Source organism: Arvicanthis niloticus, chromosome 13 (assembly GCF_011762505.2).
Source record: "Arvicanthis niloticus isolate mArvNil1 chromosome 13, mArvNil1.pat.X, whole genome shotgun sequence".
Lineage (NCBI taxonomy): Eukaryota > Metazoa > Chordata > Mammalia > Rodentia > Muridae > Arvicanthis > Arvicanthis niloticus.
In genome coordinates, this window is record NC_047670.1 from 17967033 (window position 1) to 18038636 (window position 71604).

Sequence of the window (71604 nt, forward strand, 5' to 3'; positions counted from 1 at the left end):
GGGCTGGAGGCCCCGGTGCTCCTAATCTGGTGCTGAAGGCCTGGGGACTCCTGGAGAGCTGCTTAGCTTGAGTCCATGTTGAAAGCTCAGAGAAGCTGGTTTCTAGTATCAGAATGTAGTAACACCAGTGGCAGCAACAGTGTAGATTGGTCAGCTGGATAGATGAACTCAAAAGCAGGACATGAAGGCTAATAGGAAAAAAAAAAACAAAACCCAAACCCAAGCCCTTTCCCATGACTTCCCTTTATCTGGACTTCCATCAGAAGGTGCTACCCACCTTAAAGTCAGTCTTCTTATGTCAATGAACCTGATCAAGAAAATCCCAGGTGTGCTCAGTTTCTGCCTCTTAGTTGACTCTACTTAGCAAGTTGTCACTACCACTATGACATACCCAGTCTGTAGGGGGCGTTCTTTATGCCTTATTAAAATTTTGTGTCCTCCCCCCACAGCTTTATAGAAACAGCATTAATAAATAAAAACTGTGCATATTCAAGGTATAAAATATGATGACTTGAAATTACATGTGTAAAGAGAAGTAGGTGACCTGACACAGGCATTCATCTCCCTCTGCTTCTTGACTGTGGTTATGACGTGACCAGCTGCTTTAAGCTCTTGTTAATTTGACTTATCTGCCATGGTGAAATATATCCTTAAACTCTGAGCCAGATAACCTTTCTCCCTGCTTCTCTGTTTCCCTCACAGCACCAGGCATGATGCCATATGAATTGTGTGGCGCCTTTCGACTTCTGTATCATTCTGCTCATTCAAATTTTATATGAATAGTATTAAATCTATATTACTCTGTGTAGTAAAACATTTTAACAATATTAATTCTTATAATCTGTGAATTTATCCCATCTGTTTTTAGGGCAATTAAAAAAAAAACACACAGAGTCATTCACAGTTCATGATATACAATTAGGTATAAATTTAAGTTTTCACATCAAAGGAAAGTAACTTAGTTATTATCTAAATTACTAAGCTTGTTTCAAGGAGCTCTTTTCTAGATGTTAGCTAGCAGCTTGAGGGAAAATACTATTTCTATTGTTTGGCTTAATACGGCTGTTTTGCTAAATAAAAGTAAAAAGATAGATATTAAATATTAAAGATGACCAGATGGCAAGTATCGAAGCCACAGAGAGCAAATCCCAGCGAAGTAAACTCACAGAAACAAAAATGTGACTCACAAGGAATTAACGGGACTGAGGCTGTTTTTCTTCGGCATTATAAATCTCTCTGTTTGCAAATGACAATTCCAGAGCCCCACGAGACAAGTGTATGCATCAAACTGTCCTTAAACTATGCGGCTTTACCCACAGTGCCATTGCTACCGCACTGGAAGTTCTCTTTGCCGTCTTACTGGAGGTAGTCACTAGAAGCATACCATGTCTGCCTAGCTACACGGATGCAATGCAAAAGTTAATTACCAGCTGCACACGCTACAGCACTTAGATTTTAAAGCAGAAGGCAACAGGCGATGTGTTTCATGTAAAAGTGAATTTTTATGTAAAGGCTAATGTCTAGGTACTGTTCACACAGACACCCTTAAGTTAAGTCCATGATTAAATTCACGAATACCACTTGTAGGAACCTGAGCCGTGGGAAGTGCTGTCAAAGCTTAAGGAAAGACTAAATTGGGAAAGGATTTCAGAAGGGAAGGGAACCCATGTAAGCACCCTGCTTTCCTAAATGAGCCTTGGTAAGAATATCAGAGATGAAGATATTTATTATTGCATGTATCTGCAAAGTCCCGTGATTGGCTGCAGATGTCCGGATAAGTAATGCAATGTAAACTTCTACAGTTTTTTAATTATCACAGGGCATAATGGTGCATGCATTTAATCCCAGCACTCAGGAGGCAGTACAGGTGAATCTCTGCATTCAAGGGCAGCCTGGTCTACAGAGCAAGCTTCGAGCCAGCTAGGCCTCTGCTACACAAAGAAATCCTGTCTCAAACAAAACAAAATTAAAAAAAAAACCAAAAAAAAATTTATATATTTACTTCAAATGTTTATTATATTCTGTATTAGTTACTGTGGTAATTTGAGCAAAAAATAGTCCCTATAGACTCATAGGGAGTGTCACTATTAGGAGGGGGGGCCTTTTTGGAGTAGATGTGGTCTTACTGAATGAAGTGTGGCTTTATTGGAGGATGTGCTGCTAGGGGATGGACTTTGAGGCCTCAGAATCTCAAGCCAGCTGTATTGACACATGATCTTCCTCCAGCTGCCTGCTGATCTCAATGTAGAACTCTCAGCTCCTTCTCCAGCATCATGTCTGTCTGCATGCTGCCATTCTTCCTGCCATGATGATAATGAACTAAATTCTGAAACTGTAAGCCAGCTCCAATTAAATGGTGTCCTTTTTAAGAGTTGCTGTGGTCATGGTGTCTCTTCACAGCTATAGAAACCCTAGATAAGACAGTTACTTGTCTGTTGCTATGGTAAAACACTCTGACAAAGGCAATTTATGAAGGCAGAATTTATTTGGGCCTATGGTTCCAGAAGTTTAGAATCCATACTGGAGGGACAGCATGGCAGGAGGCAGTGTGCATAGTGGTGGGAGGAGGGAGCTGCAGTGGACCTCCATCTGCAAGCAAAAGCAGAGAAAGCAAACCAGACAGCACTGAGTGGGAGTAGTCCAGAGACTTTTTATCTCAAAGCCTGCCCCAGTGACTTCCTTCCTTCCTCCAGCATGACCTCATCAACCAAATCTCCATAATATCACCACCACTTGGGAGGCAGAGTTCAAATGCCCAGCACTATGGAGGACATTTCTCACCCCACCCACCAACACAAAAGTCATTTAATAATATTAAAGTGATAATAATTTTTAAGACAGGGTCTCACTTTGTAGTTTACATTGGCCTAAAACTCATGTCACGCCTGCTTCCATCTCTGAAGCATTGAGATTATAGTTATGAACCACTAAGCCTATCTATGACAAAAGTTTCGTTGAGCAGTGTTCTATTAACAATAATGTCAAATTATGTGACTTTTCTAACTGGGTATAACTCCTGGCATTGTAATTTTTATTATGTCTTGTAGGGACTAAACCCAGGTCCTCATGCATGGCAGGCAACTGCTGTATCACTGACCCTCCTCTTGGTATTTTTAAGTAACTTGGAGAAACTTGCTCTCTGGAGAATACCAGAGCAGCCACCACAGACTTGCTAGAGACTCATGTGGACCGCCTGAGAATCAAAGTCCTAAGGGGCTTTGTCTTTGGGGCCCACGCCCTCTTACTTCCAGAGTCTCCCACTGGGAGTCAAATAAAAATTCCCTTCTACATCCAGGAGGGGATGGAAGTAAGTATTTTGAAATATGACTACTATAATTTAGAGCTTAAATGCTCTTCAAAGGCTCATGTGTTAAAGACTTGGTCCCTAGCCCGTAATGCTATTGAGACAGTGAGCCTCTCAGAGGCAGGGTGGCCGCAAGATGGCTTGGTGGGGACCAGTGCTTGAGGTTGATTCCATAGGGGTCACGGTGGAAGGAGGGCGCTAACTCCTGAAAGTTGTTCCACTCCCTCAGAGGCAGGGCCTGGGCAAGGGAGTGCCCACAAGGGCAGTGGGAAAGTGGATCCCTTTCCTATCTCTGTTTGCTCTTTGGCTCCCACGAGGGGAATAGCTATCTCCAAGACACTTTACAGCCATGTCACACCACCTTGCCACAGGCCCCAAAGCAATAGGACCAAGAGGCCATGGACAGAAACCACGAGCCAAAATAAGTATTTGCCCTTACGATGTGCTCCTCGCAGCTACTGCGCGTGACAGAAAGCTGACAGACACAACACCAGAGTTCTGGTTTTAAGAAAGTTTGCTCTCAACAGAAACTACTTTACTAGATTCTAAACTATCAAGAACCCAAACCAGCCGGAGGGAGTAAAACATTCAACCCCAGCCCCTCTAACTACCTGTCCTGTCAAAGGAGACGGAAAAATCAAGACATTCTTGTGGACTCCCAGCCTCTGGATCACTAAGGCTAAGATGGAAGCCTAGGTGTCTTCAACAGCTTCACCACCATTGACACCACGTTACCAAGGCCCTGTGGCAGCAACTCCATTCATCTATGGATCACTGTCAACTCTCAAGCAAAAGCCCAGGTCACACTATAAAGCAAACCCCACAGCTCGAAGAGGCAGAGAAAGCGTTAGAGCAAGTCTCAGATACGGCAGTGATATTGGAATTATTAGCTCGGCAACTTAAAATAATTACAGTTAAGATGTTAAGGGCTGTAAGAAAATTGCAGGAAATACAAAGAAACAGGTGAGAGAATTTAAGAAGCAGAAACTTTAAGGAAAAATGAATTCAAGTTTCCTAGATATAGAAAACACTGTAGGAGCCGGAGCTGGCTCAGCAGTTAAGGGCACTTACTGCTCTTGCAAAGGACCTGGGTTCAGTTCCCAGTACCCGCACGGTGACTCATAACTGCCTGTAACTTCAGTTCCAGGGGATCAAATGCCCTCCTCTGGATCTGTGGGCACTAGGCCTTGTACAAAGTGCATGTAACCTATATTAGGCAAAACAAATGATTAAAAAATAATAATAATAAATTTTAAAGGAACCACTGTAACAGAAAAAAAGAATGCCTTTGATGGGCTCATTAATTTTAACGGACTGGACATGGTTGAGAAAAGAGGCTCTGAGGCCAAGATAAATCAGTAGACACTTCTAAACCAAAAAGCACAAAACTAATGTAACATAATATCCAAATTCTGGCTCACTTATGAGATGGGAGTGGCAGAGGGAGAAAAAATTTAAAAGCAAACAGAAGAAATATTTAAAGTCACATGATTGAGGATTTCCAAGATTAATACAAGGCATGAACAGTGCCAAGACTAATTCCCTAAAATCTCTTCCAGAAGATAAAGCAGAGGGAATGTTTTCTAGCACGTTTTATGAAAGCAGCGTTGCCAACACTGAAAGCGGACTAAAACATCATACAGATGAGTGTCTCTCCATGTATGCATAAAAGTAATTATCAAATATAATTCCGCAGTGTATAAAAATAACTGTAGTAGCTGCAGAAATGGCTTGGCCATTAGGACATACACCGCCCTTGTGGAGGACTTGGGCTCAGTCTCCACCACTGTTCAGACAGCTCAGAACTCCAGCCAGGGGGAGGTCTGAGTAGGCAGGGCCCTATGTACCAAGTGTTTGGATGCTTAGTCTAAAGAGTGGCACTCTTAGGAGGTGTGGTCTTATTCAAGTAGGTAGGGCCTTGTTGTAGGAAGTGTGCCACTGCTGGGGGGGGGGCAGAGGGGCGGGTACAGGGGGGCGGGTAGGGGGCTTTGAGGTCTCAAGTGCTTAAGGCCAGGCTGTTTTCTCCTTGCTGCCTGCATATCAGATACAGAACTCTCAGCTCCTGCTCCAACACCATCTCTGCCTGCATGCTAGCATACTTCCTGCCATGATGTTATGGACTAAACTTCTAAACTGAAAGCCAGCCCCAACTAAATGTTTTCCTTTATAAGAGTTGCCATGTGGGCTGGTGAGATGCTTTGGAGACTAAGAGCACTGGCTGCTCTTCCAGTGGACCCAGATACAATTCCCAGCACCCACATGGCAGCTCACAGCTATAACTCCAGCTTCAGGGGATCCAATACCTTCACATACACATACATACAGGCAAAACTCCAATGCACGTAAAATAAAAGTAAATAATAAATTTATTTTTTTTAAAAGAGTTACCATGGTCATGGTGTCTCTTCACAGCAATAAAACCACAATTAAGACACATACACACACATAATAAAAAATAAAGTGCATAGAGACATTGCTCAGAGGTTATAAGAGCACTTGCTTCAGAAGACCCATGTTTGGTTCTTACCACCCACACCAAGCAGCTCACAAGTGCCTGCAACTGTAGTTCCACGGGATCTAATGCCCTCTTCTGGCCTCTGTGGGCACTGCATACATGTGATACACATAAAACAAGCAGGCACACACAAAACAAGCAGGCACACACATGTACACATTGACACAATTTTAAATTAGAAAAACAAATAAAAGATTAAATCATTTAAAAATTGTACACATCGCAACTACAATTTATCCTTCGGTTTAACATAGAATCAATGTATATACTTCATCACATGAATAGGCTAAAGAAGAAAAGGCACATGATCACTTCAACGGATACAGTAAAAGCATTTGACAACATCTAACTTTTATCAAACTAGGCCTAGAAGGCAACTTCTTCAAGTTGCTGAAGAGTATCTGTAAAAAACACACAGTTAACATATGTGATGATGAGAAAACTCACTATAGGAAAAGAGATCAGAAACAGTGCAAAAAGAAGAGTGGAGTGGAATAATTTACATGTTAAGAGAGAAAAACATCTTCCCATCTTAAGTTCTATATCTGGAAAAATTATATTTCAATTTAATAGTAAAAGTCTGTCCTAACTTTCAGTGACCACATCCTCAGCACAAGATTAGAGAAACATGAAGGAACCAAGAAGGAAAAGGATGAGCAAAACCACCACAGTGGGAAAAAACTTCTGTATTACAGATGATGAAACTTGCACAGATGGGCTACACACTGCCCAGGTTCACACAGCAGGCAGGTCCTGGAGCCAGGCTTTGAAACCAGCAATTCTGACCTCTCAGGGTCATGCTTTAATCTCATGCCACTGAAATAAACTTTATATTGAAAGACAAGGATGATACAGATAATTGCCTGAAAGTTCCAAATCCTCTCTCTACTATCCCCAAATCATTTTACTTTATCACTACTCACTCTATAATTAAAAGCAATTAAGAATAAAAATAGACTGCACTTTTGTATAAATAAACTTGGGGGGTTTCTCCTCCAAATCACGTAGTTTGTGTTTATGTGTAGGCTTAGTTTTTTTTGTTTTTTTTGTTTTTTTCAAAATCTACTTTAGTAAGGGTTCTTAAATGCTTTAACCTCCCTTCTAGCCCACCACCGGCCAGAGGTAGTGGAAAGGAAATGTTAATAGGGCAAAGCGGGGTGTGGACCTGCTTAGAAATAATTCTTTGGGACGATTCCAGTCTTTGCAGTCAGGGTATCAGCAGTTCAGTTCACACAAATCAGCAGAGTAGCTTCATCCACTCACAAACACCATTCGCAAATCAGCAACGGCGGTTCATGCGGAAGAAGCCTCGGGCTCTGCCAATATGTCTGACTCAGCAGAAGCAACAAGAAGCCACCCGAATATCATGAAAAGCTCTGTGATGTGTTTGTCTCTACGAAGTCGTGACAAATGACGATCAGTGAAAAAGGTGAAAAGAAGGCAAGGTGAACCAATGCCACGACAGTGTTCACTGCCTGCTGGGCTATATTTATACCCTTCCCAAACATCACACGTCCTCTCGAGCACCCACTCCAGCAAAACACCACATGCCACCTTTCCAGGCAGCTTCCAGAAAAACACCAAGTGTCTGTTTTCAACAAAACATCCTTTCATGATACGTTTTCAGAAAAACATCACACCACACAACTGCGTCTCCAAAGAAACCAGAGATTTCCCTTTCATTTATGGATTTCAAATGTACCACATTAAAATGCTGCTATCTGGTTCTGGTATTCCAGCCTGACCAGAGAAATGGTCACAAAGGCCTGACCAAGGGCTCACACCTTGTCCAGGCTGACCTTCAATTTGCTCTGGAACTTTGGTTCATCTTGAATTTGAGATCCTTCTGTCTTGGCCTTCCAAGTACTGCAGTTCCAGGCCTGTGCCGCCACACCCAGCTGAGAAATATTCCTTATATAGAAACTTAACATTTTGCTGAGAAATATTCTTCCCATGTAGAAGGTTAATTTCTTAGATAGAAACCCATACATAATACATAAACTGGCTGGCTTTTAATGATATTAAGACCATTAATATTAAAATTTCTTTAACAGGTCTTGTCCTTTATGTTACCCTAAGCTTTTTTTGTTTAGTTTTGTTTTCGGTGAAAGGCAGGATTTCTCTGTATAGCCTGTCGGTCTGGGAACTCAGAGATCTGTCTGCTTGTTGTCTCCTGAGTGTTGAGATTGAAGGTGCGTGCAACCACGACCTGCTTGTCCTAAGCTTTTTGACAAAGCTAGGACAGAATTCTTCTCCAAAACTCATCTCTATTTTGATGTTTGCAGGTCTCAAATCTTGTCTAGTTATTCGGTGGTGTCCCAAGTACTGAAATGTGACATTTTCCGGCAGTGATTCAGTTAACAGCAGTCTCCATTTAGAAGTTACTTTACAGGCTGGAACTGTAGCTTAACATAGTAGGAATGCTATTACCAATATGCACAAGGCCCTGGGTTCTATCCCCGTTAGGAACAAGAAGAAGAAAAGTCACTTTGCATTCTCCAATGGGTTTCTACAAGTTCGTTTGTACCTCATACCAGAGTCCTACAGATTAGTCATTATTGAATGTAAAGGGCTCAAAAATTAGTAACCATTATTGTATCCATCGATTGTTTACATAGTGAGGACTGTAAGCAGCCGCACACCCCTTTTAGGTCATTTATCTTAAGTGATGGTGGTAGAGCTGGTGCTCAAAACCACGTTGACTAAAGCAGTTAACTTTCTGTGGGGCTTTTGCAGTAGGAAAGCTGTCGAACCGGCCGAGGCTGGAATTCCACTGGCACCTGCTGTTCAAGGTGGTGGCCAGACTCCCAAGTTAATAGGCTTTTCAGCCAAGAACTCAGGAAGTTCCTGCTAACTCCAACTCCGGTCTCCGGGACAAGTCACTACAGAGCAGACCCCGGGCGGCCAAGGCTCGGCGCTTCCAGAACGGAGATCGTGCTCTGCAGGGCGCTTCCCTACCGCCGGCGTCGGGCGTCTGGGTCCGCTGTGCGAGCGGAGGCGACGGCTCGGCGGCCCCCGCACGGCGGCTGGCTGGGCTGGGCGGGGCGCAGGGCCGGTCCCACCGCCGCGAGCCCCAACCTGCCCGCCCGACCTGGCGGCGCAGTCTCGCGGGATCGCCCAGCTCTCGCTCCCCGTGCGGCCCCGGAGGCGCTCGAGGCCCGGACGCTGTCCCCCCACCCCACCCCCACTGCACGCACGCCCCGGCTGTCTGAGGTGGCGGGGCCGCGCGACGCCGAGGGACAAGCCGCCTCCCCGGGCCGCCCGAGGTGAGGCGTCCCGGGCCCGACGGGGCGGGCGGGCAGCGGTCGGGACCGGAGCCGCAGGTGCGTCGCCTCGGAGTCCCACGCAAGTCCTGGGAAGTGACTCTGGGTCCCCGCGGGCCGGGACGGAGCTGCTCGGGTGCAGGCCGGGAACAGGTGCCCCGACGCGGGACCCCGGGGGTTCAGGGGAGCCTCCCGCAGTGCCCCGGAGCTGCTGTGGAAGGTTTGCGCTGGGTGGGATTTGGGGTACGGGGGTGGGCACGGGGCGAGCGCGGTGAAGGGGGAAGGTGCTGGAGGTGAAGAATGATCAAAGGAGTCACCGCGCAGGCCCACTCTTCCTAGGGGACCTCGGTCAACCCCAGCAGAATTCGCCTTTGCGAAAACAGGAAAAGCACATCCGCAGAAGCCTGCTATTGTAGAGAGAGCTAAAGTTGGAGAACTCTGTCTGGGTCGTAGGGAATGCCACTGGTCCTCATTTTTCCCATATAGTGAGATGACCAAGGGGCCCCTAGACCCCCTTTCCTCTACCCACCTGCACCCCTTTCCCCGCCCCAGCTTGCTTTGCCGTGCCTGTCTTACCCAGTGTTTCAGACAGTATAAACTTTCATCAGCACCCTAGAGTTGAGGCTTCCTTAGTAAAAGGATACATTCCGCTCCCGGGCAGGTGGAAATGGCTCTTGTGAGGATGGAATTTTCCACAATTTTTATTTTTTTCTAGCATCAGTCACCTAGCATGAAATTTGACTTGGATTTGATTTTGTGACAAATGTCGCTGATAACACACTTTGGGTTTGTTTTGACAGCAGTTGCCCCAGAACTCATTTTCAGGAAACAGCTTCTTTCAAAATGGTAAAAAGAATGAAATGACGAATTTGTACATTTTCTCTCTGACTTGACAATCTTTTGATGCGGAAAGGAGTATAAGAGTAATCGAAGCCATGTGGTAAAATCGGAATCTGGAGAAGATGGAAATGTCCCTGTTCCTGTTGACGTGCCTTCTTCTGCCCCTCGTAAGAGGGCACAGCCTTTTCACGTGTGAGCCAATCACCGTTCCTAGATGTATGAAAATGACCTACAACCTGACCTTTTTCCCTAACCTGATGGGTCATTATGACCAGGGGATCGCTGCTGTGGAAATGCAGGTGTGTGGGTTTTCATGACTATATTGAAAATTAGTTTATATGTAGTGGTTTTTCTCTTTGCCTACTACTTCTTATCTTTAAACAGTTTTTTTCCCTATCATATTTTTAAAGTGCTTTTGAAAATTAAGTAAGTTCCCTCCCTCCCGCTGACATATTTTGTCTAAATCTGGGCCCCTAGTTAATCTGTTTTTTAAAAAAGTTGAGTTCATAGCGAAGGGTGCTTACAGATAATAACAATATTTTGCTTTTCTGAATTTGTGTCATTGCTTCTTTAGGACTGTGATTTCTGAATTTTTACATTTTTAACATTTATTTGTTTGGTTGGTTTTTCAAGGTAAGGTTTCTCTGTGTAGTCCTGGCTGCCCGGGAACTCACACTGTAGACCAGGCTGGCCTGGAACTCAGAGATACACCTGCCTCTGCCTCTCGAGTGCTGGGATTAAAGGCGTGTGCCACCGTACACCACCACACTCGGCCCCAAATTCTGGATTTTTTTTAATGGTGGCTGAACATATAATCTGTATTGCTTGAACTAAAATGGAAGGAACTTACATGTTTTTTAAAAGTACTTGGCAATTTATTTGGCTTAGTTTCCCCAAAGCTAATAAATTATTGAAATTTTTGGTGCTAAAGGTGACTTTCGGTAGCATACACGTGTGTTTTCTTTATATAGGATACTTGTTAAAAGAAGCCCACTTGTAGGGTGAAGGACAGTATGGTTCTAAAGGTTGCCTCAGGTGCCTCAGTTACCTGTCTCTGGTTTAGAGATATGCAAATGTCCCAGGGAGGTGTGGGAAGAAAGAACTGCCTGTAGAGACAGGACCTGCCCTGCCACACAGATGTGTTAGGTTGATAAGTTTCATGAAGAAAAAAAAAAAGACAAGGGTGTAGATTTTGTAATCTTTCTCTAGAAAAGCTGCAGCCGGTAAAGGTTTTTCCTCAGGTTGTCTCTGAGAGATGAAATCCCTAGAAATGTAATGTAGATAGATTTTTAAGCTGACCACATTTGATCTTGCAGCTTTGAAGGTTGAATAGTTAGTTGTCTGACTACCTCTTTGTAGACTCCTGTCTGGGTAGGGCGGTTTTTAAATACTAAGATATAATTTTAAAAGATTTACAAGTTATAGTGTTTTAATCTTTCAGTAGTTTCTCCAAACTAGAGCGGAATCCTCTTTTTTTTCATCAGATGGGCGGGGTGCTGAGAACCGAGCATAGAGCCTCTCAAATACAGCAAGGTCTTGCCCACTCAGCTACATCCTCAGCCCTGCAAGGCCTTCTTTTGAACACTCAACAAAGGACACAGAGAGACTTTCACTGATTAATCAGAGCCATAAGTGTATAGTGGGTACCATCAAGCAGTAATTACAGCATTCAGTCTGGCCGCCTCCGATGATAATGTTTTATAATACATGCTTCAGTAAGAGTTCGTAAAGGATTTTATTTTTATCTGGTTTCCTCTCTCTATAGTAGCTATGTACATTTTAGTCTTGAATGCTTACAGTGGCCTTAGAAATTCATAACATTTACACTCAATGCCCTTCTTATAGCAGCAGAGGAGCAGACAGCACATCAGCTGTTTTAAGGGGCTTTGAAGGCAGTAACAACTAGTTTATGTTACATGCATTATTTTTCTTTTAAGGAGAGGTGCTTCTGTTCTACTTTTTAAAAAGTTTCTTGTTGTTTTGTTTGTTTGTTTTAACTTACCTAGTTAGCTTCCCAGGTAGTTTCATGTCTAACACCATCAGGAAGGTTTTTGGTTCCGAGTGCTGGCTGACATCACCTGTCTCTTCCTGGAATATGATCTTCACATCCCAAGCTTCGGGGCTGTCCAGGTTTCCTGTTACATTTCCTTTGAATTAGTTTTAAGATAAAGGCTGAAGAATAGCATGGCAGTCATGGCAGCCACTTGTTCTTCCTTCCTTCTTGTCTTTTTGCAAAGAGTTTTTGTTTTCAGACAGAATCTTTCTTAGTTGCCCAGTCTGGTTTTGAACAGTCTCATAGCCCAGGTAGGCTGTGAACTTCAAATTCCCCTCCCCTCCCCTCCCCTCCCCTCCCCTCCCCTCCCCTCCCCTCCCCTCCCCTCCCCTCCCCTCCCCTCCCCTCCCCTCCCCTCCCCTCCCCTCCCCTCCCCTCCCCTCCCCTCTCCTTTCCAGTGGCAGGGTTAGAAGTCCGTGCCCCTAAGGCAGGCTTTCTTTTCTTTTTTAATTAACAGGCTCTTCTTGTGTTTCCCAGACTGGCCTGGAACTTGCTATATAGCCTGGGCTGGTTTTGAGTTCATGATCCTCCTGCCTCCACGCTCTGAGATCATAGGCACTCACTGAGGATCTAACTCAGGTTGTCAGGCAAATGCCTTCGCCCACTGAGCCATTCATCAAGTTCTTCTCTCATTCCTTCTGTGCTCGGCTTTCATTTTGTGCTAGCTAGCCTCTTTTGATGACATTCGGTTGCTAATTTATGATCAGATAAGCTAGGAGGATAGCTCTCAAAGTTCAGTTCATAGACAGCAGCTTCGGAGCATGTTAGAGACCCTGATCTCTGAGAACAGCGTTCAGCTGTAGTAACAGGTTGTCCCAGTAGATGTGATCATTAAAGTTTAAGACCCACTAAGTAAACCTTTTCTGTGAAGGGCCACATACTATCAGTTTTATAGACCATGCAGTCCCTGTCACAGACAATATATGAGTGAATTAATATGGCTGTGTTTCAGTAAAACTTTAATGCGTTTGCAAAAAATGGGCTCTGTGTATGGCACTAAACCTGTAAGTACTTGAAAGTGTTTTACCATGATAGTATATCATGGACTAAATAAACATTATTGTGCATTCATAGTAATATGATACCTAGGCTCTATCTTACTTTCTACATGAATTTTCTATTTATTCATTTGTGTTGTGTGGGGGGATACAGAGGCTAGACAGAGGGGTATGTCGGCTGTCCTTCTCCATTGCTTTCTACCTTACTGTTTTGAGACAGGGTTTCTCACTGAGCTGGATCTTACTGTTTTGGCTAGGCTGTCTAGCTAGCAAGCCCTTGGGATCTACCTGTCTGCCCACTTGCTGGCATTACAGGCAAACACAGCCACACTCAGCTTTTTATGTGGGTACTGGAGATTTGAACTCAGATTTCCATACTTGCAGCTCTTGCTGCTTGTGGTGGTTTGAAAGAGAAAGGTCCTATAGGCTAATATGTGTGCATACTTGGTCCCCAGTTGGAAAAACTATTTGGGATTAGGAGACATGGTCTTGCTTGGAGGAGGTGTGTCATTGTGGGTGGGCTTTGAAGTTTAAAAACTCCCTCTCTCTTTCCCTCTCTGTCTGTCTGTCTCTCTCTCTCTTTCTCTCTGCCACCTATGTGTGGATCAGTATGTGAGTCTCAGCTACTGCTCCAGTGTCTTGCCTGCCTGCCATCATGCTTCCCTCCATGATGGTCATGCACTCTTAACTTTCTGAAACCATAAGCCCCAAATAAATTCTTTCTTCTGTAAGTGTTCTTGGTAATGGTGTTTTATCTTTGTCTGGCTTAGAACTTGCTATGTAGACCAAGCTAACCCTGAACTCATAAAGATCCACCCACATCTGTCTCTGGAGTGCTGGGATTAAAAGTATGGGCCACCATACCCTACTCCATATAAGTTTTTAGGCTCAAATTTATCACAAGTCAAAAGGATCTGACAGGAATATCATGGTTCTTCAATTTTGCTTCAGAGATAGCTTGAAATAAGAGATTTCAGTGTCTTCCCTCATTCTGTACCCCCTTCATAAGGTCATCTGTATTACATAGAGTAAGTTCTGACTCTGAATGGTAACTTGGCTTTATGAAAAAACGGTGCTGCCCAGTTGAACTGTCCCTGGTGGGAAAGCAAATGGCAGCTGGCTTTCCATTTTGTGTCCTTTGTTTTCTGTCTAGCGTCGTTCCAGAGCTTAGGAGGACGGCATCCTGTGAGAGGCTGACTTCATACCGTAGGACTGAGGTTGATCTAGGAAAGATGGAAACAGGAATATTGTATTATTCTTTGTTGAGGTGCAGAGTTATGTATTGTGTTTGGGGCAGCATGTGGCCATTTATCTTTGAACAGTTTAAAGGAAGTAAGTCATAAAACCCTTTCCTTTCCCCATGTCCCTCTGTACTATTAAAGTGTTGATATTCAATTAAAAATAAAAGGAATTGACAGGAGGATCAATGGATGTCTAAGAGAAAACAGTTTCTGTTTTAGAATGACTTTTTTTTAGACATTTGTGGTTTTGTGCCTTTAGAAGAATCCAGAGGACTCTGTCCTGCCGTCATTTATCACCTCTCGTTCTGTGCTTATACACGGAGCTCTGGTAGAGAGCAGATGTTTAGTTTGGTCCAGCTATGTTGTATTTTAGGGTATACTGTGTGAGATGGCTGGGGCTATCCCAGAGTAAAACAGGAGTCACAGGTGAAACAGCTGCTTCGAAGTGTCCTCCTCAGAAGTGTGTCGTGCTGCTATTGCAGTTTAAATGCAGAACTGCAGGTCACTTTCCTGCAGGATGTCATGCTGTGGGTGCAGGGAACATACCTTGACTGCTTCTGGGATATGGACGTAGGAGCCCTGCCTGTGAACGAACAGAAAGGGCTCTGTGGAGAGGCTCTGAGCTCCTCGCCTGGTTGTTGGTATCCTGCACTCTGGGATGCTGTTAGTCATACCCTCTGAAGGGCCCACTCACGGGGGGGCTGTGAGAAGATTGTGGTGATTATTTTCTTTACTGGAGAATGTAGAATGTAGGAAGTGGTAGGTTTTACCTTTCCCTTTTGTGTATTTGTATTGTGTCTGTTAATATTCATTGAACCTGAGTTATAGTTTTCTCAGAATTAGAGCTTTCCATATTGGACAGTTGCCATATAAAATATGGCATACTACCATAACAACCAGTAGTATGTATGCTTTTCCAGTTTTCCAAAGGAAATAAATGAAATGTTATAATGCTCCCTGCCAAAAAATATTTTCAAATAACAAGCCTATATAGAAATAGTGGCACTTTTAATTTTATTGTTTCAAGTTTCATTTTACATTTGTTAAAAAAAAAAAAAAAGCTGACTAGCCTGAGATTGAACGCATTGATAAAAGTAAGCAAAAGTGTTTGTAACACAGTAACACAATGATTGATTGATTTTCTTAAAGCAGTGATTCTCAACCTGTAGGTTGTGACCCCTTTGGGGGAGTGGGCTCAAAAGACTTTTTCATAGGGGTTGCATGAAACCATCAGAAAACACAGATATTATATTATGATTCATATATAACAGTATTAAAATTACAGTTATGAAAGTAATATAAGTAATTTTATGGCGGGGGGGTGTCACCACAACATGAGGAACTGTACTGACAGGTTGAAGCGTTAGGAGGTTGAGAACCTCTGTCTTAAACAGGCGTAGAGCGCATATGTTGTAAACTGAAAATCTGCAGTTGCTTGCCAAGGACCAGCAGTATTGAGATCCCTGCTTCATACAGTAGCAGGGTACATGTTCTTCAGCACTAATGGAGACAAGGCCCATCCAGAACAGTGCTAAGGACCCCTGCTTAGGCTAACCCTTTATGTTTTTATCAAAGGAAAAGAAAGCAAACAGCTTTCTTCCTTTTTGAAGATTTGCTTTATTATTTTTAAGTTTTATTTGCTTTAGGTATGCGTGTTTTGTCTGATGTGCATCTGTGCGCCACATGAGTGCCTGATCCTCCTGGATCGGGGAGTCAGAGACAGCTACAAGCCGGCCTGTGGCCGCCGCTGGGAGTTGAACTGGAGTCCTCTAGAAGAACCAGTGCTCTACACTGCTGAGCTGTCTCTCCAGCCCTGTCAGACACGCCTTTCTCTCAGTACCTCGGTTAAAACCACAGGCCCACACTTCTCAGTACCTGTAATACCGCTGACCCCAGGCCCACGGTCTGGTTTCCCTGTTATCACTGTGATATGGGGAGCTACAGGTCATTTTTCTGTATCTTTCACTGAGACTAGCTGGTATCCATTCATTCAACAAAATATTCCAGTGCTTATATCAGTAAATACTAGAGACACCGTTCAATTACTGGGCATACAATAATGAATCAGTCGGCCTCTGTGCTCTCTTGGAATTTATAGAAATATAAAACAATCTGTTTCGTCTTACTCTTTTTCATTACAGTTTTCAGCAAAGGTTTGTATTCTTAGATTGCCTTTTGCCCACAGCCACTCATTAAACAAAACCAAGCACACAGTTAGATCCACTTTACTATTATTCTTGCTGTGACCATTGTTTCATTTTTTATGTGCTTTGTGATTATTTGTTGTATGTAAGAGGAGCCTCCTTGAGTTTTTATTTTCTTCCTAAGATAGGGCACCTCGACTAGTTAGGCAGAAAGGGAACCGAGTATTACGGCAGCGGGCAGCTATAGACTTATGAGGCAGAGGAGAATTCGAACCAAGGCTTCAAGGAAACAGGGTCCACCTAAGACCTTGGGAGAACTGCACTAGGGTCTCACTGAGGCAGATCCTGACTGGAAGGGGCCTAGGGTCTGAAGCTGACATTGCACATGGGGCTGCACAGTCCATGTGGGTGTCATGGCACACAGTAGGGCCTTAAGAGTGTTTGCTTCCCTGCTTTTGGCATCTTGACCACTTGCCAGTAGCCAGGTCAGCCTCAAGGGGAAGTCATATTACTGAATTTAGGTGTCCCTTCTGTCACATGACCCTTTTGTTCCAGAGCCTAACAATCAAATCTTGAAATAACTAAGAAAAAAACCTGATTGACAACCGCAGAGTTGTCTCCATGGAGTTAGTCTCCATGGTTAAGAACTTCCTCTGCATTGAAGCCTTTTGGCTTGCATCCGCACACAACAAAAACATTGGATATTATAGGCTCATGTTGGGGAAAAAATGTTGTCACATACTGCTTTTCCAAATCCCAATCACAAGTTCTTTCATCTTCCAGTAAAGCTGCCTGCCACCAAGCGTGATCTGAGCGGGATCTGAGCGGGATCTCTGAGGCCCACGTGGTAGAAGGAGAAAACTAACTTTAACTTGTCCTCTGACCTCCACATGGATGGATACCATGGTCTCTCTCTCTCTCTCTCTCTCTCTCTCTCTCTCTCTCTCTCTCTCTCTCTCACACACACACACACACACACACACACACACACTAAATTTAAAACAAATTTTAAAGAAAATCCTATCTGGTTATGCCATTGGCAGTATCTATCAGTGTGACTCCTTATCTCAGACTGTCTATTGATAATATGGATAAGACATGAAAGTTAAAGTTATATTTCTTAGGGCTATCTGAATAAAGCTAACAACATATAGTAGTTTACTCTTCTCTAGGCCAGCTTATATAAACTTACCTGTTATTGACCCTCTTGTCATTTAGTCAGAGGGATTCTTCATGGAGCCATCAGCGCTGTTGGTGGTGCTTATTTGCTTGTTGCTGGTGCCAAGCAAGCTTCCCAAGATGGAGACACACCCTAGTTCATCAATGACTCTAGTAGAAAAGCGATAATATGGCAGAAGTAGACACTCTGAGAACATGCACAATATGCTTCTGCTTCTGTCCCGTGTCTTTAAAATATGTGTAGCCTCTTGAAGCTGAAGAGCGTTGGGGACACCTGACATCATGGGTAGGTGGGTGAGCTCCGAGTTCAGGAGAGCTGAAGCAGGCGGGCAGGCTAGATTCTCTAGATAGTCAGTCCCCGTGAGGAACTAGTAACAAAACTAAGGTGAAAATTCCCTTCCACTCAATGGAGTTAAGCCCGTTTGTTTGCTCTTAGTCTTACTATGGACGGGGGTAGAGGTCTATGGCCTCATTAGTTTTGCATCCTCAGTATGATGGACTGTCTGACATCTGTGGCGTGGTGATGTGGTTCAGGGTCTCTGGCAGCGAACTTTAGATGCAGAGCGGAAGAGTTGACTGCTTTAAGGCAGTGGTTCTCATCTGAAGTAGATCTCTGGTTCAACCCCACTTCCCACGTGAGTAGGTCTGTAATAGGATGGAGAATCTGCATTCCTAAAAAGACCATGGCAGTTGCGGGTGCTGTTGATCTCGGGACTACTCTTTGAGAATTCCCTTCTATGTCGAGTCGGCCCAGGGGTGCCGCTGGCCCTTCCGTGTGCCAGAGAGAAGCCTGGCAGGCTGAGGGGGCATGTGCGCTGTTGTTGCAGTAAGAAAACTACATCTGAAAAAGTATCTTAGCCATGCAGCTAGAGTTGCTTAAGACACCTAGAACGTTAACATGGGCAAAAAATTGTGATTACTAGTTTTGATGGTGTTATAATCTCAGAAAGCCCTATTGATTACATTATTGACTTGTTTTTAAATTTTCTATCATGATAGAGAAAAGACCTCTTGCTAAAGAGCTGGCTCAGCAGTTAAGAGCACTGACTGCTCTTCCAGAGGTCCTGAGTTCAATTCCCAGCAATACATGGTGGTTCACACCCATTTGTAATAGGATTTGATTGCCTCTTCTGGTGTGCATGAGAAAAGACCTCTTAATAGTTTGTATTTGGGTTTTCTTCCTGTGATAATAATGTTTGTAGAAAACCAATATGGTTTTACATCCATGTGTTTGCTACATATGGCTATTCAAGGCATCCATGAAGAGATTTGATAGATGACAGTAGGCTGGATTTGGAGGTCCCTTGTCAAAAGCCCATTTACTGTCTGGTCTCCAGAAACCCTGAAGCTAACATCAAGTCTAAAATCTCTGAGAAACAAGCCCATATCAATATACAAAATTGTGTTTCTTCTTCTTTTTTCTTTCTCTGGACCCTTAGAAGTAAATATCAACAGTGTCTTGAAACTAATTGATCTTTTTGTTTTCAGATTTTATTTTGATTTGACCCTCACAGATCACACCAGAGTGGACCTCTTGGTTGAAGCATTAAAGAGTGACAGGATTGAACAGAGAGCTGTTTACTGTCTTCTTACAAAGTCAGACTTTCCTGGAGGACAAGCTTTCCTCCAGGGCTGTAGGCTGAGTGCTGCATGAAACTCTTGACACACAGCCTCACCTCAGAGCCCTGGGTCCCTCTGCTTCTCTCCCGCTGTCACTGATGATTAATGTGACAGAAGCCCATCACACTGATGGAACTTGACAACCTGCAGGAACAGCTGTGTGCTTGGTTTTCACTTGCTCACACTCTCAGCCCTTTGTGTGTCTTGTGGCTTACTCTGTATGAGTCATTCTGTTGTCTACTAAACAGTTCTTAGAGCCCTCACTTCACACCTCCATCCTGTGGTCCTCATTCCGTTCTTTAGTTCTCTGGTGGCAGCTACTCAGTTGTATCCTATGGTCTTTAGTAGACACATCGTTCTCAGGTGTACCGAGGATCTGAGAGGCTGCAAGGCTAATTCAGTTTGTCATTTATCAGTCATATGTTACCACATTTCATCTCTAAATAATAATAGGATGCTTACTGCTTTGGCCTCCAGTTAGGCCTGTAACACAGGTCTAGATTTTTTTCCCATTTACTGAGATGACTTTCAATCCATTCTTCATGGAATTTGCACACTAGTCAGTCTTCTTTGGCTTATTTAAGCTAAAAAGAAAGAAAAACAAAACAAATAGCTGGAGCTTGAATAGCTAGTAGACTCTATGACAAAGTTGGGGAATCAGACTATCTGGAGGGGCAAAGGAGCCAGAACATGGATGAGATCATGCCAGAGGACATTTGTCGCCCGTGCTGGACCTTTGGCACTGGACTCTCTTTATGACACTGAAGAGGTGGTTGGTCCCCTACAGCTGCCTCACTTAATCTGTGTATAACTCTCTTTTGTCCACTTTCTTTCCAAAAACCATGTACCTAGGGCATCCACATGGTCGGGCCTATGAGTCTGTTGCCAAATGCCTCCCTGCACCCTCCTGAAGTTCTCTAACATCTCTAACAGAACTGATGAATAGACAGACAGGAAGTGTTCAGACGAGGGCTCAGAGCAAGACAAGCAACAGTCTTGCTACTAAGATTGTTCTGTTGTTTTGGAGTTTAGCTGTGCTGCCTGCGGCTCTGTCGTGTTCTTCATAAACTCAAGCTGTCGTGAGTGTCCTTTGAGATCATCTAGGAACCTTCTCGTTTCATTCTGAGAATACAGAAAATCACCTGTTTAAAGTGGCACACATGGTTAAACAGTATTTAGGATTTAGTTAGAATTGAACTACTAGCAACATATCATTTGAGATTATGTAAAACAGTCCCGTGATCTTGTCCTTATTAGCTGTTTGCTCTAGTTTAGCTGCTTTTATTTTGTTTATCAGAACAGAATAGAGGTGTGAATTTCTCTTCCCGGTTTCTGCCAGTCCTAACAGTGGCAGCTCTGTCTAGGGTGTCTGAGGAGGGCTGACCCTTGAAGAAACCTACTTTTCATTTCTCCGAGGTTTAACATTGCAGTTACCAGGATTGTTTTAATCATCATTAAATGCCCCGCAAAAGTGTTGTTGGCCCTTCTTTGTTACTGTGTGAGTTTCTTTGAAAATTCAATAGAAAAATGACAAGAGCCTGAGTGCATCCTGAAGATAAACCTGCTGAGGGAGCAGACTCACTTCACCCAGAAGGAAAAACAAAAAGCCTAAAGAGAGCGTGGACTGTATTTCCTCAGCTCAGAGGCTTCTATGGTGTGTTCTGTGCAAATACTCACAGTTATATCATGGGAGTTCAGAATATTAAACTGAAGAAATATTACAGGTCAGGTTTGTAAGTCTTTGCATCTAAAGGTTTGGTTTCCAAATGTGGTGTTTGAACATTCTGTGGGAAAATGTTGATTCCTAACAAGATCGTACTTCAAAAGGTTGGGAGAACATTGGCATCCTGTTGATGCTGTCACATGACTGCTGCCTTGGTTCAACAGTGGCTGCCCCATGGCTTGGAGTAGTACTTGTTTCTGAAGTATTTGTTCCCAGGTTATCTAGGCTTCAGGAGGTCTGCACACTGTAAACACAGCTGAGACTTTGACGTGCGACCAATGAATTTCTGTTGTTTGCAACTTGAAGAACAATTTCATGCAGATTCCCAATTGTCTTCTGATATGTCTGTCCCTCCTCCATCCTTGTTGGATGAGGCTTTTTTGTTTGTCTTCTGGTTTGAGGGAGTGATTGTTTGAGGGAGTGATTTTCAACAAGAACTGGGTAAGGAGTCAAGAGGACAGACTGGGGTCACATGGACTAGAGTCTCCTTGTCTCTGTCACTATACAAGGTAACTTAACCTCTTAGAGCTTGACCCCTTATCTGCAAGATTGTCTCACAGGGTTATTGAGGTGTCTGAAAAGCTTGTTATAAGTATTATAATAGATACAGTTTATAATACTATAATAAATATTAATAGCACTATAAGATTTATAATTCACAGCTTAGGTATTGTAGCAATAGCAGTGAGTCTGGAATAAGAACACTTAGATTCTAATTCAGCATAGATTTTAGAACTTCCAAAATAATTTCCAGTAAGAACTTGGCACACATTTTCCTAGTGATCTGAAGGTTTACCCAGCTGGGTTGGTGTGGGTCTGTGATGTGGAGGTGCTGTGAGGTCACTGGGGTAAAGGAAACCAGGAAAGGTGGCCCAGCAGGGAGGGTTCCTTCTGGGCCAGAGCAGCTGTGCCTTTATTTGTTTAATATATCAGGCTTTTTTTCTAACTTCACACTTAACCGTCTCTTGTCTAGGTGAGGTATACACAGATGCTTTGAGAATAACAGACTCAAAGGTCCTCCCAGTCCCCAAGACTTGGTCTGTTAGTCTGAAACAGTTGGAAGTTGGTGGTTCTATTGGATCTGACCCAAAGATATGATTTCTTTATCATGCATGGTATTTTAAATGTATACATTAAAGTGCCAAGATTCAAGTTTTGGGAATTTCTCAGCTAAAAGTTGAGGCTCTCTTTTTTGTGTATGCAAAGTGGATGTGTCTGACAACTCTGCCTACAGCTCCAAGCACAGGACTGCTGGCTTTCCCTGTCTCACAGACCCTCAACTGATGAGCCTGGTCTTTAGATGCAGTTTCAGTTTCCAATGTCTGATTTCCTCTTTTTTCTGTATATAAATATCAGTGTTTCTATAGTAGGCAACAGGAATAGGACCCATAGAAAATATGCACTGAAGGTAGATTTATTAGTTTGCCTTGCATAGGGACTGGGCAGTCTCAACAGTGGCCAGCTGGATGCTGGAGTGGCAGGGAAACCAGTAGCAGTTCAGTATACCATAACTTGCCATATTTATCCTGAAGAAACTTGTGGATCAAAGTACATGTGTGACTGCATGTACAGCTTTCATCTTGCCATCAACTGGGCATCACATTTTAAATGTTGGCTATCACTCACTGTGGCAGTTGTAAAGTGTAAATATAGTATGCTTGCATTTTTTTCTACAAAGAGTCTGGCTATTAGGCACTTTAAGGACCCCTACCACATTCTAAAGCTGCCTGAGGTCTTTTACTTGTGCTCAACTATGTTGGAATATCCAGGCCTGTTGTGGTTGGGTTGCTGTGCCTTTATTTGTTTAATAAAGGCTTTTTTTTTGTAACTTCCCTAGTGGAGACAGTGTCCTGGGCATTATTGTGGTTTTACACTGGCATCTAGGCATCTGGGATTGGGACTACTGTAATTCTAGATGCTGATATCTTATGTTTGTTGGCTGGGCGTTTTGTTCCTTGGTCTCTGTTTCCTCTCTGTGGTGGCCACATGCTGCCTGGTAGGAAATTCTTCTGGAGTGTGGCTACTGGGGGCTCCAGGTAAATGTGTCTGGCTATTAGGAGCTGAGGCTTAGGGTGGGGAAGGGCCAGGTGAGGTCAGAGGCTTTCAAAGAGGGAGGAAAGTAGGGTGTTACACCAGGATCTGCTAAGTCAGTCCCCTGGATATGGGGGCAGAGTGAGGAGAGGCCACAGCAGATGCTTGTTAGGGAGCTAGGGATGAGACTGGGGGCTTGGACTCGGAGGAATGGAAGGACAAGTGAAGATCTCAGCTAGCTTACTTGCTTCTTTGGCAGAAGTGGCCTGTGGGTTCCCAGGCAATGGCTGCTGGATTTGGGGGATAGGGTGGGGGCAAAGCAAGGAGTTTGGGGGAAGAATTTTACAGGAATGTTGTGATGCTCTGTGTGATCCACTGGAGATGGGTACAGAAGCGAAGGGAGGCTGCAGCAAGTCTGCTGCAGAGCTGGGGATGAGACTGAGGGGCTCCACAGGGAGGAGCAGAGGGAGAGGTGAAGGTCTGCAGCTAGCCCATCTGTGTCCCTGCCCAGTGTGGCCTGTGGGTTCCCAGGGATTGTTTGCTGGAGTTGGGGCTGGGAAGTCAGGAGGGAAAGATCTGTTGGATACACTGGAGGTGGGGGCAGGGAAAAGGGAGGCTGAAGTGCTGCAGTGTTGCAGAGCTGGCGATGAGACTGGGAGATTTGATTTGGAGGAACAGAAGGTGAAATGAAGGTCTGTAGTTAGTTTACCTGTTTCCCTGGCCAGAGTGGTTATCAGACACCCAGAAGTGTTGTACTAGAATTAGATTTGTTGAGGACAGCATTAACAGTAACATAAGTGTACCAGCCGGTCACACCTCCTTGCTGTACCTCTGCCCCAGAAGAGGATTCTCACATGGTCGGGCGTTTTCCATGCCAGGTGAAATGGGCTGGAGAGCTGGCTCAGCAGTTAAGACACTTACTGCCTTGGCAGAGGAGCAGGAGTGTGGTTCCTGGTATCCACATCAGGTGGCTCACTACCACTTGTAATTGTCCTTCTAGGGAGTCGGGCGCCCTCTGGCCTCCCCCTTGGGGTACCTGCATACACACATGGTACACATAACTAAAATGCACAAATAAACCTTTGAAAACAATGGTGATGCTGGGTTAAAGAAGCTAACCAACAAAAAGGAAACATGCCTGTGGTTCCACTTATATAAAAGTATAGATGCAGTTGCTAGGGGTGGCGATTTACTGAGTGGATGAGGTGGAGGAAGGTCGGAGGGGGATTGCAAGAGAATAATAGAATACACTCACCTTAATTTTAGTAATAGTTCCAAAACATATGCAACTGCAACCATCATGTATTCAATTCATATATGATCACTTGAATATAGCTGGGGAAACCCCTCAATACCAAAAGGCTTTCAGTAGAAGAGCAACAGTCCTTGCCTACACTTCTCCACCCTACCCTAACCCTGTTTTTAGAGCAGCCACTCTGAACAGAAAACACGCTTTCTCTGTTATTTGGCTTGTGTCTTTAGAACTGTAGCCTGTAGGTCAGATCTCAGCCGTCTTGTTCCACTGAGTTTAATTCTCTTTCTAACATCCTAATAACAATATTAGCTAAGTCAATAATCAGTGTTAGCATTGCTGGGGACATTGAATATCAAATGCTACTGTGTCAAGAAGTATATTTTATTTCTTTAATATCCCCTACAGTTAATGCAATAATTACATTTCCCCTTGTTCCTTTGCTTTCGATATATACGGCTGGCTTTTTCAAATGTCTTAATAGATTTTTCAGATACCAAGCAGCGCCACCACACCTGGTTTACACAGTTCTGGAAATTGTATCCAGGACCTTGTACGAGTGAGACAGGCACATCACCAACTGAGCAACATCCCAGATCCATACTCAGTTGATCCCAGTCTCCACTCCCATTCCCAGGTCTCTTTCCTTCACTCATCTGTCTTCCTGTCAAGTGTGCTCTGATTGCCTCGTGCACTAGACTGCCAGCTGTGCTGCTGAGGTGCCTTTCTGTCTTCAGTACTGGCACTCGAGTCCTGCGTCCTTGAGACCTGCGTCCTTCTTTGCCATTTCCCTTCATGGTTTCATCAATGTCTTTATCAGGTCTGCTACATACTTTACTTTCCCCCCTCTCTTACTGAAAGTCTATTTTTTCTATCACATAATATATCCTGATTATGATTTCCCCTCTCTCCTCCTCCCAGCTCCTTCTCCCCTCCCCTCTGGATCACTTTCTGACTCAATAGAAAACAAACAGGCTTCCAAGGGAATGTAACATAACAATATAATATATAATATAATAACAATATACTATAACGTGATAAAATCAAAACTAACACTTCAGAGTAGAACAAAACCAGCAGAAGGAAAAGAGCCCAAGAGAAGTCACAGAAACAGATACCCAGTTGTTCACACACTCAGGAATCCCATAAAAACAACAAACTGGAAGCCATAATGTATATATAAGGGACCTGTAGGGTAAAAGCAGAGAAGAAGAAATATATAACTAAAATAAAAAAAATCTTTATTTAAAAATTTAAAAAGGAGAAGCCAGCATAAGCGCGTAACACAGGAGCCTCCACAGACACCACTGCCCACAGTCTCCGTGCATGCACTGCTGGGCACACAGTCCACCCGTAAGAGTGGTTTCTTTTCCCTAGTGAGACTCACTTGGAGGAAACTAAACTTTTTTTTTTTTTTGCAGATGGTTATCAATTGGAGATGGCTTCTGGGTTAGGATGTTCCCTTCTCCTTTCTGCTCTAGGATGCCATCCAATGTAGACCTGTGCAATCCTGTTCAAGTTGTGTCAGCCTCTGTACATTCATATCGATCCTGTTGATTGAGAGCCCTTTGTTTCCTTAGTGTCCTCTGTCTCCTTGGTCCTACAGCCCTTCCCCCTCCTCTCCTGCTAAGGTTCCCTGATTTCTGATGGGAGGGATTTGATGGAGATAGTCCATTAGGGCTAATTGTCCAAGGTCTCGCACTCTGCATAGAATGTCTGGCAGTGGGTCTCTGTATTTGTTCCCACCTGTAGCGGCATATTCCCCTCCTCACCCCCCCCCAAGTTGGGAGGAGCTAAGGTGGGAGGAGTAAGGATAGGAAGAGGAGGAGCAAAGAATGCAGAAATGTAAGAGCCCTGGATGGCCAAGCATGTATCAAGAGCAGTCCTGGGTAACAACTTATATCTAAGTTGGTTAATTGGTTAACACTTCTAAGTGTGTGGGCATCTTGTTATTTGAGCATTACCAAACATATAAAGCTATTGGATAATCTTTAAGCATTAGAGTCTCATTTCTACTAGGTACTGCGTAGATGGCGGGATGGTCTGGGCTCAGCCTAACCTTGTGGAGATAGCGTGGAAGATTGGCAGGGCCATCTCCCATGGTGGCGTCTTGTGGGTGGCAGGGCCTGTGTTCTGGCCCGCCTGAGTAGCAGCAAGAACGCTGCCTCCACTCATGGCCACAGGCCTTGTCTAGTCGGGAACATGGCGGATGATTAAGAACAAGCAAGATTGTGTGCCCCCGATTTAAAATATTACTGCACACCACCTTCTGCGGAGAAACCTCAGTTCACACTCTACCTTTTAATTTGTAAGCTCATTTTTAGAATTCTTTCCAGGCCCAAAGAATGTCATTAGTTTACCCTAACCTAACTATTTGGCTAGACACAGAATTCTCTTTTTTTGTCTTTTCAAGACAGGGTTTCTCTGTATAGCCCTTGCTGTCCTCAAACTCAGAAATCCGCCTGTCTCTGCCTTCCAAGTGCTGGGATTAAAGGCGTGTGCCACCACTGCCCAGCTTCAGAATTCTTTATTGAAGGTCACTTTCCTTCGAATTTTAGAATGATGTCTTCATTGCCTTTTAGCATGTGATGCATGTATGACCACATGTTTACAATTATTGTATGACCACATGTTTACAATTATTGTATGACCACATGTTTACAATTATTTCCTTTGCATATTTGTCCCTTGGATGCATTGTGCTCTTTCTTTCTGGTCTAATTGTTTTGGTGTTGTCACTGTTCATTCTTCCCATATGCACATGCATTCATTATCCAGTTATATTTAATATTTATAGGAGACGTCATGGGGTAGCAGGCACTCCTACAGCAGCGAATGGAATAGTCAGAGATCCTTCCCTCCTTTAATCTAATCCCAGTGGGAAAGGTAAACATAAAGAAACAAACAGTATCTAATGACTGTAGATTTAGGTAGGGACAGTAAGGGGTGGAACATGACAGAATCCTTTAGCTAGGAAGGCAGAGGATGCCTGTGCAGGTGACAGGTGAGCAGACTCCAGTGAGGTCAGAAGTCATAGCTGGTAAAGTGAAGGGACAGCAGGTGGAAAGCCCGAGGTAGACGCAGCCTGGAAAGAGAGAAGCAGAGGAGAGCGGGTGGCAGAAGATGAACTGGACCCAGTGTGGGGTTCTGGGGCTTGAGGCCCGAAGGCTTGGTAAAGACTCTGACCTGTTCTGGTAGAGTTTTTGGACAAACTTAGGTTTTAGATAATCATATTGGTGGAACTATGGGTTGGTGTGGATGTAAGATTAGCAAGCCTGGGATATAGTGAGACCCATAGGAGGCTTTCAGTGGGCCAGGAAGGATACAGTGCCTTTGACTGGGTGGTTAACAGTGGCAAATGGTCAAATTTGAAGTATTTTTTAAGGGAGAATCATAGGAGTTGATGGATTGGATATAAAGAGAAAGGAAAAAAGTAAAGGTTGGATCTCAAGATCCTTGGCCTGAGCAGCTTGAGCATCGTGAGATACAGATGGACAGTCGTGGGACTGTTTGGAGGGCCGGGGAAGGAGTTGTGTTGTAGAGGGACGGTCGTGAACTGTTTGGAGGACCGAGTGTGAGGTGCTTGTTGGTGACAAATGAAGTTGACAGGAAGCAGATGTTCACATCTGGAGTGCACCAGAGAGATGGGTCTGGTGGGTTTTCCTGGAGCAGTGCTGGCAGGAGTGTTTCAGGATCTAGTCTCTAGAGCATCTATCTCCCTTACTTAGAAGTAACAGATAGAGGATCAGAAGAGGAAGAATGAGGTGAAATCCAGAAAAATAAGTGTCTCGTGAGAGAAAGGAAGAATCTTCAGAAAGCAGAGTTGTGTTGGTTGGTGATGTACATAAGACTCAGAATTTACCACTGGTCTTAGGGTGGTGGCTGTCACGTGCGGTTGCACCAGCTGTCCCTTCACTCTGCCAGCCTCTAACCTCACTGGAGTCTGCTCACCTGTCACCTGCACAGGCATCCTCTGCCTTCCTAGCTAAAGGATTCTGTCATGTTCCACCCCTTACTGTCCCTACCTAAATCTACAGAGTCATTAAATACCGTTTGTTTCTTAATGTTTACCCTTTCCTCCAGGATTAAACTGAAGGAAGTGATTCTGACTGTTCCATTTGCTACTGTATCCCCAGGGCCTAGAGTAGTGTCTGCTACCCGGTGATGGATCTTATAAAGATTAAATATAACTGAATAATGCATGCCTGTGCAGGTAGGATGAATGAATAATGACAAAGCAGGACTTCTTGGAAAAGGTATAATTTATAAAATGATAATTTCCATCTTGCATGAAGAGCTCATACATATATTTAACACAAAAAGTCACTACCTCAAAATTTAAACACATTGAAAGAGAGGTTAAGGCTCGTCTGGAGGGTAGGTGAGAAAGTGTTCTCTTTAAGCATTTATGATTAACGTTTCCCTAACTGTGTCTCTCTGCTTTTTTTTAATAGCGCTTTCTGCATCTTGCAAATCTGGAATGTTCACCAAACATTGAAATGTTTCTTTGCCAAGCTTTTGTACCAACCTGCACAGAGCAAATTCATGTGGTTCCACCTTGTCGGAAATTGTGTGAGAAAATATTTTCTGATTGCAAGAAATTAATGGACACTTTTGAGATCCGATGGCCTGAGGAACTTGAATGTAACAGGTAAGTGATTCTCAGTGAAAAGGAGAACTGCAAAGACTAAATACGAATGGCATTTCAGTGTTGTTAGCGCACCACGGTACTGCTGACATTGCTTGACTGATTGTATTTGCTGCACACTTATAGGTAAGCATGGTGGGGGTGAGCACGGTAGACTACTGGTTAGCCATATACATGCTTAGTTCTTGCTGTCAGGGAAGCCACGTGAGGGTCAAGGGCAGATAATCAGCAGTTATGCTGGTGATCACAATGACTGAAGGTAGAGTTCCTAATGGCATGAGAAGATCCTGGCACCTTTCACCTACCTTGGGGCGGGGGTGGTCAAGAGGATTGACTGTTGATCAGTGAATGAATAAGGCTGAGTTATTTAGGTGATGGAGAGGGGATGAACACTTCAGGCAACAGGAGCAGCTTGTCCAGATACCTTGTCACAGGACAGAGCTCGGCCTGTGAGAAGCTGAGCAAGGTGGCGCATGTCTACATCTCAGTGCTCAGGAGGCTGTGCCACATGGGTCAAGAACTCAAGGCCAGTCCAGACCATAGTGTGAGACCTCGCCTCAAAAGTAAATAGAACAAAACAGCAAGGCAGTGCAGCGCTAGCAGGAAGCATAAGGAAAGCTGTGGTGCACGCAGCGGTTGGCCTCAGCTCCAGGATGACTCTCTGCTGACAGCAGCGGGGTCCCCAGGTGTGTGAGGGTGGGAATGGCCACTGTGTGGAACAGGACACTCACGCTACCATCTCATGAGGGTTTTGGAACTCTCTCCATGGCAGTTTGCCTCAGGACCCAGCTACCTTCCTTTTCCAGCTCTGCTGAGGAGGGAGTGAGTGAAGATACAGATCATACCTCAACAGCCTCTAAAAGATTGTTTGTTTGTTTGTTTGTTTGTCAAGATGTCAATCATTTGGTCACAAGTGAACTAATAAGGAAAGTGGGAAATGAACTCGTGTCCAGAAAGGAGGGAGGGATCCAGGGATGAGGAAGCACAGGGTGTGGTCACTCTGGGGGAGTCTTCGCTCTTACTAAATGGTGGGTGAAGGATACGGTTCAGGGACTAACGGTGGGAGTGGAGATGAAGTCAGACACATGAACCGTCTTCAGGATACTTGGTGTTGAAATAAAAAGCAAGAGGTGTGGCGGCCATAGGACACTCAGAAGGTTCACTGTAGTGAGGTGAGTGGTCTGAACAGACAGAGTTTGTCTGTGGTTGGTTTAATAAGAGATAAAGGAGCAAGAACTAAGAACTTCCAGGATCAAGGGAAGGCAGTTGTCTGAGGAGGACACAGGATCCCAAGAGCAAGTCTGGGTAGAAGGGTCCTCCACTGCAGTAGCAGGATGGAGGTCAGGGCGGCTCAGTGTAGGAGGGTCATGTGGTTACCAAGGTGCCTGAAGGAATCCTCCCTGCTGGTATCCACCGAGAACAGCTGGTGTCTGCACCCTGCTGCGTCCTGCCGTGGAGTCTGTACATTTGAGAAGTGACAGGTGTGTTGAGTGGAAGAGCTAGTCGGCTGGAGAGAGGCTGTATCCCGTCAGGTAATGTGGGTGATCCTGAGGCTGTAGTGGATACTCTGGTCTGTTAAAACACCCACAGCAGTGGTGGGATGGATGCTTGGGCCTGTGCATTTGAGAAGCAGATATTTGGGTTTATCTGTGGTTGAAGTTTTATCAGATGGATACAGTGCAAAGATAGTATGAGGGGCTGGAGAGATGGCTCAGCAGTCAACCAGGGTTCGATTCCCAGCCCTACCTGTCAGCTCACAGCCACGCATTAGTCCAGTTCCAGGAAATCTGATGCTCTCTTCTAACCTTCGATGACACCAGGCACGCACAGGGTACACATGCAAACATGGAGACAAAACACTCATGCTCATAAAATAAATAATAAAAAGAAAGAAGAGTAAAATGAAAGAACACTGAGAAGGGGATTCTCTCAGCATTAGTCTGCAACTATTTTAAATGGATGAGGACTGAGGTGGAAAATTTAAAGAATTGTCATGTGGAAATGGGGTGTCCCAGAGGTTTAAACAAGAATTGAAGACAGTTTCTGATAAACACACTGTAAGATCAGAGCTTGCAGACCAGGGGCAGGATGCCTGAGTTGATTCCTATGTTGTAACTACAGGCAGCCAAAGTGCTAGGCATTGTCACTGAGGAAGAGCGTTCAGCAGCCAGAGTTTATTGAGCTGTCCACAGGATGGTCAGATGACTGAGGATGGCAGCTGGGGGGATAGGGGTCTGGGGGACACTCACGTCTCTGCCCACTCTTCACTGTGCTTTTACTGCACTTCTCTTTTGTCACACACACCAAACACTCCACAGAGAAGAACTCCCATCGTCAAGGGTCTTACATCTTAGTGGCAGGGAGATGGAGCCAGTAAATCCTAGGAGTTCTTGAAGGTAATGCCTATGGGCGAGATGTTTGCTCTTGATGGGATTGCCTGCACAATGTCAAAGCAGGAGGGTTGTGACTCACAGAAACATGCACTGGTCCCCAAGCTGACGTTTCCCCCCTTTTTTGAGTTATACTCTGTAAAGTTTGATTTTGTTGAGAACAAACACTATTTTCTTACACCAAGTCAAATTTGTTTTGTGTTAGGACTACTTGATACATTGCCACAGGAAGTGGAATCTCCATTTTCAAAGAAATTATGTAAACCCAATATCAAACCATATCTCACTTCTGTAAAGCAGACAGATACCTCTTCTTAAACTGTCAATTGATTTGATCTCTAGAAATATTTTAACTTTGTCCTAGATGTAAAAACAGTCTTCGGGGTTTGATGGCATCTTATTTAGCAATTACAAAAGCAGGGTAGTGTTTGACTCCCAGCACCCACATCACGTGGCTCACAACTACCTGTAATTCACATCAGTATTACTATAATATTTGGGCAAGATAAAACTGTTTTTATTAGATTTAAGAATCTCAGGAATACACTTTTTTCACCTCACTTACCTGTCTGGCCCTTTCTATGATCGTGAATAAATGCAATTAATATGATTAATATTTTGTAGGTTTGACCAATTGCAGTAACAGTTTATAGTAAGAAAATAGAATTTTGAAAGCCAGGCATGGTGATACACACATATAATCTTAGCACTAAGGATGCTAAGGCGGGAGGATCCCAAGTTGGAGGACAGCCTGAGGTATGTATCAGGTTTAGGCCAGCCTGGTCTACATAGTGACACACCAGAAAGGGTCTCAAGCACAGTTAACTTATGAGTGCTCTTCATCAATTCATTGAACTTTGCACTTCAATCTTGACTAATTATTTTGCTTTCTATTCTCTAGACATTAGGGATTTAGAATTTTTAATATTTTGTTTATGTAGCGAAACCTCACACAATCACTTGGGGAAGACTAGTTTTTTAGTTTTGGTTTGGGTTTTTTTTTTTTTTTTTTTTTTTGTATTTTATCTCTAGGCTGAAGTAAGTATTCTCTGTGGAATTCACAGATTCTGGTAGATGCATAACTATTTTAGAAAACAATGGAATAATACGTGACAAATTGAAAATGCCTCTAACCTACATGTGGGAAATCTTCTATAGAAAGTCCTAACGGATTCTGAGCCATCAACAAGATTATTAGTTATTTTTTTAAAAAAATGTATGGCAGGTGTGCATGCTACAGCACTTGTGTGTAGGTCAGAGGACAACTTGTGGGCGTTGGTTCTCTCCTTCCACCATGTGGGGCCTAGAGATCAAACAGAGCATTAGGTTTGGCAGCAAGCACCTTTACCTGCTGAACCATTACTGGCCCCTGTGAGCGTCCTTCACAGAAGGCCTGTTAGCAAGCTGTGACGCACTTACTGAACTGCTGCTGTATAGTTGACGAAACGGATGCAGCCGACTGACACCTGTCAGTAGTAAACTGAAAAACTGTTGTTACGTGTAGAAAGAAGTCAGCATGATGTCACTTATATAAAGTTCAGAACCTGTAAAACTACTCTATGAGTTATGACTAATAAGTAATATAGTAAAATACCTTTCAATGCTTGAGAGAATAAAAACCAGATTTCTAGCAATTAATGTTTCTGAGAAGAGAGAAAAGGGAGAAGACAGGAAAGAAGCCTTGGCCGTCCATACTGCTGCACTGTACTTATTAAAGATCCTAAGCAAAAAGGGATGGTGTTACAGGTTTTAAACAAAGCTAAGAGATTGTGAGCACTCATTTTACAGAGATATATTTCTATCTTTGTCTCACTATGTAGTTCTGGCTAACCTTGAACTCACTATGTAGACCAGGCTGGTCTCCAGCTCACAGAGATCAGCCTACCTTTGCCTCCCGAGTGCTGGAATCAAGATGTATGACACTACAGTCAGCCCTTCTCATTCTCCCTCTCATTCTCTCTCCCTCCCTCCCCACTCTCCCTCCCTCTCTCCCTCCCTCTCTTTCTCTCATGAGCTGAGGCTTCATGAACAGTTTTCAGTCCATCTCCGATCTCCACCCAATTCTGGAGATGTCTAATCAGCCTTGCATGTATGACTCCCGTCAACTATGAGTGCAGCAAGGTCACGGTTTATACTTGGAAAATATAGGATAAAATAAAGGAGGGAGTAGATCTGAGAGGAGTGAGGGGAAGGGGTGGGGAATATGATCAAAATTCATTGTATGCATGTGTGAAATCCTCGAAGAATTAATGAAAATAATTTTTAAAAATTTAAAAAGTGATGAGTTCATATATTGAATTTTTGTAAACTTTACAGGTTGCCATACTGTGATGACACTGTTCCTGTAACTTCTGATCCACACACAGAGGTTTTTGGTCCACAGAAGAAAACAGATCAAGTCCCAAGAGACATTGGATTTTGGTGTCCAAAGCACCTTAGGACTTCCGGGGACCAAGGCTATAGGTTTCTGGGAATTGACCAGTGTGCCCCTCCGTGCCCCAACATGTATTTTAAAAGTGATGAACTAGACTTTGCCAAAAGTTTCATAGGAATAGTTTCAATATTTTGCCTTTGTGCAACTCTGTTCACATTCCTTACATTTTTAATTGACGTTAGACGATTCAGATACCCAGAGAGACCAATTATATATTACTCTGTCTGTTACAGCATTGTGTCTCTCATGTACTTTGTGGGGTTTTTGCTGGGCAATAGCACGGCCTGTAATAAGGCAGACGAGAAGCTGGAGCTCGGGGACACCGTCGTTCTAGGGTCGAGGAATAAGGCCTGCAGCGTGGTATTTATGTTTCTGTATTTTTTCACAATGGCTGGCACCGTGTGGTGGGTAATTCTCACCATTACGTGGTTCTTAGCTGCCGGAAGAAAATGGAGTTGCGAAGCTATTGAGCAAAAGGCAGTGTGGTTCCATGCGGTTGCCTGGGGGATGCCCGGGTTCCTGACTGTCATGCTGCTTGCTATGAACAAGGTTGAAGGAGACAACATTAGCGGCGTTTGCTTCGTCGGCCTCTATGACCTGGATGCCTCTCGCTACTTCGTCCTTCTGCCTCTGTGCCTCTGTGTGTTTGTTGGGCTGTCTCTCCTCCTAGCCGGCATCATCTCCTTAAATCACGTTCGACAAGTTATACAGCATGATGGCCGGAACCAAGAGAAGCTAAAGAAATTCATGATTCGAATTGGAGTCTTCAGTGGCCTGTATCTTGTGCCCTTGGTGACACTTCTTGGTTGCTATGTCTATGAGCTAGTGAACAGGATCACCTGGGAAATAACGTGGTTCTCTGATCATTGTCACCAGTACCGCATCCCGTGCCCTTATCAGGTAGGTGCTAGCACTGGAATATACACTGTTTACCTTTGATGTTCCTGAAAGTGCACGTGTAGTAGTCATGGTCATAAAATGAGACTTGAGTTTGAGGAGAGCTCTCAGACATAGGGAGTAGTCCCCTGTGTCGAAGCCAGGCTGGGGGACTGGGCCAGGATTACATTCTTCAGGCAGTAGCTCTGTTACAATACAGCAAGTCTCCTGCAATTATTTAAACATTAAATTGAAAACAACAAATTGGTTATAAAAGCAGACCAACAACTGTGGAGAGTAGGCCTCATCGTAAGGAGAAAAGAAAAGGCACCTCTGAATTGGAGAGGCTTTTTCGTTTTGTTTTCACCTCTTCAAGTAGTGGGAAAACTGTATGTTTGGGCTTAACCTTTTGTGCAGTGCATGCATCTAAAAATAGAATTTGACTTTTGCCCAGCCCATCCTGCCATTCTTAACTGAGAAAGCGCACACAATAGAAAATAAGTTTCATGTGTCTCTGAAGCTTATGATTAATATAAGGTGCTGTTTTTAAAATTAAAAATTGTAAATTCCTGAAAATACATAATTTCTTACAGAATTTCAGTTGAATTTTTAAATAAAAATTAGGATTAAAAAAAATACATTTTAGCAGTACACATTGTGCCTATATCCTTAGGAGGCCAAGGTTTAGTTTGGAGTCAGCCTGGGAATGTAGCAAGACTCGGTACCAAGTAAATTAATTAAAGTAAAACAGATTGTGTCTGGCTGGAGATGCAGCTGAGTGGCACAACAGTTGCATGGCTTGCTCCCTCCCTCCCTGCTTCTTCTTGTTAGCTCTTCCTGAAGCAAGAATCACGTTAGGTGATAAAAGATGAAGACTGCACCATTATTAGCAGTTGGAACTAGGTGAGTGTGTTTAAGTAGGGGCTGAGTTGAGTAAGTTAGAACTCAGAGGAACAAACCTTCAAGCAAAGCTCACTCTGTGCTGATGTGGGTGGGGTTCCCAGGATTAGTAGCTACAGAAGGAAAGATACTGTACAATATGTGGAATACTTCTACGCTTGGAAAATTACAATAATGTTTGGAGATATTGTTATTTAATAAATATATTAAGACTAGTATGCTTTAAATAAAAGTATGATTTCACTTTTTATGAAGTTTGTATACTTTCATATCTTACTAATGCTTGTTTTGTGGCAGCCAAACAAAGTTTAACATCATGTGCGTTCGTGCAAAAAGATTAGAAAATAGGAGTCTGGCTGGTTTTATGTTTTAATTTTTACTTTGCATGCATGTGAGTGTTTGCCAGCATGTGTATGTGTGCATCATGTGTTTGTCTGGTGCCACAAAGGACAGACAGTTCTGAACTGGAGTTATAGACAGTTGTGATCTACCGTGTAGGTGCTAGGAACTGAACCTGGGTCCTCTGCAAGAACAGCTACTGCTCTTAACTGCTGAGTCACCTTCCTAGCCCTTAGATGTGTTGAATGTAGACTATAGTGAGGAAAAATAGGTAAATACTTACAGACAAATATTTTAGCAATTTTGAGAGGCCAGTCTACCAATAGAGAGGAAAGGCCAACAAGTCATGCAAAGATTCTGAAAATCACTCATAAGTATTTTTTTGTTAAGAGCCATATTTTGATACACATAAAAATTCCATATTCAGAACTTCATAAAAATATATTGAACTTAAAATTGTTGTTCATATTACTTATTTCAAACCTTTTACAATAAAACAGACTGGAAATTTATAATTTGTTCAAGCTTTGACAATGCAGATTTTTCTTTATATTATAAATATGTTAGTATTTGTTTTGTTTTTGTAGGCAAACCCTAAAGCTCGACCAGAATTGGCTTTATTTATGATAAAATACCTGATGACATTAATTGTTGGTATCTCTGCGGTCTTCTGGGTTGGAAGCAAAAAGACGTGCGCAGAATGGGCCGGGTTCTTTAAGCGAAACCGCAAGCGAGAGTAAGAGCTGACTGGTTATCTTATGATTGTTTTAAAGTGAACAGATCAAAATGCCAATGTTTTACCTAGAATAATAACAATTCAAACCAATTAAATATTCTGTAATATCAGTTTATATTTATGAGTAAATAGTTCACTTTGGTGACTTATATATAGGGTGTATAATGTGCTGTGTGTGTATATATATACACACACACATACAGATTAATTTTCAATTGATTTGATTACTAAACATAAATTTCATAACTGTAGCTGAATAAGCAGAGCCTACTTTTAGCACCACACTTGGTGACCAGAGGGCAAGGCAGGAAGATGCCAAATGTGAGACTCGCTTGGATAGCAAGACCCTGCCCCCGAAATAGTTTAATTCAGAGCTGTACACCTTACTTACTCTGTGTATGGCTCATATTTATGGTTCCATATAACTTTACTATCACTTGTCAACTTGACTGTTAGAAAGAAAACAAACAGAGGTCATTGCTTATTCCATGTCCCTTTCCCTCTGGTTTACCATATAGTTAGCAATTTCTATCTGATACAAATGTAGTCAGTCCCATTATGCTGGTGTGTTTCATTGCCTTCAAAACTTTGATTTTTGGCCATTTAATTTCTCACAAGTGTCCTGCCTCTCTTAGCAAAAGCAATGTAGGTGCTTGCACAAAAGACTTCACTTTAGAGGAACCCCAGATTTCATAGATAATGCAAACCATACAGAACTTTTCACTAATCAAAGTGGTTTGGGGGCAAAGGTTCTATCTGTAACACTTAATGAGCCAATTCTCTCCCTGGGTCTCCTGCAGCCCCATCAGTGAGAGCCGAAGAGTGCTGCAAGAGTCCTGTGAGTTCTTCCTGAAGCACAATTCTAAAGTGAAACACAAGAAGAAGCATTGCAAACCAGGTTCTCATAAGCTGAAGGTCATTTCCAAGTCCATGGGAACTAGCACAGGAGCAACCACAAATCATGGCACCTCTGCTGTAGCAATCGCCGACCATGATTACTTAGGGCAAGAAACTTCAACAGAAGTCCAGACCTCCCCAGAAGCATCGGTGAAAGAGGGGAGAGCAGACCGAGCAAACACACCCAGAGCCAAAGATCGGGACTGTGGGGAACCTGCTTCTGCAGCAGCGTCCAGCTCCAAGCTCTCTGGGGAACAGAATGACAGGAAAAGCCGAGCAGGCAGCGTGAAGGAAAAAAGCAGTGTATCGGAAGGGGCTCCAAGTGAAGGAAGGTGAGATTAGCTCTGTTAATGGAGTCGTTGTGACTTGAATAGAGCATTATTCATCATTTATTGGCACATACCTTATCTGGAACTAAAGCATGTTATGATGAGATACATATACTTTTAACCTAAGGAAGTTTGGTTTCAACTAATAATATGCTACTTAATAGTTTAATTCTTAGCTTTGAGAAGAGTCTTAATATGACATTCAAGTTGGAAAGTGATGTTTGTTTCTTGATAATTGTTAATGATACTTGACATTTAGATAAGTATTTAAAATGCGTCTAGAATACAAGGCAGACTATTATCATCTAGCCTAGCTGAGTGTGGTGGTACATGCCTGGAATCCCAGCACTGGGGAGCTGGAGTTCTGAGGCTCATGAATTTGAGGCGAGTTCAAGGCCAGCCTCAGCTCTAAACATTGCAAGAAAAGAAACAACTCAAGGAAATGAAACGGTATGTTGTATCATTCTGTCTAAATGTGATATTTTATAAATGGTTTTAGTTTCTGAACATAAAAGGATATAGTGAATTTTTCCCCAATGGTCAAAAAATATCCAAAGCTTGGGGGTTTTTGTTTGTTTGTTTGTTTGTTTGTTTGTTTTCTCAGAATGTTGACAGCTAACTGTAGCAAGCTCCCAAGGTTTTATTACCTAGCCCTTTCAGACTGGGCTGAGTATATTGTATTCCCATGAGCTTCCACTCACACAGTTGTAATTAGCTAGATGTTTTTATCCTCACTGGATCTGAGCTGAGGTCTTGGTCATCTTTGTGTTCCTGGTCCAGGCTGTCCTGGAACTAGCTCTGTAGACCAACCAGGCTGGCCTTCTGCCTGCCTCTGCCTCCCCAGTGCTGGGATTGAAGGTGCGTGCCACCATGCCCAGCAATGTATTCCCAAACTCTCAGTGGCATCTTAACACTGATGAGGACTCAGGAAGCTGGGAGCAGGAACCTGCCTTAGTGACTGTGTTCCCTGTGAGACACAGTGCTCAGCCATATGGGAATAGCACTTGGTAAAGTGTGTGGAGTCAGCAAAGGGTGTGGTTTGAAGTGTTACCCAGGAGCTGGAGTAGGTTATCTCCCACTACAGCTGCTTGGGGTGAATGCGCAGCGTTAGAAGGATGACTGGCATCTTGTGCGTGCTTCTGCTGTACACATAAACACTCTTGTTTTTCAGGGTAAGTCCAAAGAGTGGCGTTCCTGAGACTGGCCTGATGGACTGCAGCAACTTACAGGTCCCCAGTTCTCCAGAACCAAACAGCCTCAAAGGTTCCACATCTCTGCTTGTTCACTCAGCTTCTGGAGCCAGGAAAGAGCAGGGTGCTGGCAGCCATTCAGACGCTTGAAGAAAAACGGTCTCATTATCCTGGAAGCAAATTAATTTTACACTGGAGATGACCGATGTATTTGTCTTATAAAAGAACACTGTTGAGCTGGGAGAGTAGCCCAGTAGTAGAGCATTCACCTGGAATACTTGAGGACCTGGGTTCATCTCCCAGCACTGAAAAAGAGAATTCACTGTTACAGTCTTCCTTGCACTTAAACCAGCTTTGTCTACTGGTTTTTTTTTGGTTTATCTTTTATTTTTGTTGCTGTTGTTGTTGTTTATTTGTTTGAGACAGGGGTTCTTTGTGAACCCTGGCTGTCCTGAAACTCCCTCTGTAGACCAGGCTGGCCTCAAACTTACAGAGATTCTCCTGCCTCTGTCTTCTGAGTGCTGGGAGTAAGGTGTGGCCACCATTGTCTGGCCTTTTGTCTACTGTTAAACTGGAAATAAACAATAGCCCAAATTTCAAAAATAATATAACGCATTTATACCTAAAAAAAAAAAAAAAAAACAGGAATGTCCAGGTTAATAATATTTTTTCAATATGGGGGTGGGAAGGGCATTAGAGGAATCTTCCTTCTGTTTATGAAGATTCTTTCATTAAAATATTTTAAGATATTTTATGTTCTTTCACTCTTTTGATATAAATCTGGGATTTTTCTTTGCTGAAGTATTTAAAACTTATTGTACCTCTATATGTAGATATATATTTGAAAATATGCTTAATATGTATTTGAACTTTTTGAAAATCCTAGAAAATTGAATCAAATATTTTTATGATGTTTTTCTAATATTTTAGCTATTTTGCAACTGTGATAGCTGTTGCACTGGGTTTTTAAGACACGTGTACAGCAGCCCCTTTACAGTAAAGAGAGTAGGTGTCACACTGGAGCAGTCACAGACTCTCCTACCTTCCCTGAAAGGCGGAACTAGCTGACAGTCTCCCTCCCTGACTGGGCTGCCCCTTTCCTCCTGCATGTTTATAAGTCAGCAGGTGAGAAGTTAATTTTTTTATGAATTAGGACAAGCTTTCGATTTCCTTTGTGTTTTAAGTGTTCCATGACCACTCAAGATTGGATCATGGCCATTTATAGTTACGCATGCCTATTTTTGTTTTATTTTACTGTTTTATTTTCTGAGACAGAGTCTCACTGTGCTGCTCTCCTCAGCTGTCTGGTGTTCAGTGTGTACCAGGCAGATTGCAGAGATCCACCCCTCTGCAGCTCACTCCTCTCTCCCAGCTGCTGGGGTTAAAGGCTTCAACCACCACGCTCAGCTTTTATCTTTTTAAAAAATGTAAACTTTAAAAATGTTTTTAGAATACTACAGACACATTGTGTTGTATCTTTCTTAGACACTGCAAATTCCTATCTGCAACTAAGCCTGCAAAAGGAAATGTGCTAACAACAGGGGCAGGGAGAGCGTAGTGTAGCAAATACAGTCAGTGTGAGAAGACACTGAAAGTGCTAAGGAAGTTTCTTAGTGTCTCTCCTTGAGGATGATCTGGAGCAAGGTTTTCTTGGATACTTTGAGCCTGTTGGGCCTCTGTTAAAGTTTAAAATGAAAATTATCATGTACTGTATGGAAAATGTAAATACTAATTTTTCCACAAATGTAAACTTCGGACACAAGAACTTTTTTGTGTGATCTTTCCATCAATAAAATTTTCTTTGTATAAAAGATTGTATTGTGTGCTAGATACATAGTACCAACCCAAGGAATAGTATAACTTCTTTCAGATTAATGATGGCATAAATAATAAGTCAGAAACTTCCTTTTAGCCGAGGAAGGAGAAGACAATGAACGCTCTTATAAGTTTTGTAGCTATATTGTCTCCAATGTGTTAGAGCCCATGGGAGGCCTGCGGGATAAGGCAGGGCGAGCCAGGGCCTTGGCGTCTGCTCCCAACTGTGGATTAGGTCATTTGATCAAACCTCCTCAGTGAAGCAATATTGCTTTGCACGTACTAAACAGTTAATGAAGTGAGGATTTGTCAGGTAAGATCCGGAAGCAGAGGATTTCCCATCACCAACCCCAGGGTTTGCTGCTTGTCTTTTCGGCAGCCATTTGAATTACAGAGCATTACAGAGAAGTGGATGTCAATTCCCAGGGAGATCTTGGGAACTTAAAACTTCACTAGACCCCTATGGTACATGTGTCTATCTTATGTAAGGTTCCATCCCAGGGGCAGCTTATAAAGGCAGCAAGCGTATAAACTCATACATAGGTGCAGGAAGCACTGCCTGGCAGTTGTTTCCGGTCCAAGCTTATTGTAGCTAACTGTTCAAAGCAGCTCTAACTGACCTCTATTGTGATTGGATTCCAAGAACACCGAAGCACAGAACATAATGGAATATGCAATCAACTTGAGCATGAGAAAGTTTCCTTGTAACAGCATAAAGTGGCTGGCTAGACAGGCGGCAGTTACCCAGGACTTAACATAGTCTATAATAAATCAGGCATGATTGACCAAAATAAATCCGCTTTAGAAAACCATGATCTATCTTACAGGTTGCTTTCCAAAATCTAGTGATGGATATAAAGTGTTACTAAATGTGGTTTTCTATAAATATTAGTGAATGTTAAGTTAGCTGCCATGGCTATTAAGCCTTCAAATTTTAGAAGTATTAGGAACATTCACTTGACAGGTACAGGTGTTCTTGAGATTATTCTGCCCCGCCCTCTGCCATTCCATTCCTGGCTGCATCATCTTTCCCCTGGAGGAAGGCTGCACAGGCAAAAGTGATACACATCCCCATCACTGTTCCATTTGCCGCAATGTGGGTACACCTCCATACCTCGAAGCAGGAGGGGCTGAGAGGTGTGTTCAAGATGCATGCTTGTCGGGGAGAGAAGCAGGTTTGGTGAGCCACCAGCAAGCATTCCATGTGCCTGTGATGTGTTTGATAAATCTACTAGTGTTCTGTCCCTAGAGGCATTGCTGGTGTGGTTGCTGGATCACATGGACATTAGTCGGTGGCAGAGAGAAGAAAGGCTACATCTAAGTTTAGTGTTCTGACTTACGTACATCTGAATGATAAGTAGCCTAACATTCCCTGAAAAAAGCGAGCCTAAGATGACCACCGGTCCAGCATCAGGGGCCCCAGACAGGAGCTGTCCTGAGACAACCACCAGTCCTGCCATGCAGGTCATAATGGAAGAGCAGGGCACAGCACTCCTGAGACCACTCCTGAGATGACCCCAGACACTCACCCAGGTGCCACTAAGAAAAGCACATGGTGGAGAAATGGAAGAGAAAGAGAAACAGGAGGATGTGGACACAATGAAGAGAGGCAGAACTGAGGGCTGAAGGGTAATGGGAACTGCCTGATGTGAGCTAGTGATGTCACCTGGGACCAGAGCGGAGTCCTGGCCTGTACTGCCACAGAGCCAGGTCTGGGTCTGTGGCTCTGCAGGAGAAGATGGCTGTTACCACCCAAGGCCAGGTAGACATCTCTGATCTGGGCTGCTGCTCAGAGACTTCTTGATGCGTGAGAGTTGTGCAGAACTGGCCCCACTTCTCACCCAGGCGTTGTGGGAGAGCTGGTCCTGGGAGCATGAGAACAGGAGAGTTGATCCCATCCCTAGCCAGCTGCTGTACTGGGGGAGCACCACACACATTGCAGGAGCTGCAGGTGAGTTGACCTGAGGATACAAACACCTGCAGCAGGTGGGAGACCTGGCCCTGAGGTCACAAGAGCAGGAGAGATGGCCCTGCCCCTCCAGCTGCAGCACTCAGGAGAATGGGCCCTGCACCACACCTGGGCAGTGCAGCAGAGCTGACCCTGGTGACAGAGGTGGGTGGAGCTGGCTCCAAGAGCATGAACATGGGACAGCTGGCGCCACTACTTGTCTACCATCTGGTGACATGGGCAAGGGAGATATACCCTCCCCCTTTCTTCTTCCTTGTTACCTATGGAAGGCAGGAGAGCTGGCTCTGAGGTCATCAGAGAGGGAGAGTAGGCCCTGCCCCTCACCTGATGTGTCACTTGACAGAGCGGACCCCAACTTCACCTGAACAGCACAGTAGATCTGACCCTGAGGGTGTGGGCACAGATGAGCCAGCCCTAAGAGTACAAGCATGGGAGGACCTGCCCTACCTCTTGTCTGTTGGGCAGTGGTTTGGATGAAGGAGAGACACCCTCCTCCCTTCCCTCATCCCTCACTACCTACGGCAGGCAGGAGAGCTGGCCCTGGGGTTATGAGAGTGGAGAAACTGTCCACGTCCCTCACTGATTGGCTGCAACACTCAGGAGAGTGGGCCCTGCACCTATCCTGAGTAGAGCTGGCCCTGGTTGGGGACTGAGAGTACAGTTGTAGTTGAGCCAGCCCCAGGATGTGAGAGAGGAAGAATGGCAGGTGACCAGTTCAGATACCATCCAGGCCCAGCTCCGGGGCTTTGAATTGGCCCAACCCAACATCTAACCCACTGATGAACTGTTGGACTAAATGAAGGGGCCGGTCCTACAGATCCAAAACTGTAGGACCTCCACGACACAGGACAGTAACAGGGAAGCTGAGAGGAGTCCCAGAGAGGTTCCAGTATTGGTAGAATAGCAGCAGCCAGAGGCCTTGTACCAGACCAAGTCATTGAAATGAACATTAGCAAGCAAAGAAGTGTGGACAAGAGAGTAAACTGTAGGTAAGCAGTGACTCACCACAGCTTCCACAAGGAGAGTTTTTTCTCTCCTTGGGAGAGGTTGCAAGGGTGGAGGGTGGGTATGAGGGAAGGGGGAGATGAGTGAGATTGGGGGATATGATGGGAAATTCACAGAGAACCAATAAAAAGTTTGAAACCCCTATTACTGTAATGACATCTGACAATTCTTTAATATCAAGCCTTCCTTTATCACGATATGTCATTTAATATATGACTGAATTTCAATATTATTGATTATTTAAAGCAAATATCTATATACACTTCTTATTCTTGGCTTAGTACTTAGAAAACTTGAATTTTAAAGACACTTATTTGGAATACTTTGAAGAACCCTCAAAGGTATTTAATTTAAAAGAAACAAGTGTGTGTGTGTGTGTGTGTGTGTGTGTGTGTGTGTGTGTGTGTGTTCAGAAGTCACTAAAGGCGTCAGTAACTTAGGAAGAAGTGATATTAATTTTTATAAGACTTACATAGCATAAGAGTATCAGTTGGTCTTCCAGAGGACCCAGGCTTGATTCCCAGAACCCACATGAAAGCTTATGACCACCCAGGGGAAGACTGACACCCTTTAGGCCCCCACAGGCACCTGGGATACACACATATACATGCAGACAAAATATTCATATGCAACAAGTAAGTAAACAAACAAACAAACAGCTAGAATTAAAAAGGTATTACAGAGCATTTTTTAATGCGTGCCGCAGCATGATGGACCTGAGAAACATGGTGCCAAGCACAGCAGCCATGTGCTGAAGGCCCCAAAGTGCGTCTTTTGTTTGTGTCAAATTTCAGAAGAGGCAAATAAATGTTCAGAGACAGAAAGTAAGTCAGTGTTTGCCTGAGACTGAGGCAAGGAGGCATGTGGCTGCTGGTGGGTCTGTGGAATAGAGGCAGTCCTTGTTTGGTTTTTTTTTTAATTGGATATTTTATTTACATTTCAGATGTAATTCCCTTTCCCCATTTCCCCCCTACCCAGGAACCCCCTAACCCATCACATAGCATTTTTAACTAAAGAAATCTGACTTAAAATAATATGGCCATTGGGTTTACATTTGCAGTAATAATGTTTGCATGAACAGTGTGCAACTGTACTCAAAGGCATGCAAGATGTGAAGAAGTAGTCTCCGACTCCTCAACAGAATTATACAGAATATAATGACATCTCAAGCACCCATGGGACCTATAACTGTTACATTACTCATGGCTCTGAAGAAATCTTGCCTAAACTTTCCAGGTAAAACCAAAGCAAGACCAGTTTGGAATTTCCAGCCATCATCAAAGTCAATTTTCCTGCTGCTTTAGTTCAGCTGATGGGTGGGTCCACTAGCTGCCTCCTGAAAGCTCGGTGTTGCCAAGGCAACGGTTGGTGGACACACCCACCAGGAAATGAAAGATGTAATTTGTCATAACCACACGGAGCCCCGCTGCTTCCTTTCTGCTTGGAAAGCACAATCTTTAATAGCTCCCGGCCCACAGTCGAAGTCAAAGACTTGTGATTCCAGATGGCAAAGGCCTTAGCAGCAGCCGCTGGGATCTTTCATGCGCAGAGAGATGCAACTGCTATCAACTTTGAACAGCAGTGTGTCCATAAAGAGAACGAGGAAAGGTCTAAAGGCTAATTGCCACGGCCAGACTGTGGGCCCAGAGCTGGTTGGCAGTGGGAAGCGGCACAGAGGAGTTCGTGGGGATCACTGCCGCAGGAGGGAGGCCCACTGGGGCAACCGCGAGGGCACTGAGATGTCTGCCGGTAAACGCTCCGTGAGGACGGAGAGGGATTGCTGAGAGGGCTGAAATTGGGAGCCAGATCTGAGGTTTTCATTTTCCATTCCCAGAAGAAAAATAGACTGGAAAATGCTTCAAAGAAAAAAAAAATTGTAATTTTCTACCACAAAAGAAGGTAATGTGAACCTACTGAAAGTTTTGATTAAAACACCCTTTTAAAGGTTTTCCAAGTAAATTATTTTGCAAACATACACTACTGACGAGCACATGACTTATGTATTCCCTACTTATTTTTTACTTACACTGAGTTTTCAAATAACTATGTGAAGATTCTATTAAACCCCATGCACACACACATAACCTAAGTATATTATCATACTATTGTATATAATGTATTTATTTAAATTTTTGTTGTTTTCTGAGATAAAGTCTCACTACATGGACTTGGCTGGCCTTGAACTTGGGGTAATCCTCCTGTCTTTGCCTCTTCAGTGTTGGGGGTTACAGGTTAATTTGTTTACAACTCACAAAATGTCCAGGACTGAGTAGACTCCACACCAGCTAGGCGTCCCCAGTCCCCAGTGGTTTCTGCCCTTCAAGCTGCCTACATGAGAACACCCATGGTCTGTCAAACAAAGTTGATCATGGCAAACCCTGGCTGGCACTGCACACCTTTTACTCACTCCCGCAGTTAGGACGGAATTATCTGGGAAAAGAACAGCATGCTGTTTCTAAAGCTGCCCACTGGGTAGGCTCTGGGCGAATAGAAAGGGAAGAAAAACAAGGGGGCTGGCAGGCTTGTGTTTCCTCACAGTCATCACTACCTGCTCACTGGCCCTCAGACTCCCGGGTTACAAATGCTGGCTGTCTGGACTGAAATCACAGGTACACAGGAGCAGCGCTGACCGTTCCAGCAGCTCACAGAGCTTACCTTCCAAATCCATTAGCTCTAGCTCCAAGCCCTGGGAGTAGAGACTTCAAAGCCAGGGGTTTATGCTGTGGGTGCTCAAAGCTTGCTGCCTACACACAGTGACTGAGTTCCAGCTCTGAGTCTGGGAGCGGAGGCTCTGAGCCTCCTCTTGAGTGTTTCAGCCCTGAGCTGGAACTATGGGGGCTCTAGTGCTGTGGTTCTCAACCTGGGAGTCTCCACCCTTTTGGGAGTCACAATCAGATATTTACATTACGATCCATAACAGTAGCAAAATTACACTTATGAAGTAGCAAAGAAGTAATTTTATGGCTGGGGTCACCACAATTGAGGAACTGTATCAAACAGTTCTTTTCCTGCAGTTAACTCTGCCCTCTTCACAACAAAGACTGCAAATAGGCAAAGAAGAATGGATAGGGCCATTAAAACACTTGGCAAGATGTGGGGGTTGGGGCAGGTGTTACCGCACAGGGGAGAAGCCTCCCTGACTAACTCTAGAAAGGGGCAAACAGGTTGTTTGTATTGCCAGAAGAAGGATGTGGCACATTGTCCTTGCATAATAGATATACCAGTCACAGCTGCCCAGGCCCACGTCCACTTCCGCCAGTCACAAGCTTTCAGTTAACCACATGCTTTGTGCTAGAGAAGCCCTTCTTTGTCCCAGACATTGCTGAGGGCGGCTGTTGTAAGTTCTAGAGCAGTCAAGAGTAAGGCCTTCCGTAGCCATTGCAGAATGGGCCATTGGGAGGTCATGACTGAGATGAAGTTTTCTGTCCCTAATGTAGGCTAAAGCTTGTAACTAGAGTAAATTTCCCTGAAGCAGAGGTTTGTGTTTTTAGCACCAGCTATAGTTCCAGTGTTCCATGCAGCTCGAGTGAAAGTTCTATCCGCAATATTATTGAAGCAGTAGGAATGCCATGATGACAGGCCAGTCCATTGCCAATAGAGGGACTTCTTGAGCAGCATCTCCCTACGCAAGGCAGCCAGGAACATTAGGTCCAAGAGAAGGGTCTGATATGTTAATCTAAAAGCCAATCGCCAGGGTCTCCAACAGTTTAGCATACTTATTTGATGGAAAAGCAAACGTTGATGTGTTTATAATATAGACCTATTATTAATAATATCACTTGAAATGGAGTCTCATGTAGCCCAGACTTGTCTAAACTTTGCAGTGTAATTGAGGCTGACCTTGAATTTCTAGTCCTCTATCCTCCTTCTCCCCAGTGCTGAGGTGACCACCATGCTGTTTATGTAGTGGGGACGGAATCTAGTGATTCATACATGCAAGGCAAACTCTACAGCTGCTACATCCTCATTCTCCTGGACCTATTGGTAATAGTAAAATTCTTTTTTTCTCAAAAAAAAAAAAAAAAGTTTAGTTCTTTGAGGATTTCATGCCATGTTCTTATCATATTTATTTTAATCCAACTCCTCCCAGCTTTGTGTCTTTTTTCTTTAAACACTCACTGTCTTAGTTAGGGTTTCCATTGCTGTGAAGAGACACCATGACCAAGACAACTCTTACAAAGGTCAACATTTAATTGGAGCTGGCTTACAGGTTCAGAGGTTCAGTCCATTATCATCATGGCAGGAAGCATGGCAGCATCCAGGCAGACATGGTGCTGGAGAAGGAGCTGAGAGTGCTACCAATTGTTCTGAAGGCAAACAGGAGAAAGACTGGCTTCTAGGCAGCTAGAAGGAGGGTCTCAAAGCCCACCATCACATTGACACACTTCCTTCAACAAGGCCACACCCCCTAATAGTGACACTCCCTGGGCCAAGCATATTGAAACCTCCACACTCATCAAGTCAAATTTGTTCTGCCTATATGTTCTTGTATTGTATGGTCTTCCACTGGAGTGTGGTTGCCTTACCAGGAACAACACTATCAAAGAAAAACTGACCCCCTCTTCAGCAGCTGTCAGTTTGCAATACTTCCTTGGTTAGGGGTGAGTCTTCTTGCCCACCTCTCCTCTCCATGCTGGAGATTGGGTGGGCGTCAGGTTGAACAGATCCTGTGTGTGCTATCACAACCACTGTGAGTTCATGTATGAAGCTTCCCTGTGGCGTTCAGAAGTCACAGGCTCCTTGTAGTCATCTACTGCTCCTATCTCTTACACTCTTTCTGTGATCTGTCTATCTATCTATCTATCTATCTATCTATCTATCTATCTATCTATCTATCTATTGTGCAAACAGATATCTATTTAGAGCTAAACAATTTACAGTCTCTTCTTCTCTTAGCCTTAGCCATTTCTGGTCTCACCATATGGGTCTCACAGTTATGTTAATCACCAACTGCTGTGAATAGAACCTTCTCTAATGAAGGCCATAGATGCGTTAGTCTATGAGAGTAACCGCAAGTCATTAGGAGTCACTACTATGTCCATTAGCTGGATACTGGTAATAGGTTCTTCCCTAGAGCCTAGGACAAGAAGTAACAGATTCTTGGCCTGACAGTGGTGTCGGGTATGGGTTTCATCTTGTAGTGGGATGTGATCAAGTGGAAAGTGATGTTTGTGTTACTACTTCATTCATGGTCATGTCTTTCCATGCCTGTCGTTATCATAGCTTGCAAAGTTCACAGCTGGGTCAGAGTGATGATTACATGTTTCCTCCAGCAGTGTGCATTCAGATTCCTGTATCTGTGTTCACTGCTTCCCTATTCACAACAGCTAGGAAATGGTAACAGTCTTAGATATCCATCGACTGACAAATGATAATGAACATGTGTTGCATTAAATGTCACCATTTTGTTGTTATTTTGAAATAGTTTCTTGCAAGGTAGCCTTAGCAGACCAGCAACTCACTATGAAGCCTTAGTGGACCAGCAACTCACTATGTGGCCTTTGTGGATCAGCAACTTACTATGTGGTCCAAGCTGGCCTTCAACTCACAGAGATCTGCCTGCTTCTACCTATCTGGTGCTATTTCTAGGTATAAACCTGGCTCCCCAAAGGTGTTTTGCATGGGACAAGAGAACTGCTGAGTTTTAAGTCCAGATAGAGTACATCTGATCTCCACGAATACACAGTGAGAAGATAACTGAATTTGTGTATGCAGGAGATAAGAATACATAAAGAATGGCAGTTACAAGGAATGAATAGAAGTTTAAGTACCTCGGCATAAAAGCCTCCAAGGATAAACAAACAAACAACCCCCCCCAAATCAAATAGTTAAATTATACTTGTAAATAACAGTGCTGTGTGAACAGCCCCCAGGGAATGATACATTAGGATTACTATGGTTACATATATGTAAGTTTGGCAAGCTTCTATTATGTGCTTGATTTGATGTTGCTATTAAATCAAGGCATAGTGTACATATTTGTATATATTTTTGTATTTATATATCTAGATGTATGAGAAGATAATCAGCTTAATGATGTTCAGTATTTTACTGTCATCATTTTCAGTATTCACTAGATAAAAATTTCTTTTTTTTTCTTCATACTTCATTTTTTTTTTTTTTTAAGAAACTGCATATTTCTTTCTGGAACATGCCACACAAAATTTTACTTATTTATTCTGCATATGAACACTAATATATGAAATATATATACCTGACATGGCTGATCATTCCTCCTGCTGTAGCTTGGTTTAAAACTTGACTTTGACAAGTTTTATGTTTCTGGATAAAAAGCTTAGAAATATTTGGCATGTCTCACCTATACTGAATTTTAAGTTAAATATTTCAAGATGCCTTTGGTCAGCCAAGCCTGATTCTTGGTATGCAGACATGAGCAAATCACTAAGAAAAATAATTAAAATCCTTACTTTGGATAAGCAGCTTAGAAACCAGAATATCTGTTGAACATATTAACAGTGACTCATAGCCACATGAGTTAAATATACTAAAGAATTAAGTGTTTAGCTCATAGTTCTGGATGTGCTGGGATCTAAAATTATTATAACTCTAAAAAAACGAGATTAAATTAGGCATACTGGACCTGATTTCTAACCTCAAGGCCAAGAATTCGCTAATAATGTACCCTGCTAGGCTCAGACATGACAGGCGCCTCCCTGTTTCCATCTCTCAGGCTGCTTTTGTTTCAAGTCTCTGTCAGACAGAGGACAGAAATATTTTTGAGGCAGCCCAGGGTGTGACTTACTTACTTCTAGAGAAATGTCTAACAATCTCAGAACAAAAGGAGTTCTAGTGACAAATTGTAAAAGAAGAGAAACCTTTTGGGAGCTCCACCGTGTGTGGGTTCCCTCCATCATCCCGAAAGGAAGAGAGCTGGTCATGGGTACACCATCAGCTTGTCTTAGGATATTCTTGTCCTTGAGCGTCACAGAGCCATAGCACTGTAATGTTTTCTAGGCTACTATGTGTACAGGAATATTAATCCAGAGAGCTGTTCTGTCAAGGGGTCACATCCAAAGACCTTCTATGTCTGTGTGATCTGGCTGGAATGCAGACATGCCACACACCTTTAATCCTTCTGGCTGGAATATACACATGCCCTTAGTGCAAACCTTCAATCCCAAACAATGTAGATAAAGTTAGTTTGTAGAAGAAAGCAGTCATGTTTGAAAGTGACATTAAATAAGTGACAAATTGAGAAAGATCTGACAGAATGAATCAGAGATAGGATACGCCCAACTCTCATGAGGACAGAAAAGAGGCTGCTTAAGAGCAGCACAGAGAAAGAGCAGAGAGATGAATTAGTTCAGTCAGTACAGTTCCTGCAGTGCAGTTGAGTTCAGGTCAGCAAAGGCAGCTGAAATAAGAGAATAAGAAGGGGCCAGGCGGGTGGTGGCGCACGCCTTTAATCCCAGCACTTGGGAGGCAGAAGCAGGCGGATTTCTGAGTTTGAGGCTAGCCTGGTCTACAGCGTGAGTTCCAGGACAGCCAGGACTACACAGAGAAACCCTGTCTCAAAAAACCAAAAAAAAAAAAAAAAAAAAAAAAAAAAAAAAAAAAAAAGAAAGAAAGAAAGAAAAAAAGAAAAAAAAAGAGAGAGAATAAGAAGGAGCCAGAAGATTGGAACAGATTACCAGAGTTAGTTTGAAACCAGAGCAATTCAGTGAGAGCCCGAGAGAAGCCAGTTTGAATCAGTCAACTTGGAGAGGATTTTGAACCAGAACTGAGTTGAACCAGCCAGCCAGAGTTCAGAAAGAACTAGAAAGAGTGAACTTATTCAGCAGTAAGCCTCCAAAACAACAATTACATCTGGCGAACAAAAGAGACTTTTATACCTATGGCCAAACCCATCCCTCTGAAAAGGAGTTGATACACATATTTACCTTAAAATGTAAATGTTCACAAGATGTGATTGCAGATAAATGTCAATCAACTTATGGAATTTTACTCAGAGATTACTGATTCATATGATGATCAATAGACCTCAGAAACCAGATACATTATACCAATAAGAGAAACCAGATACAATGATGTATCTGGTATCAAAGAATATGTAGCATAGAGTGAGGTGGGTGGTGGTTAGGGTCAAAAGATTGTATTGGCATGTCTAGCCCCTTCTGTCAAATGTCCAAGTAGATGTCTTCTATTTGAGCCCTATCCAAAGTTCTGACAAAAGCAACAGTTTAACATATTTGTGTCCTCAAGGAAAGCTTTTGTTGCCAGCTTAGTCTCCATCCCACCAGTCATTTGTTGAGGATCCCTGGTCTTGAGCAGTTCTTAAATATTTTAGGCAATATGAAAGATATAATAGTCATCATCTTGACAGTGTTTGGGAATAATAGATATGGCAATCAAAAAGGAGACACCACTGAAAGGCATTAAGAGCAAGTTGTGATATTTCTCACGAGTATCACAAAACTTTTAATGCTAATCAAAACCCGAATTTTCTATACATGTGCATTTGAAAGTTATTCTGTGAAAATTAGGTAAACTGCTAAGGTATTCCTGAGAAATGCATAAACTTACAAACTGCTTACCCACTTCACTCTTACTGCTGTGCTGAATTGCAGCAGGCAGGATAGAGGAGGTGTTGGATGGATAATCTTACACTGCTTCAAGCAGGAAAGCCAGAGGAAGACTGTTAGCAGAGATTAACAAAGGACTCAGACTTGGTTTGTTTGATGCACAAATACAAACGGATGGGCACGGAAGCAAACGCTGTGGAGCGAGAGCGTGTTCACGGTTATTGCAATAAGAGGAAAGGAATCAGCAATAGCACTTTGAAAATTAAAAGTCTAATAATTAACTTTCTAGCAACAGGCTAACAGCCCAGGAACTTGAAGGGTGTGATGCGTGCCAAGAACAAGAGCATTGTGAGTCAAGCCGTGTTCCATCCGTGGGAAAAAGACTCCATCTCGCAGGTGACATGTTCTTGCTTTACTCAAGACTTTTCAGTAAATGGGCCCCTCAAGTGTCATTCCCAAAGGAGAAGCATCCATTCCACTGACATTAGAATCCCTTGGGAAATAGAGAACAAACATTTTATCTCCCCAGTGAACAAAGATATGTGTGCAAGCTTTGGGGGGGTTTGCATAAAACATCACACAAAAAGATCTTCTCTGGAACTTTCCATTGCAATCAGAAATAAGCTAAGACACTACTGTCTGAATAGAACTGGATGCCATGGAGAATGACACTTTGTGACACATCTTTTGAACTTAGATTTAGTTATCCTGGTTTATCCTAAGCCTGCCCCCTAGAAGTCTCCAATTTCTACAAAGTTCCTAGACAGAAATTAAGATTACAAGAACAACACCTTCCTGGCTACAGGATGGGGACTTGGTAAGATAGTCACTCACCCCAGTCAGACTGCATTGTGTGGCAGACACTCCAAGTTGTCTCACCAATGGCTAACTACCAAAGAAGGCCTCTCTTTGCTAGAAGAACCTGAACATTCATCGTGTTCCAGGCAGCTATGTCCTGGGAAAATTACTCACTCAATGACTTAATTTGGTAATAGACTCATGAGACGGCCTTGAGCAATGAAATGGTAGGGAAATCTACCAAGAGGACACTGGGAAGAATTTTATCAGTCTTGAGTATTTAACAGGGACATTTCATGCTTGGGGACAGTCAGGAAGATGCTGAAGACAAATGATAAAGGTGAGGACGCAGAGGGATGGATCAGCACCAGGGTTATGAGAAAGCCACCTCCCTCCCAAGCCCAAAGGTCACCTCATCCCCACCCATCCACCCACAGCATCTGCTTTTGGCTTTGGTGCAAGCAGCTTGGGTACTGGATTAACATTTCTTCTGGTTCTGAGCTATTTATACATGTCAAACCATGTTTTCTGTTGCTTCAGTAAAAAAAAAAAATAAGGGGTCAACTGTGTTTATAAACATATAAAGCATTAAATTAATTGAGAATTAGAAAGAAGAAGCAGTAAAGTTTCTCTGAAGATTTTGATAATACCAAGTTATATCTACTAATATTGCTAAGAGATTATTTTTCAATTATTGCAAGGAATATAGGAAGAAAATTTGTGTAAATGTAATTTTCTGTGCAGTAGTTAGTAAGTTATATAGCAAACTTCTGTGTCATAACTGACCATAAAGTACTTTGTTATGCTTGTTTTTCTTTAGATGGGCACACATTTATTGTTTTATATCCAAACCTCTTGATCTTTTGTTTTGTTTTCATCACCAGACAATTCTCATTCTGCCACTTCTTAGCATTCTTCATTAGTTTTTTGAAGAGGTGCATCTGTATTCAGTTTGTTCTGTCACTTGCTAAAAACCTTGCAAGGTAAAAGCAGTTAATATTGTGGGATTTTTGTTTTGTTTTTACAATTTCCACCACAATGTCTCAACTTTATGTCAGCAAAGCATATCCATCCATCAAGCACAGGGACCTGAAGGAAAAATAACAACAACAACAACAAAAATGAAACAAAACAAACACCGTTCAACTGTTGGTAGAGAGAGCCATCAGTTTATAGTGAGAGATGGGAGAACTGGACATATTTTGTAAAACTAAATGTTTAGGGATGTAATTCCAAAAATCCTGATTTATTTGGCTTCCTTTTTATCACGAAACAGGCAGCTCTTTGTACCTTGAGAGACACACAGGCTGCAAAGAGTCATCCGAACTGCCCAGAAATGCCTTTCATCTTGACTGTCTTCAAACCCAGATCTCCATGGTGAATTATTTTCTGAAGAATTCTTACAATGCAGCATCTGTTCAGAGGATGCTGATTTAAAAAAAAAAAATCCTCCTGTACACGAAGCATAATGGAGAGGGGAAAAACTGGCACAGCTTTGGGAAATTTAATAAGAAGGAAGAAAATTCTACAGGAAATGAAAGACTACCCAAGTCGAAAGCGTGTAGCATGCAGAGTAAATGAAATCAGAGTCTTCCAGGGCTCACAGTGTTTGCCCGAAGCCTGTATCGGACACCAGGTCCAGCTCTATAAACATCTTGAAATAAAAAGGGAATGATGTACAATATACTTACCATAATTGCAGGTCAGGGACTTTAGGTCATCTTTCACCAATAATTTAGATTCTATAATTTTCCATCAACTTGTACTTTCTAAAATGCCTAACCATTTGTGAGCTGGTAAGTATGCTTGCATAAGGAGCTGGTAAGGATGAGGTGAGGTTGTGAGTTGCTCAAAAATGGCTGGCAATGTAGGTATTTATGGCTGGAGGAGAAGCTACCACAGTGCCGGATGGCAGAACTTAACTCCTCTTCTAGGACTGGTTGGTGTCAGGGGCAGCCCTGCTGAAGGCCTAAAAATCAGCCGTAGGCCTAAGTCAGCCTGCTAGCACAAAGTCTCGGGTCTCCGTGGAAAAACACTGAAACAGACGGCTAGAAGCTATTGTAAACAAGCAGCTTTAGTGGAAAATTGCCAGCCTGAGTAGTCATAGACCTTGTAGATAGGCAGCCTTGGTGGATAGAACCAACTTAGATAAGGACAAGTGAATCATAGGCAGAGTCATAGTGTCCTGTCCCCTGAACCTTCACCCAGCTGACACTCTGTTCTGGAAGATATCTGTGCTCCCCCTGAACACCTACGTACGCTCCTGCATCATCCCCTTCACCACATCCTGCCTTTTTGTGTATATAACCCCTGTGTAAAAAAATTATAATTGGCGGTTTGATCAGCCTATAAACAAGCCGCCCATTGTTTGCGCCCCCTGTCCTCCAGTTCTCTCTTCCAGGTCTTCTGATCCCAGCTCAATGCCCTGTGGGCCTGGGGCAGGTTGGTATTGTGTGCACTCTGAACCATTCTCAAGTTTCTCCTGCTATGCTCTGATCTCCACAGGCTGCTTCCCAGGCTTCAGCTGGTCTTGTCCTACTGAGGTATAGATTAGGTACTCTCCTTGAGTTGGGTTTCCTTGACTTTCCTAATAAAATAAGTATAATGAATATTGTCTTAGTTAGGGTTTCTACTGTTGTAAAAAGACATTATGATCACAGCAATTGTTATAAAGGAAAACATTTAATTGGGGGCTGGTTTATACAGTTCAGAGGTTTAGTCCATTGTCACCATGGCAGGAAGCATGGTGGCATGCAGACAGACATGGTGCTGAAGAAGTACCTGAGAGTTCTGCATCTGGACCAGCAGATAGCAGGGAGAAAGAGCCACCATAGGCATGGCTTAACATCTGAGACTTAAAAACTCATCCCCAGTGACATACTTCCACCAACAATGCCACACCTACTTCAAGGCAACATCTCCCAACAGTGCTACTCTCTATGAGCCTACGGGGCTTATTTTCATTCAAGCCACCACAGACATGTCATGAATTGTTTTTAAGAATCAGATACCATGTTAAGGCAGATTCTCTTCATGTGGTCCAGTAAAGATCATGGTCCACTGTTGTCTTAGTCAAGGGTTCTATTCCTGCACAAACATCATGACCAGGAAACAAGTTGGGGAGGAAAGGGTTTAATTCAGCTTACATTTCCACATTGCTGTTCATCATCAAAGAAAGTCAGGACTAGAACTCAAGCAGGTCAGAAAGCAGGAGCTAATGCAGAGGCCATGGAGAGATGTTACTTACTAGCTTGCTTCCCCTGGCTTGCTAAGCTTGCTTTCTTACAGAACTCAAGACCACCAGCTCAGGGATAGAAACACTCACAATGGGCTGGGCCCTTTCCCCTTAATCACTAATTGAGAAAATGCCTTACAGCTGGATCTCATGGAGGCATTTCCTCAAGGGAGGCTTCTTTCTCTGTGATAACTCCAGCTTGTGTCAAGTTGACACACAAAACCAGCCAGTACAACTATCATGATGTTCATTTGGCAAAAATGAACTTCAAATACATTTTAGGCAACTTGTTGATTAAATGACTGGATTAGAATTCAGCCAAAGTCTACATAATAGTTACCTTCTATTCCATACACAAAGACTGTGTAATATATTCACTCTATTGTACTGCTGTGAAATGTAGAGAGAAGTTAAATATATTAAGACTACTACCATGTGATAAGAGTTGCTCTCATTATACATTGCAATTATAAGATATGTGGACTGAATTAGGTGATCTTTAAAATTCAACACTACAATTTTTTGGTTCAATGGGACTTTGTTAGAACTTGAATCACAGATAAACTGAACTAAATAATTCTAATCCACTCACTTCCTTTTCTAATTCTTCAGTAGAGTTTGCTATTATTTGTTTGAGACTGGGTGCTTTAAGTTCATGGAAAAATACAATCCTCAACTACTTTCAATTAACTACTTAAATATTCTTATTTTCCCTTCACACTGCTATGAACCCAGATCCTCACATAGAGGTAGGCAAGGGCTTTGCTACAGAGCTTCATCCCCAACCCTTAAATATTTAAATTGAAAAATCAATTTTCTCTTAAGATTTTAAGGAAAACATAGAAGTATTGGGTTCAACTGGCATATACATTTATCAGATTTAATTGTCTTAAAACTCAGCTCTAATTAGAAACCAAGTCAAATAAATTATTCTACATATTTAAGCTACACTTACTGTATTATTATTACTGTATTATTGCACTGGATTATTGCCTTATTTGCAAAATTCCTGCCAAGGAAAACTTAAGAATATTAGTATATAGAATTTTTTTTATTTCAAATTGCCTCAGGACTACTTATAAATTCAATAGACCAAGGAGCTGAAGCTTACAGACAGAGAGGGTGTAGCATAGTCAGTCATTGTATTCAACTCCCTGCATCCAAAGTGGGAAAAAATCTAAATTTTTAGACTTATAATTGTAGTGATTAGGTCTTATTTAACATATAAAACCTTTACAAAGGTTTTATGATGACTAAATGTGATTATTCATTTAGAATTAATATTACCATACATTGTTAAATTTTCCTAAGTATGACATATACTCAGAGTTAACTAACTCATGTCATCACAACTGTTATAAGACATTACTAACATTAGACTTCAAAATTGGATCTAGGAAAGTCTCACTTTTTCATCTGGGACTGGAGAAGCATCATTCTGAAATAGCTCACAGGACCCAGAGGCTATTCATCATGCCCAAGAGGAATGAAAGCCTAGAAGGGTAGAACAGGCCTGAGGATTTGACCAGAACAATTCAGCTGGCTAAGGTAGAAACTCCCAAATGTCATAAGATAAATGCCTTTGGGAACCCACAGACCTACGCAATGAAGCATAGTGAAGTTAATTGAAATCTGAAGGGACAGTGCTGGAAACTAATTTTCAGACCTGGAAGACTGAATTTGCAGAAGTCCTTTGTATTCATCAAAGCACTTTCATTTTGTTATACTTTTAGATACAGATAACGATACACAGATCACCTGTTACATTGTAACTGGATAGAGTGTGAATTTGGCTCCATCACCAATCTGGACTCCTGATTTACATAGAAGAGAGCAGAGGCAGAAGCTGAGGTGTCTGAACACACACTCTGGTGTGTCTCTCCTTTCCCTTCCAGCCACCAGACTGCTATAGGGACAGCACTTTGTCTCCAGAGGGGCTTCCATGAGAACTTTATCCTGCTGGAGTAATAGTAGATGAATGGGCATGTGATCTGAGCAGTCACACAGTGGGGCATTTAAAAGGGATCCCACACTTGCAACGATGTCCTACTACCTAGACCATGTTATCTTTGAGATTCCAGCATTCTTCTTGTGTCAACCTTCTGGAGCATAAATTAGAGGAATAAACGGTCATTCCTAGCATTTAAATATGTTTTTATTACTGTATTACTTTATTATTTAATGGTTTCATACACTTATAAAATGAATTGTAGTCATTTCACCTCTCATCCACTCTCCCATCCCTGTCTCCTGCTGAAACTTTTTTTTCTCCCTCTGCTAAGTCCCCCTTCTACTTTCATGTCTCCTTTTGGGTGTGACCCAGTGAGTTTAATTAGAGTTACTTGTCCTAGTGTTCATAAGGGGTTATTTATTAGAGCAAGTGTCATTTATCAATGGCTGTCCCACTGAAGAAATGATACCTTTCTCCCCTAAGTATAGTTAACTCTCAATAGTCTGTTCCTGGCTGTGCTGGAGCCTATGAGCCCCTCCCCCTTCCATGATGAAAACGTGATGGGCCCAGTCTTGTGTGGCCTAGTGAGTTAGTGAGCTCCGTGTCTGCATCATGTCCTAAAGATGACGTTTTATACACACCCTCCCAGCCTTTGTCTCTTCTACAAGCATTTCTCTTCTACAATGTCCCTTGAGCCTTGGAAGGGATGATACTGCTATCACATTTAGGGCAGGTCATCCTGCCATGATTGACTCTCATCACTTTGTCCAGTTCTGAGTTTCTGCATTGAGCTCTGATGCTGCAGGGAGAAAATCCTCTGATAAGAGGTGAGTACAGCACCAACCTCTGATATCAACTGAGGCCATGGAATTCTTCATCCTTCTTTTCCATATTCAGATATATGTGCCTGTGGGGGACACTCTTCTTCAAAGCATCCCAGTGCTTGTGCTATCACTGTTCTGTTCTGAGAGGTTTTTTTCTTTCCCCTGTCCCAGTGAGTTGAAGACTATTCTCCACTTTGTCATTTAGAACATTTATTTTATCTGGCCTTATGTTGAGATCTTTGAGACATTTCTTACTTGAGTTTTACACAGGGTGATAAGTATCTATCTATTTCATTCTTCTACATGCAGCTATCCAGTTTGGCCAGCACCATTTGTTGAAGATACTGTCTTTTGGGGGTTCCAGGAGTCACCCCACAAACCACAGAAAAACTTGTCTCAGTCAGACAGAGATAGTTTATTGAACGAATATCCTAAAACTGACCAGTCAGGGCCTGCTCAGAATTTGGGGGCTGGGGCTATGACGCTGAACATTTTTCTGTCAGCTTATCAAGGCTAAAACTGCAAAATCCACAGTGAGCTCAAACACAAGTGCTGCCCAGTGGTCAGTCCTGATTCAAGTAATTTTAGACACAACAGTTCATATTGACCTTTAATTTGATGGGTACTACTTGAAGCTTATAGTTGTGGAATGTCTTAAGATTAACAAACTTCATGACGTACAGAACATAACAGGGTAAGTGGTCAGCATGACCCTGCTCTGAGTCGAGTCGAGTTATTTTTCTGCGTCAATGACTAGGAGGCATATTACAGCAACAATATGAAATAGCTGGAGGGCATGGAACACAGTGACTGCAGCTGTATGAGGGGGCAGGCTTCAACAGTCTTCTTCCTAGCGTGTTAGTTTCCTATAGGTGTGTGGATTATGTTTCTGGATCTTCAGCTTTATTTTGATGATCAATATGTCTATTTTTGTGGCAATATCATGCTCTATTATTATTATTGTAGCTTTGTGGTACAATTAGAGATTAGAGATGGTGATACCTCCAGCAGTTGCTATCATGTGTGTGTGTGTGTGTGTGTGTGTGTGTGTGTGTGTGTATGTGTGTGCGTGTGCGTGTGTGTATCCATATGAAGCTAAAATTTGTTTTTACAAGTCCTGTGAAGAACTGTCTAAAGGAATTTTAATCCAAAAACATGGCTGCTCTGGGAAGGGATCATATCTAAAGACCTTCTAGGTCTATGTGATCCAGTTCAAATGTAGACATGCCCAGAATCACAGTATGATCTGTCTGGAATACAGACACGTCCTTAGTGCACACCTTTAATCCCAAACAATGGAAATAAGGTTAGTTTATAGGAGGAAGCAGCCATGTTTGAAAGTGACATCTAATTCAGGGGCAGACAAAGTGATGGATCAGAGAAATTTTACTGAATGAGTCAAAGGTAGGATATACCCAACTTTCATGAAGACAAAAAAGAGAGGTGACTTAAGAGAGCAATGGGAGAGGGGGGAGGGGAAGAGAGGGAGGGGAAGAGAGGGAGGGAGTTTAACTGGAACACTTTTACAGAGAAAGGTTGCAGGTGAAAACAGAACAAGCCAGAGAATGAGAAGAAGCCAGATTAGAACAGATTGCCTGAGTTAGTTTGAGGTCAGGCAGGACAATTCAGTGAGAAGCTGAGATAAGCCAGTTTGAATCAGTCAGCTTAGAAAGGCGTTTGGGCCAGAATAGCAGAGTTGAACCAGGTAGCCAGAGCTCAGAAAGAACTAGAAAGAGTGAGTTTATTCAGCAGTAAGCCTCTGGATGACAATTACATCTGGTGAATAAAAGCTACATTTACAGAATTGTGTTGGAATTTGGATGGTGATTGCATCGAATCTGTAGAATGCTTTTGGTAAGATTGTTGTGCCCACTCAGGAAGCATTCTCGAACCCCAAAAGACTGATTCTGATGCAATCGCACTAGGGTCTTTTTATTCAAGATTGGACTCATCGATGACAGGCTTTTTTTTTTTTTTTAAGCTGGTCCCAAGATGGAGTAGGTTTGGCCTCTCAAAAAATCAATTTTTTACTATATTAATTCTATTGATCAATGAGCATAGGAGGTCTTTCCATCTTCTGATATCTTCTTCAACTTCTTTCTTCAATCTTAAAGTTTTTATTGTACAAGTCTTTCACTTGCTTGGTTAGAGTTACTGCAATATATTTTATTATTTGATACTACTGTGAAAAGTGTTGTTTTCCTGCCTTTTTTCAGACTGTATGTAGGAAGGCTAGTTATTTTGTGAGTTAATTTTTTATCCAGCTACTTTACTGGAAGTATTTATTACCTATAGTAGTTTTTTTGGTGGAATTTTTCAGATCTCTTATATATCATCTGCAAATAAAGACACTTTGGCTTCTTCTTTTCCAATTTGTATGTCCTTGATTTCTGTCAATTCTCTTATTGCTCTAGCTAAAATCTTCAAGTACTGTGTTGAATAGATATGGAAAGAGTAGAAAACCTTGTCTTGTTCCAAATTTTAGAGGAATTACTTTGAGCTTCTCGCCATTTAAGTTGATATTGGCTATGGGTTTGCTGTAAGCAGCCTTTATCATGTTGAGGTGTGTCCCTGTACCACTAATCTCTCCAGGACTTTTATCACGAAGGAGTTTTGGATTTTTTTCAAAGGCCTTTTCTACATCTAAGGAGATGTCCTTATGGTTTTATCTTTTAGTCTGTTTATATGTTGGATTATATTTGTCAATTTATGTATGTTGAATGATCCTTGCATTTTGGGAATGAAGTTTACTTGATTACATTGCTTGATTTTTTAAATGTGTTCTTGGATTCAGTTTGCAAATATTTTATTGTGTATTTTTGCATCTTTATTCATAAGGGAAATTGGTCTGTAATTCTTTTTTTGGTTGGGTCTTTATGTAGTTTTGGGATAAAGGTAATTGTGGCCTCATACAATGAATTAGGCAATGCCCCTTCTGTTTCTATTTTGTGGAATAATTTGAGGAGTATTGACATTAACTCTTCTTTTGGAAATCTGGTGGAATTCTGCACTAAAATCACCTGGCCTGGTTTCCTGTTTGTTTGTTTCTTTGTTTTGTTTTGTTGTGGGGGGGGGGACTTAATGACTGCTTTTATTTCACTAGTGGTTATTGGTCTATTTAAATTGCTTATCACATCCTTCTTTAATTTTGGTAAGCAGTATCTATTGATAAAATTATCTATTTCTTTTAGATTTCCCAGTTTGATGTAGTATAGATTTTTAAAGTATGTCCTTATCTTGATTCTCTGGACTTCCTTGATATCTGTTATTATGTCCCTCATTTCATTTCTGAATTTGTTAATTTGGATCTTCTTTCTCCTCCTGTTAGTTAATTTGGATAAGAGTTTGTCAATCTTATTGATTTGCTCAAAGAACCAACTCTGTTTCACTGATTTTTTTTCTATTGTTTTTGTTTCTAATTTATTGATTTCAGCCTTGAGTTTGATTATTTCTTGCTGTCTATTCTTTTTGGGTGTGATGTCTTCTTTCTTTTCTAAAGCTTTCAGGTGTGTTGTTAAGTTGTTGTATGAGGTCTTTCCCTCTCCCTCTTCCCCTCTCTCCTCCCCCTCCCCCTCCCCCTCTCCCTCTCCCTCTCCCTCAGCCTCCCTCTTAGGCACATAATACTATGAACTTGCTTCTTAGAACTGTTTTCATTGTGTCCCATGAGTTTAGATATGTTTATATTCATTTTCATTCAACTTTAGAAAGTCTTTGATTTCTTTCTTAATTTCTGTCTTGACCCATTTTTCTATTTAGTAGAGAGCTGTCTGGTTGCATGAGTTTGTAGCTTTTGCTGGGTATAATAGTGTGGCCTGGCATTTGTGGTCTCTTAGAGTTTACAGCACATCTGTCCTGGCCTTTCTGGCTTTTAGGGTTTCTATTGACATTGATATATTTGTTGGTCTTTTTTTCCATCCAGTTTTTTTTTGGGGGGGGGTTGTTTTGTTTGTTTTATCTTGTTTTGTTTTATAGAGATAGAGATTTGCTATGTAGCCCTTGCTGTCTTAGAACTTGCTCTGTAAATCAGGCTGGCCATGAACTCACAGAGATTTGCCTGCCTTTGCCTCCCTAGTGCTGGGATTAAAGGTGAGCACCCCACCACCATCTGGCCCATATCCCATATTTTATCAAGGGATTTGGGTTCCATAAATATACTTATACATTAACATAAAACTTTTTTAAGGCTCAGGTTTTTTGGGTGCTCAATTCTAGTTTACAGCTTTTAATAATCTTTATTTGTTCTGTACATTTAATGTTTTGATTGTTATGTGCTGAGGGGATTTTCTGGTTCAGTCTATTAGATGTTCTGTATGATTCTTGTACTTTGATAGGTGTAGCTTTAATTTTTTCAAAGCCTACTTTTAATGATGGTTCTTAAACACTTTAATCTCCCTTCTAGCCCACCACCCACCAGAAGTAGTGGGAAAGAAAGGATATAGGGAAAGTGGACCTGTTTAGAAATGGTTCTTTACAAATCCCATCTGCATTGTTAGGAAATCAGCAATTCAGTTCACAAGTCAGCAGTGGAAGCTTGATTCACTCACACACACTTCATGGGTATCCCAGCAGTCCAGCTCAGTAGTGTTGGGATAATGGTAGCAGTGGCACCATCTAGCAGGAACAGCCAGGCTTCAGCCCAATCAGCATGAGTTAGCAGGAGGAAGCAAGGCCAACAGGAATGCCAGAAGAAGTTCTTGGGTGTGTCTCTCTCAGTGAATCGAAGATCAGCGAATACTCAAGACCAAGAAGCCTTGCAAAGCTAGCTTTACAAGCAAGCCCTTCTCACAGTCCATTGAGTCCTATTTATACTCCCTCCAAACATCGCATATCCTCCAGGGGTCTTGCCTCAACATGTGGGTCTGTATCAGCTGATGTCACTGGAAGCTGTAGCACACCACCAGAAGTTTCTGGTGCATTTCTCTCTATGGAGCTCAACTACACAATGTAAGGCGGACCAATACATGTGTGTCGTTAGTGAAGAATTCTTCATCATGTGTCCTTCCATGTGTTTGCTTTAGCAAAATATCCTTTCACCTGTATCTGCTTTAGGAAAACATTTCTTCACATGTTTGTCCCAGCAAAACACCATCTGACACAGCTGACTTTCCAAAGAACCCTGAAGTTCCCACTTCAGATAGGCTTCTTCTTTAGGTTAAGAAAATATTCTCCTATCACTCTGTTGAAAATATTTTCTGTGCATTTGACCTGTGTTTGTTCTCCTTCCTTAATTCTTATTTTATATTTGGTCTCTTCATAGTATCTCAGATTTCCTGGATGTTTTGAACCAGGAGTTATTTTTAGATCTAACATTTTTGTTTTGACCTATGTATTCATTTCTTCTACCATGTTTGAGATTCTCTTTTTCATCTCTTGAATTCTGTTGGTGAAGCTTGCCTCTGTGGTTGCTGTCCAAGTTCCTACATCTTCCATTTCCAGATTTCCCTCAGATTACGTTCTTTATTAATTCTGTTGGGGGTCCAGGAGTCTCCTCACAAATCACATATGCCCCAGGACTGACTGATCAGGACCACCATCCAGACTCAGGAGCTGAACTGTGATGTAGAGTCAGGACCCTATAGGGCTTTTAAAGCCTGGGATCTACTATCATCTGTGCTAAGTTAATCCACCAATCAGGATTTATGGATAAGGGGTTCTCCATGGGAACATGTCTTTGTTGTGCATTTTGCCCCCATTGGTCAGGGGTACTCAACCAATGGGGACATGCCTTGTCTTACGTTCATGTCTTAGCTTGTCAACCAGGATATCAGTTTTCTGCATACATGTCACTTTCTGTCAAGTAGGATATTCAGTTCCCAGGAAGGTCTTGGAAACTTAAACTTTATTCTGTCCCTACTCAAAATGGAAGTCTTAATTCTAAATAGGTATAGGTTCTCTCTTATGTTGGGGTTCATCCCAGGGGCAGCTTACAAAGGCAAATAGCATAAAAGCTTATACTCAGGCACAGGAAGTGTTGGTTTCCAAGAACACCAAAGCCCAGAACATCCTAGTAACAGCAGTAACAGCATATGAGAACGCTTCCTTATGACATTAGGAACAGCACAAAGTAATAGGTTAGACAGGCAGCAGTTACCTAGACCTTAACAATTCCTTTTCATCTTTCAGGTCTTGAGTGGCTTTACTCTCTTCTTTCCACGGTTTGTGCTTTCATAGATTTCTTTAAGGGACTTAATGTTTTCTTTTTAAGGACCTCTAGCATGTGCATATAGGCTGCTTTAAGGTCTTTATTTGTGCTTCAGCTACATTGGAATATCCAGGGCTTGCTGTGAAAGAGTTGATGAGTTCTCGTGGAGACCTATTGTCCTGGCTGTAATTGGTTGTGCAAGAATAGCCTGTGGATTCCCAACAGTGTGTACCAGAGCTGGAGCTAAGACAAAGCAATGAGTGGGAGAGGAAAGTTTGGAGAGGAATATCTGTGATTCACTGGAGGTGGCTGTAGAAGCAGCCTGGGGATGAGACTGAGGGGCTCCACAGGGAGGAGCAGAGGGAGAGGTGAAGGTCTGCAGCTAGCCCATCTGTGTCCCTGCCCAGTGTGGCCTGTGGGTTTCCAGGGACTGTCTGCTGGAATTGGGAGTGAAGGAAGGGAGTTTAGGAGGGGAAGATCTGTGGGATCCATTCTGGGGCAGAGCTCCGGATGAAACTAGGATGGAGAGAGAGCTGAAGGTCGGTCACCTCTCTGCTTCCCTGTCAGAGTGCCTGAGGGAGCTGGAGGCTGCTCTTCTGGTTGGAGTTGGTTAGAACTTTTAAAAATACATTAATCCGATGTGGAATAAGCACATGAAAGTGAACCTCCCCCACTGCATGTTGGTTATTTTCCATGAGCTTCAGTTCACCTATGAATGGAGACGCCAGGCAGCAGCAACCCCCACAGGATTGCCAAAGAGGCCACGTGAACAAAGTTTTGCATCTTGGAGTTTAGAAGTGGGTAACACTCAAACACTATCGATCATTTAGGTCATAGGACTCTTAAAGGCTACTATATTATAACTCTCTCCACTTAATACCCCAAACGTCACTTGTTATTTTTAATAATAATAATAATAATAATAATAATAATAATAATAATAATAATAATATCCGAAGCTTTTTAGGAATGAAGGAACCCGAAGGCGATTCCTGGACCAGAGTTAAGACACGTGCCTCTAAGAAACTCAGGAGTTGCGGTCTCCTTTCCCCATCACCTGTGGTTCCTGACCATTGTCACCCGCCTGGTCCTCTCTGGCTCGGCAGCACCCGCGGGGGTCTGGGCGGGCGGAGCTGCGGAGGAGGGGCGGGCTAGAGCCAGAGACCCAGGCCTATTACAGTCTGCAAGCTCCGGGTGTCCAGGGGGTGGGAGGGAAGAAGGGAGGGCGGCGCTCAGTGAAAGGCGCATTGATGCGGCGGGCTGCAGAGCTGGGCCAGACGCTGAGCAGGGCCGGGCTCCTGCCGACCCCTTTACCTCCTGCTCCACGCTTCGCAGCCGCCGCACACCATGCACCCCCAAGGCCGTGCCGCCTCCCCGCAGCTGCAGCTCGGCCTCTTCCTTGTGCTGCTGCTACTACTGCTGCAATTGTCCGCGCCGTCCAGCGCCTCTGAGAACCCCAAGGTGAAGCAAAAAGCGCTGATTCGGCAGAGGGAGGTGGTAGATCTGGTGAGTCTGAGAGTCCGTCCTGACCTCAGTGCTGGAGGAGAGGACCCAGCCATGCCTGCACGGGGAGGGCATCAATGCAGTTGTTGGTAGTGCGTGTTGGACAACGTGTTAGGTATCTTGAGTGCTGGTGGTGAGTGCTAGGTGTCTTGAGTGCCTCAGTGTCCTGCCTTGTGTGTTTGTGTGGGGACGGATCTGAGGCACGCCTGCAGTGGAGTCTTGAAATGCCACGGGAGATCATAATGAGAGGTCCTCTTACAGATGCGACAAGGGTCAGGTGGGATGTCCCAAATCGGCGTGATCGCCCAGTAACTTCTGGCCCCAGCGGAGGCCACCATTGGGAGAAGGGGGAACTTTGTGGCTGCAACTGGAGTAGACTGAGCTATTCGGTTGATTTTTAAAGCAACCCCCGAGGAAGACCCTAGGCCAGCTGGTCACCTGGGCCTGGGCCAAGGCTGTGCAACGTGTCCTTTGTGAGGACTAGTGGCCACGTCTGCCTGGAGGAGAGGCTAACAACCCCCACAAAGCATTTGTCCAGCTTCTTGTAACTTGAAGATTATGAATCACGCTGGGTCATCTTCCTGGGAAATGTGAACTGCAATTTACTCCTTGGAGGATAGCTTGGGCCAGGACTGGCCAGAGGGTTTGAAGCTGGAAGAGGAAGATGGAGCGCCCCATCAGGAGCCCTTCCAAGGACCCATTTTGCCTGATCTGTTTAAAGCTGATGCTCAGTCAGGTCTTAACCTGTGACGTCCAGTCAGGAAAGAAAGCCCTTCCAGGAAACCAAATATCCCGAGCGCTTTCTGAGAGGCTAATCTGTGGGAAAGTCTGTTTGCATAAAACCTTTCCCTCTAAAAGTCAACAAACTTAGTGGAGGTCAGAGTTTTTCTGTCCCAGGCAAGAGCCAGCCATTGACAGATTTGTAGTCTTTGGCACATCATAAACTTCTGCCCTTAAACCAATCTATATGGTTGTCAGGCTCTGCGGTACATAAATGACAGGGAGCATTTACCGATTTTATTTTTTTAAGATTTGAACTTCTTCCACTGACTTTCTAAGCTGAGCTAATAAACCAAGCTCCCTGGCAGCTAGCTCTAAACAGGATTCAAAAGCACCGGGGGTAGGGCTGGGGGGGGGGGGGTAGGGCTGGGGGGGGTAGGGCTGGGGGGGGTAGGGCTGGGGGAGTGGGGGTGCGGTGGGGGGGGGGAATCTCTGCTGTCTCACACAGTGGGGGTTTTGTTGTTGTTTTATGCTCTGATGTATAATTTTCCTCCACAAAAGCTCACTGTGTCGGAGCTACCGTTCTATTTTAAGTACCTAAGTTGTTAAAAAAAAAAAAAAAAAATTGTGCCTCATGAATCTCATGAATGTGGTCCATGTGCAGTTTGCATTTTATGAATGTGTAGTTAAGATACATAAAATAGTCCTTTCCCCATTAAGCTAATATTTACCCCCCTCTAAGGATTTTACCGTACCTGTGGTTTCCCACAACTCTAACCCAACTTGGAAAAGCATACTGTGCAGCCAGGCTCAGGTGCATCCTGTAGATTGGATTTGGTCTTGGTGACAGAAAAAATCCACACAGTCATTAGGAATTCTATAAAGCTTTGTCTAGGTGCTTTCAAAGCACGCCTTTCACGCTTCCACTGAGTTCTGCCCCCTGGTGGCCAATACAGGAACTGGGGCGTTGGGAGAGGAAATTTGAGCTTTCATTCACTTGTATTCATTTTGTTGACTTTCACTAATGATTCTAAATTACCTATTGGGACTAGCATTTTAAGTTGAGGAAAGACAAACTTACTCTATGTAGCATCTTTCCTGAGAGGAATATAAAATTTATAAAATTCAAATAATACTAGAGGAATTTACAACAGTAAATGAAATGTTAAAGGAAAAAAATTAAAATTCTTTACATTTTGAAGAGTCTAATTAATATCACCCCTGTTTCTATGTGAACGAATTCAAGAATAGGTGTAGGAATTGACAAATGAAGCTCAAAATATTACCATTGTAGTTCAATGGTAGAGCACTTGCCTGATATGCATGGATTCTGAGTTCAAGCCCCATTAATGCAATGTGAATATGTATGTTCTTTCTCTCTCCCTCTCTCCCTCCCCACATCTCTTGTGTGTGTGTGTGTGTGTTGCTACCCTCATCCGACCCACGGAATAAGGCAACTGCAACCGTGTTCTTCTTCAAGCGGTTTATTCAGCTATCCCTGTATAGCGAGCTTCTTCTCTCTCTCTCCTTTTTTTCTCTCCCCTGCTCCCACAGCCCCTTATAAGCATTGCCTTAATCCTATCAGCAGTTGCCAGGAAGTCACTGGAGATTGGCCATTCTCAATGATGCGAGGTGGGGTGATCAGGTAACCACACCTCTCAGTGTATACAACTCCATATATGGAGTTGTCTTTTCTCTCAAGCAATACCTATGCCAAGCACCACCTTGTAATGGCGAGATCGAAGCCACTTCTCACAGCTCCCCCTTTTTTGTTTTATGCAAGCAGAAGGACATAGAGGTCTGACCCCCTGTATTTGAAGGGAGATTGTCAACCTCATTTTCACCACCTGCCATCTACAGTATGGTTACCATGGGCGACCCAACCTGATGCTATTTTCCAGGGGACAGGAACTAGGGCAAGACCTGTATGCAGTCAGACATATGTCCGAGGGCATACAGCGCCCTCTGTGGTGCTACCCCCTACGTCCTACTGAATGTTACAACTCAGAGCTCTTCAAATAGCTTAGCCAGATTTGTGGGGACTGGCCTCCTTCAACAGCAGTAAATGCTTGAACAATCATGGCATTAGCGTTGGGCTGTTGCATACGCATCTTCAGAATGGACCATAGTGCTAGGCAACTGACAAGAACAAGGCAAAAGGCTAAGGGCTGCAATTCCCACCCATTCTTTTAGGCGGTTCGTTGCAGATCAGATCCAGGAGGCCAGGCCCTCAGCAAAAGACAGGTCAACACAGGTGGAATTCACGTGCACTATGGCTAGCCGCAGCTTCTGCATCAAGCCATCGAAATCTTTTGTCCAATTTCCTGTAATATACTGAGATAAATTTCTAGACAAATGAGCTGCTTGACTTGCATTTTCATATCTTACAGATGTCACACAAAGACCTGTATACTTCCAACTGACAGCCCAACTGAGCTAATTCCATGAGCATGTCTACTTGCTCCTGGACTAGATCCACTCTTTGATTCACCAGCATAATGCCGGCTCTCAATTGAGAATTAATCTGCCTCTGTGTATCCAGGGCCATAGCCACATTGGCCTGCTGCAGTAGCAGCAGTAGCAGCAGTAGCAGCAGTAGCAGCAGTAGCAGCAGTAGCAGCAGTAGCTGACACTGCAATAGGTGTCACGATGGCGGCAGTGATACCAAAATCCCTGAGTGTGCTAAACAGGGTCATAGCTAATGGTGCCTCCAAATGATTTCCCTTTTTGCACTTCGGGTATAAACCTGGAGTTTGGCTTCTTTGATCCCAATTACCCTGCAGCTGTGGACATTGATGCTTCAGGTGTCCCGATTGCCCACACTTAAAGCAGGCATTATTATTTGCTGCACCAGTACCGTGAGTCATTTGCATCACAGCAGCGGCTAGCCCTGCATTAGATAAAGGTCCTCCTATTTCCCTACAAATTTTCATATTTAGACCAAACAAAATTTTCTTGTCTTTCTAGCTGTAATTTTAAGAGAAAAGCACCTTGTCACTGAGATTTTTCTAAGAAAGACAACTCTTCTTTATCATAGAAGCCAAAAAGCTGCTGGGCCTTTTAAAAGCAGCTTATGCTGACAATCAGTTCCTGGAAAGGTTTTTCCAGCTCAGCTCGACTCTTAGCTACAGGTGTAGGGTAACTTGTCAACCTCTGCTGTGTATATTAAGACTGCCTTTCAAACCAAGGTAAACTAGATCAAAGGCTGGATCAAGCAGTTTTAACAATCTTTTCTTTTGAACCTGAAACATAGAACACCATAAAACATAGACCACCAATCATTCAAACAACAATTGACACATGTGGACATTGGTGCACCAAGGACAAGACAATAAACAAAGAAAGCAGAACTAAGGATTTCTCCTGTGGAAGAGAGAAACTCAAGATGTCTCCTGAATTGACTCTTGTTCCTAGGAGAGCTCTGAAACAGCCTTTTCATTCTTTTTTGCTGACACAACCCAGAGAGAACAACTGCTTTTCAAAACCCTTTTTCTCTCTGATATTCAAGATGGTCCATCTACCTTGTCCTAAAAGCATGTCCTGATCCCATTGTTGCTGTCTGGCTGCCTGATTTTGAGCCACATATTCAGCTGAATATTCTATGAAATAGGCTTTCCAATCTAAATATTGGCCAGGAGTTAAGCAGGCCTTGGCTAGGCTCATCCAATCACTTGGGGTCATGCAAAATCGATGAAGAGATTCTAATTGTGCTGTGACAAAAGCTGCACTAGTGCCATAAGCACGGACCCCCTCTGTGAGCCGTTAAATTATTTTAAATTCCAAGGGCTCATGTACTCTATTTCCCCCTCCATCCTGAAATACAGGGAAGCACTGTTGCACCCTAGCTTCTCTCCAGGCCTCCAGACAGAAACTCCGTCCACTAGACGTAGCTATTTCCGGGACATAGGGTGGTGGCCGCGGCAAACTTGGCAGCCCTGGGGCAGAAGGTTCCACATTAAGTTCTGCCTTCTCCAGCCTTCTTGCTAATCTTTCTAGCTCTTCCTCAGTATCAGTATCCTCTTCCTCCTCATCTGTTTCTTCTGATTCCTCTGACTTTGCCGATCTCTCCTCTTGTAATTGCTCTAATGCCCCGGATCCTTTTTTAAGTTCCTTCTGACATCTTCCTTCTTTATCCTGGATGCAGCTACGCACCAACTTCCACAAAGGGTGGACACCACCTTTTAACTCTCCTTGCTC

General features: G+C 43.1%; 2 protein-coding genes and 1 non-coding gene across 8 annotated transcripts in view; all 3 read left to right on the top strand.

The window, feature by feature from the left end:
• Positions 1-8692: 8692 nt before the first annotated feature.
• On the top strand, positions 8693-40713 carry Fzd6 (frizzled class receptor 6). 5 transcript variants are annotated; one of them, XM_076911288.1, is made up of 7 exons: positions 8693-9085; positions 9996-10221; positions 28618-28814; positions 33518-34535; positions 36338-36486; positions 37287-37715; positions 38884-40713. In XM_076911288.1, exons 2-7 carry the CDS (start codon positions 10045-10047, stop codon positions 39050-39052), a joined length of 2139 nt encoding a protein of 712 aa, XP_076767403.1. In that variant the 5' UTR covers positions 8693-9085; positions 9996-10044; the 3' UTR covers positions 39053-40713. The 5 variants fall into 5 exon arrangements, with proteins under 5 accessions (XP_076767403.1, XP_076767401.1, XP_034373247.1 ...); XM_076911286.1 differs by having other exon boundaries at positions 8694-9142; positions 9883-10221; XM_034517356.2 differs by having other exon boundaries at positions 8694-9085; positions 9883-10221.
• A 1242-nt stretch (positions 40714-41955) lies between these two features.
• LOC117719425 (small nucleolar RNA SNORA17) lies at positions 41956-42087 on the top strand. The gene has a single exon (XR_004608159.1). It is a non-coding gene; the product is annotated as a small nucleolar RNA SNORA17 (small nucleolar RNA).
• Positions 42088-66420: 24333 nt separating this feature from the next.
• The window catches only part of Cthrc1 (collagen triple helix repeat containing 1), a 12921-nt gene continuing 7737 nt past the window's right edge, over positions 66421-71604 (top strand). The window contains exon 1 of one of the 2 annotated variants that reach the window (XM_034516823.2): positions 66421-66690. In XM_034516823.2, the coding sequence (XP_034372714.1) occupies positions 66532-66690 (159 nt within the window). In that variant the 5' untranslated portion in view covers positions 66421-66531. The remainder of the gene's footprint in view (positions 66691-71604) is intronic. The other variant, XM_034516824.2, reaches the window with a different exon arrangement.

What these genes read in the sequence shown, in the direction of transcription:
- Fzd6 (XM_076911288.1), top strand. Translation starts at nt 10,045, where the DNA reads ATGGAAATGTCCCTGTTCCTGTTGACGTGCCTTCTTCTGCCCCTCGTA. An exon ending in GCATCCCGTGCCCTTATCAG is followed by an intron (nt 34,536 to 36,337) that starts GTAGGTGCTAGC and finishes TTGTTTTTGTAG; the next exon opens with GCAAACCCTAAAGCTCGACC. An exon ending in AAGCGAAACCGCAAGCGAGA is followed by an intron (nt 36,487 to 37,286) that starts GTAAGAGCTGAC and finishes GGTCTCCTGCAG; the next exon opens with CCCCATCAGTGAGAGCCGAA.